General features: G+C 40.2%; 2 long non-coding RNA genes across 4 annotated transcripts; one reads left to right on the forward strand and one right to left on the reverse strand.

Moving 5' to 3' along the window:
* The first annotated feature begins 17,227 nt into the window (after positions 1-17,227).
* LOC146768387 (uncharacterized) lies at positions 17,228-38,438 on the forward strand. The gene is made up of 2 exons (XR_014953410.1): positions 17,228-35,109; positions 36,759-38,438. It is a non-coding gene; the product is annotated as an uncharacterized LOC146768387 (long non-coding RNA).
* LOC146768388 (uncharacterized) lies at positions 34,550-52,014 on the reverse strand. 3 transcript variants are annotated; one of them, XR_014953412.1, is made up of 5 exons: positions 47,657-52,014; positions 43,906-43,963; positions 41,011-41,158; positions 39,356-39,394; positions 34,550-36,911 (listed from the first exon to the last, which is right to left on the reverse strand). It is a non-coding gene; the product is annotated as an uncharacterized LOC146768388 (long non-coding RNA). The 3 variants fall into 3 exon arrangements; XR_014953411.1 differs by having other exon boundaries at positions 34,550-39,394; XR_014953413.1 differs by lacking the exon at positions 43,906-43,963 and having other exon boundaries at positions 34,550-39,394.
* Between the last annotated feature and the right edge of the window lie 9,152 nt (positions 52,015-61,166).

Consider the following 61,166-nt stretch of genomic DNA (forward strand, 5'->3'; position numbering starts at 1 on the left):
TCTAGTAATTTGAGTGGAAAATAAAATTTGGCAAAATGTCTATATGTTTATAATTCAAGATCACAGGAAAAAAATCTGCTGGGTTGTAGTGCCCTAGAAAATTTAGGCAAATGTGACTTTGTGTGAAATGTGTGTGGTTGCTCATTGTGTATATATTGTACTTTGCTGCAGTGATCTCAGGAACCACTTGTGTAAAGCCTGGTTTGGTTTGGAGCCAGCAATGCAGCTATTTACCTCCTCAAATATGAGTATTAAGGAAAAGTTTTTCATTTGTAATTGCAATGAACTAGCGAGCTTCTAAATGACAGTGACCTCAGACTCAAACACTACATACCAGGTACTTATTCTTCAATTTTTAGACATAATTGTTTAATAGATACCTTTTCATGCTTTTTTAAAGAAAAAAAAAAATTCTTTACTGTTCCTTAACTAATTTGATTGCATTCATTGATCAGAACATTTCCCTGTGACAGCCAAAGGCACAGCCAGAGGCACATTTAAATGTTCATTAAGTTCCACTAATTAATGACATAAATTTCACTAACATATTATTGAGTGAGGGGTTTGTATTATATTACAGAAGAATCCTTTGTCCTGTATTTCTTAGAATGCCTCAGAGCTTTGTTTGAAATTATTAAACACCACTTCAGTAGCAATTACAATTTTTATCATGAAAATGCAGTCAATTTACTAGATTTTTCAATAGCATCTTACTCTTTTTTGAAGAAGCAGTGCAAAATGTAGCATGCTACACCTTTGATGTCTCTGGAAAATGAATAGTGACTGCAGGGCAACTCCATCTAGCTATGGGTTACTCAGGTCTCGTGGGAGAAAAGTTAAGTCCTATTCCACCTGCTGGGAATCAGCTGGGAACCTGTTGATTCCCTCTGTCTGCCTTCTTGGAGTGTTTCACCTGCTTCCTTGCCAATCCCAGTCTCTTCACACAGGCTGTGGAGCAGCAGATGGGAGGTGGGGCAGCACTGCAGTAAGTGGAGCAGGTTTGCTGGCAGGGCTCTCTGAATTGCTTCAATTACTGAAGCTGGCAAGGGTGAGGGTGAAGCAGGTGAAAGGGTGTAGTCACCTAAAAAAAAAAAAGGATGGGTGGAAAAAAGGAGTGGGAAAAGGGATTAAGACAGTTAATTTATCAGAGATGGTTAGAGAGATGGTATTCACAAGTATATTCTTTTCCCTTCAAGCTTTATTGCTCAATGATAAAGATATCTATTCTTGATCTCCTTATGCTGTCTGAGAACCTGAACTAAAGACTGCCAGAGATTTCTCTCCAGTCAATGACTGGCTCCTCTTTCACAAACATCCTCTGCTATGTATTTTGGTTTGTGTTCAAATGGCACTGTGTCTAGGCACAGTAAAGAGACATGGCATTCTTCTGTCACTTTTTTTTTTTTTTTGCAAATGTACATATAAAGGTTTTGCCTAGTGTAGTACACAAATGGCATACCTATTTCATGACTAAAGAAGCAGAAGAGTTTAAGGCTGTACTTCCAAATCTGACCTCAGTATCTGAAGAGACAGATTTCCAGTCAAATTCAGGACAAATTAGCTCCCATCTACAATGATGTCAGTGGGTGTTTTCCAATGAATACAAGAATTTGAGACTGGAGGAGATCTCTAGAGCAACAGTCCTCTCCTGTCAGAGAGAATCACAGCATTTTCATGAACCAATGTAGCTTTATATAAAATTTATATAAAAATTTTTGCTTTCCTATCAGAAAATAGTATCAGAACTTCCCTCCTTTAATATTTAGAAGCCTTCCTATAATTATCACATTTTATTTGTCTCAGGGGGATCATGGCTTTTCTTCTAGGTTAACATCTTCAGAGGGATGTGCACCTGTAGCTTCCACTGATGAGCTTTCCAGTAGGCTTGTTCCCAAAGCTGAGAAAATAAAAAGAAAATCCCCCCATATTCATTATCAGTAGTTAGAACTAAAGTTTTCAAGTCAGGAATTGTATCATATCACTGATGTCTCCTTTGCCTGGATACAGATTCAAATCCCTTAAGATTATTATAGTCTTGAAATTGAGAGGTGTCATGAATATGTAATTTTGACCAAGAACCTATGCTGTTGACATCATCATTCAGTAAAATGTGCTGACTTGAGGGACATGAATGCATTGTGGTGCAATACCTGAGAATTATCTCTTACTAATTAATCCCTCTTTGTTTGTAATCTCATGGGAAATATTTTTTCCTGTATGGCTAGAAGGAATATATGGATATATACTTAAGATGGCCTTAGTATTTTATCATGTTTTATTTTTCTTTAGTGGAAGGCCTTAAAACAAATTTACCCTTTACAAACTTTTTTTTTTTGGGTGGGGGTGGGGGTCTGTAATCTTAAATCATTGTAGCCTAAAACCTGGGTGAATTTTAAAAAAAAATTCCCTTCTAGCTAAAAATAGGGCTAATTAACTTCCATAGTTAGATGCCTAGTTTGCCTCCCCTGGCTTTCATCTTTCATGGATGCACTGAGTGCTGGCTTTGCAGTATCAGCAGATTTATGTATTGCCTCAGGTTTAGACTTTTCCTAACTTCTACTTTTTTTTTTTCCTTAGGCTTGTAGTTTACTATTTAAAAAGCTGTATAATCAAGCCAATGTTGGGTTCTGATAATGAAAACAACTTGATTCAGATATGTAATTTCTATGCTTTACTGTTTACAGGACCAGATCTCTTCAACCATTAAACTCACCAGAACAGAGAATAACCATTAATTTCTCACAATTAAAAGCCTTGATTCTCATTTTCCTTGAAGGATATCTGCATATTCTTCAATAAGGTATAAAGAAAAAGAAAATCTTTAGTGTATTATACTACTGCTTTATTACTACTACTGTAATAAAGATTAAATGTAAAATAATTCTTGTCTGCGAGCTTCAATTGAAAACAACTTGATCAACACTCCTTTTCTGCAAGAACTTTTCTTAACTTTCACCTTATAATTATTTTTTAAATCCAACTATTTCTTTGATAAATATGGTACAAGAGACAGAACTCTCTCTAAAAGCCAATTAACTTTATTTTGTGTTCAGAGGTTTTTCCCTGGAACACTTTCTCATAGGTAGGATTTGGCATAGCAAGTTCCTTCTTATCTGACAGCAGCTGAGCATTTTCAGTCCTTTGCTGAAGACAGACAGCTCTTCAAGGAGCTGGTCCACAAGCAAAATGGTTGTCTCAGGAACTGGTATGTAATCACCAAAATCAATACCAGTTAGTGCTATTTTCTTGTCAGATCACCCTGTGGAAGTTAGCCATAGTTTTCCCACAAGAAAATTACCAGTTTTCTCCTCAGTCTTTGTTACATTTCATTGTAGATGCAAAAGAACATGGTGTGAAACAGCTGACTTTTTTTTTTTTTAATGAGCAAAACTGACAGTAGTTAGGTGAGATGAAGCTGATTAATAAAAAGAATTCTGAAAAAAGATATCTTAGTTGAGTAATATGCAAAATAAAAAAATATTTAAACATAGTTTCAGTGGTTATGGATCTGTTTTTCTCGAAGACTGTGAAAGAAGCTAATTGGAGTGTCTCAACATCTCTATGACATATGAATTCTCTTTTACTATCATAAATCCTGATAGGAAAGCCAATCCCTTTATTTTCAAAACAGCCTCTGATTTTGGTTCATACCATTTCAGTTCACTAGTTCCAGACACACAAGGCTTGATTACCAGTAGTATTAAATAAATTTTGCCTTTGCAACAATTTTTTCTGTTATTTTCTCCAAAATATAAATCATCAAAATTGGCATGTGAATTCCCATTTCTACTCTTTCTATCTCTCCCACAATATCAAAGCAGATATTTTGACATATTAAGATTAGTATAGTATGTTTCAGTCTTCCAAATTTTAAAATTTTTCTGTTGGCTATTTCTTACACTGAATTTGGGAAACTTGGCTATGGACCCTTTTTTGCTATCCAAAACTATTGTTTGCAACAAACCTTTCTTCTTAGTGTAATGTTTATAGTATTTTGGGGGAACATTAGCAGCTTCTCTCTGAACAATAGGAAGACTGTGTCTTAGAAAGCTCTGGAAAGGATTTAGAGGTCAAAGAAGACAAGTCACTCAACATGAGTTCCCAGTGAGATGTTCTGGGAAAAGACTGATGTGGTCCTTTGATATATAAGAAGGGGAGTTGTGAGTAGCATAAGGAGGTGTTTTTACCTCTATCTGACACTGGGGAGATTAACACTGAAAACGCTGCATACTGTTCCCGTCTCTTAGCAATGTTGTTGTAACTACAGTGGTCTAAGGATATGAGAAAGATTTGTAGCAAGGGATGCATTTTTGTTTATTGGACCAGCTCAGATGTTTGGAAAAATACAGAAAAACAGTAGGGCATATGGGCTCATCTTCATATCATGATGTCTGTACTGGGAAAAGTTTTGCAAGAGTACAGAAAAGAGAAATAAAAGTTGTTCCAACCCGTCAAAAAAACCCCAATAGGATTACAAAAAGAAGTAACTCAATATGTTCATCGTATTAAAGAGAATGCTGAGTGCATTAATATTTTCAGTTCAGAGCAGATTCAGGGTGCTAAGGGGCACTATGATTTGGAGATGAAAGACATACTGAGGAGGAAAAGAAAAACATAATGAGGAAGACAACAACAAACTATTTAAAAGAAATAAGGCACAATTATTTAGAAAAAAAAATGCAACTAACAATGCCATGTGTATTTGTGCATGCATGTATTTGTACAGGTGCCTCCAGTAACTTTTGAACATGTTTCTCTGCAGTGACTCTTGGTGGGGGGGAAGTCTGAAAAGCAATTATGTTTCTGCAGCTTCCATGAAAGTATTTGGTCAAGAATATATGTAGCTTCTATTTGAGCAGTCCTGACAGAGAGATCTATAGTGATTTGAAGTACTATCAGGGCCTATCTATAGTGATTTGAAGTACGATCATAATGTGAGGTGACATTAGTAACACACAGAGGATCCACAAGGACTTGGGGGAAACACCTTAAAAATGTTCTGTATATGGGAAGAAACCTTATTCACAGCTCACAGCTTGTTAGGCATCGAAGTCAATCAACCATGAAACACAAATCCATAGGGGACTAAGCTTTATTAGTCCCAAGCCTGTATGAGTTGTGTAATACTTAGGGTGATTAGCTGTAGGGATAAACTTCCAAGGGAGAAGTGGGCTAGCCATCTTTTGAAGTCTTTGGATGTCTTTTTTGGAAGACAGTGAAACACAAGTAATTGGGTTAACAACAGGAGTAAGTGAATGCAATTGTACGCCCTTTATAACAGAGAAAGAGAGCTTGATGACCTACTGATTTTTTTTTTTTTTGGACATAAAAATCCAAAAATCCACGAATTATAAATGCAAAGACTCTCAGATGAGTCTTGTGAGGAACTGGCACAATGTCATCCAGCTAATTAGTTCTGTGGCTACTGCCAAATATACGTCCAGGTGAAAGCACCCCAGCCTGGCTACTGGGCTAGCGCGCTGTGCTCTAACATCTTTCATTGTTGTCAGTGGAATGTTAATAGATGACGGCAGCACAACAGGGGTGAGGACGGACAACTGGGAAAAGTTTAAGATAATGTCATCAGAACTGAGTGCTGTCACAGTATAATAGTCTCCTGCTGGTCCCTAAATGCAGAGGAACTCATGGAAAATTAAACATCAAGGCATGTTCATTTGCAAAGCTGGAGATACGGATCCTATGGCAATCTCCTGTTACAATGGGCTTATTTCTGTCTTACTAAATGAATGTGGAATCAGTGGACCAATATTTGTAGGGTTTTCTACATGGCCAGAAGCCAGGTGTACTTTATTGTGTAGTTAATTTAGATTACAAAGCATTTAAGCACTAAATTAAAGATTAAAAAGTATAGATTCAGAATGGATTGAGATTCTGCTGTTAATTCTGCTGTGATTATGATCTGCTTTATCTCCTGAGTCAGGGGCATTCTTGATGTCAGAACAGTCAGTGCAAAACAGGCATTTTAATTTAGAAGTACTTCACAGCTTGGACATGGTAACAGCACTCCCCCAGCCAGCTACTATTACTTACTTTATAGGTAATAGCTTATTAAGATGGAGTATCTTGATCAGTTTAGGTTATGTCTCCTCATGTAACACCTACTGCAGTGCAGGCCCAGGTAATATGCCAGAAGTTTGATGAAAATAAACCTGGAATTCCTCTGCAGACTATAAAGGAAGTAAGACGAGGCCCTGAATTTCCCCCTCTATACTCACAAGATGTAGTACTTTATTTTGAGAATTCATTAGGACATACTAAAAGAATACAGACAGAAAGATGAGATTTGTATATATTCATGACTCCAGGAACTAGTACTTCAAGAGAAATACTGATTATTGTAAGAGCTGAGCACAGAACAACTATGAGAGTTGGCAAGGATGATCCACAATTAATAATGTATGACAGGTCCAGTAACTAGCAACAGTTACTTGTTGTTATTTTGTTAGCTACAAAACCGTGTTACATTTGGATTTAGTTTCCATAAATATCTAAGTGAGTATCTGGATCTAGAATTTCTGGATTGAATTCAAGTATAATTTGAATGTTATCTGACTAGCCGAATCCTTTTTAATCTGTATCATTTAATGCAGGGCAGCCACCTAGTATAAATACTGCTGTGTGACTGCTGGCATTTCAGTAAAGTATTTTTAATCCCTAAATATTTTTAAGACTTGCCCATACTCATCTTTTAATGCATTCACCTTAAATCAGCTATCTCAACAATTTTTTAAAAGAGATTTTCTGAGGAAACCATGTTTCCCTTCTAATACATATTAAACTTCCTTTTAGTCAACAATGAATGATTTGACAAAGTTGTCACATGCATAGCCACCTTTGAGACTTAATGCAGGATTAATTTCTCTGGTGTATTATACTTCAGTCTTTCTGTAAATTTTAGCAGACTTGGTGCATTGGTGAGAGTAATACTTTTTTGTTTGCATATTTTCAACATATTTTTAGTAGGATTTTTTTCCCTCACTGTGTTTTCTAACACTATGTACTCCTGAAAGTGGAAAAGTTTGATGGAACAGTAGTCTTTCAGCATGACATGTCATATGTAATCTTTCACTAGTGTCCTTTGTCCTGCAACAGCTGACAGAGTACCTGCACAGCAAATGATATTTTCCAGACACCAGTGAAAGCCTGATGTTATTTCTTAAGAATGCAGCGGCTATACTACAAACTAAAGCTAATTCCTCCACCAGTTTCCCACGTGCCCTGCTGCAGAAACAGTTGCCCTTGCTGGCTGCAACAAAGATCCTCTAAAATCATCTCCTAATAGTGGTGCTCCTCCATGTGCATGAATGCTGAGAATAAAAAATGTAGTCTTCAAAATGCAGAGGCATGGTTTAGGAAAATGCCAGTCTGACAGTGCTAATTACATGTGTAGAGAGTGCTGGAGGTGAGCCTGATTCTGCCAAGGTGTGCTCATTCATAAACTTAGAGCCACCTTTCACACTGTGCACATTTATTTTGTACTGGAGGTAGTGGGAATCATTCTGGTATCTTATCCTGTCAGATCTAGCACACGATTGAACAGGAAGAGGACTGGCTTGGTATCAGAGGCTGAGGACTTCTGGAAAACACTTAAATATTTCAAGAAATACTTTCAGTAATAATTTCTGAAATTTGAGAGGTGAATTTATCAGATTTTGTGTACTTCCTCCTTTTCTTGTAATAGATATTACTGTCATGCTCTATCAAGATATAAACATCACAATGAAATCATTATGTCTGCTCTGGCCCACCTGAACTGGTATTGCAGGAGTGATAGAGCTTAATGTAGTACCATTAGAGCTTCAGTACTTTGAACAAATATTGTGTTGAACTCTTGAGTGTGTATTTCTTTAAGTATAGGGATATTAATCCTTTTTTGCTTAGCAGAACACCTCTTTGAAGAATTGTATTTGCCCATCTAAAATCCACCCTCACTTCATTTGAAAACAGAATCTAACTCCTCCCCCCCAACAGACCACATATTTATTTTGTCCAATAAAAAAAGAAAGAACATTTTGGTGATGGTGGAATAATAAATCCTAAGGCAGAAATATCCTTTACGTTGCAGCTGCAGGAAAGCAGTTTGGGTATTTTTCACTGAAAGGGCAATCAAGCACTGCAAGCCTGCTTCCCAGGGAAGTTATGGGATCACCATCCCTGGAAGTGTTCAAAAACATGTGGATGTGGCACTTGGGGACATGGTTTAGTGGTAAACATAGTTGTGCTGAGTTGGACTCATGGAGATCTTTTCCACCCTTGATTCTAGGTTTATATTTTGAAGTTTAGTCTTACTATAGCTCCCCTCCCCTATTTTGATTCTGTACTTAAGTACCTTTGATTTCAGAAGGGTGTGAGAACATACCTAAAGCTAAAATGTGTTAACTGCTCTCCTGAGTATTGATGTGTTCCTAATGCAGGACCTAAGGTTATAAATTGCATTGGTATGCTTAGAAATGAAAGAACTGTTCATGTGCCATTGGGTCTTCTCCTTTGAGGTAACAGCCATGGTAGTAAATAGTAACTAATAATAATACAGAAATCTATTAAATTACGTGGGCATGTTAAGATGTATGAGCTCCAACAAGAAGATTGATGAAAATTTGGAAATTATCTGGAAAATATATCAGAGATAGGTTTGTATCATATATAAATGGCCTACCATGTTGAGAAAGTTGCATATATTTAGCAAGTGCTATTACCTGTATTGTCAAAATGCCTATTTAAATCAACTTCTAAAAACAAGTAAAAAATACCAAAATCCTTTGAAATCAGACAAATCACTCTCAGCGCCCCCATCACTAAAGCTGTGTCCTGGCTCTGCTTTAGGCAGACAAAGTGCAGGAAGTTTAGAGCAGGAGCTGTGAGCGAAGGCCCGGTGACATGAGGAGGTGTTGCAGCTGATGCGTATCAGGCAGTGCAGCAAAGCCAGCGCCTTCATGTCCTGTGCCAGCGTCCCAGCTGGGTGGGGGGCAAGCAGCTAACAGAGATCTGGCCCAGTGCCCAGGCAATTTGGCTTTCTGCAGCTCTTAAGGCCACGGCTTTACCAGTGGATAGCAAGGAAGCATCTCACCAGCTTAACTGCAGGTTTTCCATGGCAAAGTCTACGATGTACAGTTCCATAAAGCCATTTATTCATGGTGCAGCAGCTGAGAAACAGCTCAGCTGGTGCCTCCGAGAAAAGTCTCTCCACCAGAGAGTCTTGTGAGTGGTCAGACTGGGAAGTCTCTTAACAATAAAATGTTAAAAAAAAAAAACCCAAAAACACACACACACAAAGAACTAAACAAAAAAAAAAAAAAAAACAAAAACAAAAAAGCATTTGGTGTGCCCCGTTTGAAGCACTGAAGAAAGCCCCAGGGCCTGGTTCTTTCATCGCACACACGGGGACTGCTGGAGCCGGCGATGCTACGGCTGATTTAGAGGCGAGGCGAGACCAACCGCGGCCTTTAATGCGACCGGACAGGATGGGATTAAATTAAGCTGGAGTGCAGCCGCAGGGATCGGAGGGGTTTAGGCCGGGGATCCCCGCAGGCGTGCGGGAGCCCGGCGGGCAGCGCGGGGCGCGGGCGGGAGCGCGCTGGCCGGAGCGCTGGCCGGGCAGCGCCGGCGCGGCGCAGTTGGGCTGGATCATTCCCGACACGGGGAGCGCGGGAGCAGCCGCGGCTCCAGCCTGTCGGCCGCTCGGCAGGTTGATGGATGTGCTGGCCTGCGAGCGCTCGCCACCCCGGCCAGTCCAGCCCATCCACAATGACTTACAGTTTCCCGGTCCCCCTCCCGGCACCTCCTCCCCCTCTTCCTCCCCGGGCCGCCCGCCTGCCAAGGGCTGGCCTCGCACGGCAGTGCCCGCTGGAGGTGGGCTGCCCTGCCCGCTGCCCTGCCTGCAGCCCTGCCCGGTGCCCGCTGCCCTGCCCGCTGCCCTGCCTGCAGCCCTGCCCGCTGCCCTGCCCGCTGCCCTGCCCGCTGCGCCCGCTGCCCTGCCCGGTGCCCGCTGCCCTGCCCGCTGCCCGGTGCCCGCTGCCCTGCCTGCAGCCCTGCCTGCAGCCCTGCCCGCTGCCCTGCCCGCTGCCCTGCCCGGTGCCCGCTGCCCTGCCCGCTGCCCTGCCTGCAGCCCTGCCCGCTGCCCGCTGCCCGCTGCCCGCTGCCCTGCCCGGTGCCCGCTGCCCTGCCCGCTGCCCTGCCCGCTGCCCTCCCCGCTGCCCTCCCCGCTGCCCTGCCCGGTGCCCGCTGCCCTCCCCGCTGCCCTGCCCGCTGCCCGCTGCACCGCCCTGCCCAGCGCCCGGGGCGGGCAGCGCCGCGGGCGTGCCTCAGCTTTCCCGAGGTGGGAAGGGATAGAGGTTTGACTAGAGGGCGGAGGGTGCACTTGCGCCGCCCGGGAGCTGGCCGGGGAGCTGGCCGGTTCCCATCCCGCCCCTCGCCTCGGCGGCTCCCCGCTCCTCCCGGGAGTGAGTCCGCAGGGGAGCCCTCCGCCCGCGGGGCGTCCCGAGGAAGTGCGCGGCACGCCGTCTCCCAGGGAAAATGTGCTCCAGCCCTGCCGTGTTCCCACCAGCTTCTCTTTTCCTCTCCGCGCATCTGTTTTCGTTTTCTTCACATTTATACTTTAAAGATGATGTTCGCCCTTCCACATCCCTTCCCTCTCCACCACCAGCACCCCTCCCTCCCCTCAGGAAGATGAATTTCATCTGGGCCTTGAAACAGGGCAAGGAACAATAAATATTTATGGGCACCAGGGGAAGGTTAAACTGTAAACCACCACTTATCCCTACGTCTCTTATGAAAGGAATTAGCGTTACAAAATTTACATTAGGAGGAAAAGAAGAGGAGATAGAAGCATTTCTATGATGTGAAAATGCTGTGCCTCGTACCTATTTAAAGTGGAGCAAAATACGTCTTCACAGGGCCAAATGTGGGGCATGGCCTTTAAACTGTAATGGCCAAATTAAAACAAATGGCCAAAATTAAACACTCCAGCCCTTGCTGAATGTGAAAGTTTGAGTGATGAGGAAATATGTGTGTAGCAGATCACTTTTCTACACTCCTATTTGAACAAAGTCTTAGGGAGTTTCTTTGAAACAGTTTTAAGTGTATTCAGAGATACTGTACAGATAAAGATACATAAGAACATAAAAATATCTATGCATGCAGCCAAGCACAAACAGCTTATATACCTCTAAATCCAGAAGGGGCCATAATAACAGAGTGTTCAGTGTGGGTTGTTAGAAGCCCAGGCAAAGATAAAACTTCAATAAAAAGTATGTTCTTTTATGTTCAGTGTTAGAGGAGAGGCAATGTAAAATAAGGATTTATGTTTGTGGGGGCAGGCAGAGGAATACAGGCTCTTTAATAACCTGGTACTGCAGGAGAGGGAGCAAACTCCAGCAAGGTTTGAAGGTTTCCACTCTCTGGCAGTGGAAAGGGCCTGAAGGGAACCTGGGTCTTTTGGAGGAAGGCTGAAGACTGCTTGGCAAGGAATACAGGGATGTTTGGCAAATTGCCTGCTTCCTGGTAAATCTTGGCAGAGCACCTAGGCTTAAAGACCTATTTTTCATTATTCCCCACTCTTATCAAAGTAAGTTTTGGAGTATACTTTTGGTGACTTTTCTTTGAGTAAGGGTGATCACCAAAGTGCCTTCACAGCAAAATCAGGTTACTGTTGCCTTCAGTACAAATAAGATCGTGTTTTAAAATGGCCTGTTCAGGTATTACTGTAGACCTACAACAGCTGGTTGAAGTGTTCGTGAGTACTTTAGCTGGTGCAAGGAGAGTAAACAAGGCTTTTTCTGTGTTGGTGTCCCCAGTGGAGTAACACATAGCTGCTGGTGATGGAGCATCTGCTATTATAATGGCCTTGGGGTGCTGATTCCTGACACATAACTGAGGCTGAAACCAGGTTTTCCTCTGACTGAGGATGAAAAGTCTCGGCTGCTTCCTCAGAAGAGGAAGAATTGGAAGAAATCTCAGTTTCTCGGTAACTTTTGCCCTCTGTTTATTTATCATACTTATCCATAATAAGTTCTCTCCAAATCTTCTTATTGCATTCCAGTTTTTATAAATGTTTTCTGGCTTCTGTGAAAGGCCAACTGAACAGCAACAAACACCAAATAAGTCAAATTTCATTGTCTCAATATGAGATCGATAACAGCATTTTCAGAGGAGAATGAGTCACGAGAAGCTGCTGGCAAGGGTATGGGGGTTGTATAACATCATCCTAAAAAACATGGTGTGACAAGGTTTCTTTGTTCCTTCACTTCTCTCCCAGAGACAATCAGACTTGTCATTTGTTCAATGGCATTATTAAATTAGTTATCCTCCTGAGTAAGAAAACTACTGGTAAAATATGCTCTTACACTAAGTCCCTATAAATCATTGGGAGGATGGAAGAGGAGAGGAGCTTTTTTTTTCTGTCTTGACTCCAGCAATTTTTATCCAAGTAATTTCTTGTGTAGAATAGGCTCCAACAAGCCTTATGAAGCGGAGCTTCTGAAAATTCAGTCCATGACAGAGAGCTGAAGCTGATATGGATGTTAATAAAAACCATAAATGCCAAGAAAACCTTGAAATAACTGTCCTACAAACCAGATTTTTTGAGTACTGTGAAGGCTGTAACCAAACTTTTTTTAAGTGAAGGTCTGTTCTCAGAACCCTTAGCAAGCCCCTGATTGCTGCTGCATTTAATTGCAATTGCCCTAAATTGAGGGCTGATAGGTGTTGCACAACTCTTTCACATGTGTTTTTTTCCTCATTAATGTTGATATGTTAATATAGGGTGGATGCTGCACTGTACATCAAAACCGTTCCCAATAACCTTTCCTTGGGATAAGAGAAAGTATCAGGAATTGCCAATATTTTCTGGCTACATGGGATCACTTTTATGGATAGCATTGGGGTTGTAATTCCTAAGCTTAGGCTTTCCCAGACTTTGGGGGTTAGGTGTGTGTAAAAACTCAGCTCTGTCTCTAGATAGTCTAGTGCTGCCTTTAGAGGAATGGAAGAAGAACAATAAAAGTCAAGGAAAGGATTCTCTCTGTTCAAAGAGCTTTGGATCAAAACCTGAAAGAGTTAAGTTGAAGTAGCCTTGAGTTTGAGGGTGTATGAAATTTTTGTACTGGGGCATATGTGTGTTGTGATGTGTTATATGCTTAAAAAAATCTATCAAAATGGCAGTTTTTCATTTAGTTTACATAATATATAGTAGTTTTAAGTGGTGTGTTTTGTATAAACCCAAGCAATTTCTGGTGCAAAACTGTAATTTAGAAAAAATAAAAACAAAAAGCATAAAGGAATAGGAGTTTAAGACATAATTTGCTATTTTAGGAAGAAAAGACAGTCAAAGACTGAGAAACTAAATGTATTAAAGATTTTAAATATTTTAATGAAGATTAGGGAAGAGTATAGAGATTAAGGAAAAATAATTGGTGAAAATGAACTTCGTTTACTGATGAAAAGACTAAAATGAAATAGCAGCTTATGGGTATAAGAGTAATGGAGCCTCTTTTTAAAATTCTTCTCATGTTTTGAGATATGTGGGACTGTGGAAGAAGAAGGTTCCAGGCTGTTTGATATTGAGAAGAGGGGGGATATTGTGCAGTGCCTTGTGCAAGAGGCTCTGGCTACCTAGTGCCATTCTGATGTCCTGGCAGGGCTGGGGAAGCTCCTGCAGCTCCCGAGTGCTGCAGTCAGCAGTAGTTCCTCTGGAGGTAGCACATCCGTGCCCTATGTCTCAATAGGATGTAGGGAACACTGCTGATGCAGGTAATATTTTTCAGAAAAGGTATTAAATACCATCTTCATAATTACTGTCTTAAGTGTTCTTAATCATTTCTCTGGCAGGAGCAACTTCAAGTTGCCCTAATCCTGGTTCCACCTGGGATCCTTCTTGTTTACCTAATCCCCTCTGAACTTGCAGGTTGGATGTGGCATTCCTTTGCTTTCCTGTTCTAATCTGTTCGGTCATGTTGCTGCACACCATGACACATACAGTCCTAGATGCAAATCCCAGTGCTTTCCATGTTGTTGCACACTGATCCATCTTACCCTGTGTTTATTAAGCCACAGAATACCCTAGAGAATTAGAGAACCCCCCCTGTATTTGATGAAAGGCTGAAATGTAGGCATAAGTAATGTGATTTGTTGGAGTATGTCCTGCAATTCAGTGGCAGAGGTGGAAACTGAGCCCAGGCACCACAGCCTGGCTCTGCTGGCATGTGTGCACAGAGAGGGCTGGACTCTACCAGAGCCTCACAGATGTTTTCAGCCTGACATCCATGGGTGACATTTAAGAGATTCACCACAGGTAACTAAAAAGAGCCAGTGTGGGCAGATAAATGGGAATGCATGCCTGTCCTAGCAATGATGAATGTTCACAAGGTTGGAATTATTGGGAATAAATGAGTTGTTAAACTAGCTACCTAGGATACTGGTGGCAGTGTATTCATCATGTCATGGAGCTTAATACAAAAATGTAACTGTGCCCTACCTATGCAGGCCTGCTTGACTAGCAGGGCTAACCCAAGAACATGAAGTGCATGGGAAATACTAGGCAAGATTGTCACTGTGCCATCCTGAGGCTTTTGATAAAGCAAGTTTGGAAAGCTGATTCTATGGATAAAGTAAAAAATATTTTCATGTGTTTTTGATAAAAACTGCAGCATGAAATCTGGGTGGAAGTTACTCACATCCTCACCTGATAAGGAAGTTTTCTTCAGCAAACGAGTTGTGAAAGCCTGCTTGCAATTAGATGGAACAACTCCAGGTTCTACAACTACTTTTTCTGTGCCCTGATTTGTTGTTACCAGATTTGATCAACGCCTCTCTGAGCACAGCAGCCAGGTAGGGATTGGATCCAAAGCACATGCTGAGGGCTTTTAGCTCTGGATAGCATCAAGAGGATTGGACTAAGATACTTTGGGAAAGGGCTTGCTATCCAGATAGGAGAGGTCATAAAAGCTATATGGAGGGAAAAAAGCCAGAGGATTGAGCTGGCTTGCAAGTGAGTTTGCAAGGTCAGAACATTTTATATAAAAAGCGATTACAAAACTTGTTACAAATGCTGAGGGACCTAGAAAGGGATTAAGTGATCTTGTTAGTTGTATGAATCCTCTTAGGACAGCAAATCTACCCATAAGCTAATAAGGCTTGTGTGACCATAATATCTGAGCAGAGTGCAGAGTGACTCTTCCCCTGCATACAATGATAGGAAAAATGTTACTTGGCTTTGAAGAGAGGCCCATTGTGTTCACTCAGATGCAAAGCTATCTTGTTTAGATTCTCGAAGGAAGAAGTCATAGGCTGTGAGGCTGATAGTGAGGCTGGGCAAAAAAACAGTGGGGGAGGAGGCTTAGGATGCAGACAGGGGCAAAACATCATTACTGGTAAGAGCAATAGAAGGAAGGTGGCAAGGGAGGAAAGAGACCTAAAAATAGTTATGTTTTCATGAATATATTTGTGTGTGTGTGTGTATACACCAAGTGCGTGCATGCGGTGCACTTGAACTCAAAAATTGCATATTTTCCCTGTAATTACTCAAAGGTAGGTATCTAAATCTCCTTATTTTCAAAAATCAGCTATATGTATATAGCTTGTGTTCTTACATGCATGATTAAATTTGTCTTTTCTTCCCTGTGTACCTGATTTCCCTTGGTCATAGGACGTGACATCACTGTAATTTTTCCTAAGTCTTCCTTTTAAAGTTGCTCATCAATTCCAAAATGCTACATTTTTAAAGTTTTTCCAAAATTCATCTTGACTAAGGAGAGAGTACTTTAAAAATTTGAAAAGTACACCCCAGGACAATATGTATATTTTGGTCTCTATGTACATCTTTTCATCAATCTGTTTATAGTTCTTTCTTTATGGGGATGGAGAGCAGAATGGAGACAAATAAATAAAAAGAAACATGACATTGCTAATATAAATGACCAGGCCATTTCTTCAGTGTCAGAATGCAATTAGAGCTGACCTCAGACTGGAATTCACTTCTCAGCAGGCCTGCTTAATGATTAGTTTTATTGTTTCTTCATCACCCCTACTGGGGGGCTCATTTTTACTGGTAATGGAAAAAGACTGTTGCCCCTGGATAAAAAGCTGAGCACGGAAGACAAAGGGCTGATTGAGGACTGCTAGGCTTTTCAGCCTGCATACCACCTCTTCTTTTGGTGTCCTGGCTGACAGCAGGAAAAACAGTGAAAGAGGTCAGATCTTAAAGGGCCTTCAGGGTAAGGAGCATCATTCTGTACTCAAAATTAGCTGGTGAGGCTTTTATGGCTTAAAGCAGTTCTGATCACTGTTGTAAGATGAATTGAATGAGAATCTTTGCAGCAAGATAATCTGCCAGACATTGCTGGTATGATTGATTCTGAGACATGGTTAGCAATGTAGCTGTGGTTTGCAAACACCTGCTCAAACTCCCAATCCCAGCATGCAGATACAAGTACACTTCTAGCAACAACTAGAAATTTCCCAACAGCTGCTACAGGTAAAGACTAGTTTAAATCCTTGGCAAAATTTGTGTGCCGGCTGCTACCTGTTCGGAAGTGTTTTCAAAGGGGTTTATTATAAGCCCTGGCATAAGTAAGAAGAATACAAATAATTCCTGTTTGTTTGCTTTAGTTCACTGGGTATATGAAACATGTAGTGTGACTCACAAAGTTGTAGGATGAGTCTGAGGTAGAATTACAGACGTTGTGCTATCTGATATTATGAGATGTAACAGGTGTTTGTGGAGGCAATTTCCCCATCTAGAAACAGTGCTTTGGGGAATTTAGGCTGCTGGTGGAGGAAAGGCTGGTTGGTTTACACTAGTGATGATAGGTGAGCTACCAGAGAATTGGAATTGGTGGTTTTTTCAGCTAATTATCTATAGGCTGAGGTGTGTATTGAAACCACAGTAACTAAATGTCTGAGTTTGCAAAAACTTGACTGGAAGCTTCATGAAAACAAATACAAAGCTAAGAGTCTTGCCAAGAGCAATGACACTGCTCCCTCCTCACACCAGTTCAGCTGGAGAGAAATAAAAATTAAATAAAGCTTTTAAATACTTTGATACTGAAAATACAAGACTACCTATCCACTGGTGCAACTTAGTGATCATTCAAGAGCTTCAGTACAGCTACATTGATCAAATCAACTGTGGAACTAGCCTTCAGTGTTTAATACTGAAATCTTTTAATAATGAACACCGATGTTTTTCTTAATAGATCTGTAACAGAGCAAACCAATAAGGAGTTAAAATTACACGGAATGCTTGTGAAGAAAATGTGGTCAACTGTGAACCTCAGACTTGCTCTCTAAAGTGAACTGTGAATAACAATGATCTTTAAATTTGACTAAATTCTGACTTGGAAGTGTAGGACCTGAAATCTGAACAAGCCAGGGACACGCCAGTGTCTGCAGTTTGTGTGTTTCACCCAAGACCTGAGTCCTCAGAAAAACATAATCTCGTGATCTATTCAAATTGGGTAATTATGCCCTAAATATTCCTAATTTGTATAGTTCTTTAGCTCTTATAGGTCATTATCGTGGTGTCAGTAAGGGCCAAGGCTTGGTGTCCCTAGGCTGAGTGAGATTCACCTCTTCAGCCTGCTGGCAAGTTTCAAACAATCACATTTGGGGTGATAGAGCTGGGAGGGCTGGCAGGAGCTGATGATCAGTGTTGGGCCTCATGGCAAATTCCCTGCAGCATTTCTAAGGTTTCTTCTGTGTCCTGCAGGCAAAACCACAGCCACTGTGGTGGCTCCTCCGCACAAGGTGTTGGAGCAAATGGGTCCCCACAAGGCAGGACAGAGTAGGGCATCCCTTTTTCCTTTCTCTCCTGCCAGGGGGTGGACTTCAGGGGGACCTCTGTGCTATTTCCTCTAGGTCATCTGCCCTAGAGCCTGGATGGTCACTCATTGCTTTTAGTTTAGATGTTTCCCAGGACCAACAGAGAATTGTGCAAGACTTAGATGCTGTTGACACAGAGAGTTGACAAGACACCTATGCAGAGACATAACCAAAGATTTCTCCCGATGTTTCCTATCTTTTTCAAAGCTGACATACCAGGATTTTAGTAGTGTAAGCAGTTGTGAGTTGCCTGGCTGCAAAGCAGGTCAGGGTGGACTGGAAAGCTGATTCCCTTGTGCAGTGCTTTGTGTGAATTCCACTGGCAATGTCTTCAGTCTCTATCTCCTCTGCTTATGCACACTCATGGTCTGAGGAAGTTCTCCATTGCTCTCCCTCTTTAGCAGGGCTTCTTACAGGGAGAGAACATCCAAGCCTTTGGGAATACATTAAAGAGACAAGGCAAATACCTATAGGCCCTGCTTGTGTAACACAGTATGGAGTCTTTGGGAAAGGACAGCCCTTTTCCATGAAGATATTAAGGCACATGAAGCCTATGCAGGCAGGTGTTTACTCCTCTCTCTTATTAAGCAGGAGTGGGACTTTGGAAGCTGTTTGACCCACAGTTTCCTCTGGCTCACATTTTCCCTTCACGCTTGCTGGGTTCCCATATGATAAAGGGTTGGCAAATAGTGGTGTGAGTCCTGTAGGGCCGTATGTTTTGTGTGTGAGGTAGGCATGGTGAACATGGGAAAGGTATAGTGGAAGGCACTAGAAAGCGGTTTTTGGGGATGCACCAGATTTTGTGGGACTGATGGAATGCCTGAGTGTGCTGTAGGTGATTTTGCAATTGTGTGTTCCACCACTGCTGGAGAGACCTAATAGGGCATGTTTCATATAGCTGAAGAAGCTAAGGACAGTCTCCAAAGATATTTGTACTTTTAACTCAAGTAGTATTTAGTTTATAAATAGAAGAGTGCTAAGTATGTTTTTTGGGCCCATCTTACATAAGGGAAAAAAAATCTGTGGAATAAATGGAGGTTAAGCTCTAGTCTTCAGCATCTTGAATGACTAAAGTCTCATTCTTTTTCTGTATGCAACAGTTCATTTCCTGGGGATGAAGAGACGTAGTAGTTGAAGGAGAGCTATGAATGCCACTAGAGTGGAAGGAAATAGCTGTTATTTTGCAGATTTCTTGGCTGGTGAATGCAGCTAACCCTAGCCTTACACAAAAGGATGGAGACAGTATGTATAAGTGGTGTCTGTCTTCTCATTTGGCTGAATTACACACTAAAGTAATTTATAACAAAGGGGTCAAGGTATATTGTTAGTAATTGTTATGTTAAAGAGCAAACGTAGCTTGCTGATTTAGCATCCATTTCCTCCTATAAAAGAGAGAAGGAAATTATAGCAGAGGATGGGGAGACTCGGAGCAGTGGAGGCAATAGGAACATTTCAGAATAATTTCAGCCGTATTTCTGCTAGGTTTGGTGACTGCGTTCTCTCATCTCTTTTTTTTTCTTATTTGGAGTGGCAAGTCCAGCATGCCCAATAGGGACACCACATTAATTCACCATGGAACACGATGTCAAGCTCAGGGATGAAGAACAGTGAAGCCTCTGTGGAGTATTTTCTGGCAAATTGTGATGGGAGCTGAAGTAGAATAATAGAGGGCTTCAGGAAATATTCAAATTCAGAATCAAAGTTGATAACATTAATTTCCTAAACTTGGTTGTTGGTTAGTTAGTTGCTGCTTGGTCACCTACTCTTGCATTTTATGGTTATTGATGGTTTGTCCTCTAGTTCTCTTGCTCTGGTTTGTGTACAGGCTGCACTATCAGAATTGTTGAGCCTGGTTTCATGAAAATGCAGCCCTGAAGATCACATGAAGATAACTCTCCCTGAGTTACATGGTGCTGATGGCATTTCTGAGTTTATGGGCATTCATGCTGCTTTTATGAGACCCTGCAAGAACCAGATGGGGTTGCTGGTGACTCAGAATGTCAGTGTCGTGCTGGCCTGACATGAAAATCTCTTGTTGACGTACATGAGGACCGTCATACTAATAAAACAGGGGATACCAGTAGCGTGCCATTCCACTGCTTTTTCATCAGAAAAGGATTCAGTCAGAAAGCAAGGCAAATAGGAAGAAGTGCTCACTGATCCAGGACAGTTTGTTTCTAACTGTTGCATTGTTAAGTAACGCTGTGTCTGATGAGCTCAGCAATCTTTTCACCAGATGGGAAACCATCAGTCTGAGTGCACCAGACTGTGCACCAAAATGTGGTGATTCACAGGGATGAGTTGCAAAACCCTCACAGTGAACAGCCAGATGTCTGGAGTGAGCCGGGAGGAAGCACTGAACTTTAGCTAGGATGTGCCTGAAGTCATAGCCATCACCAAGCCTCAGTAGGGTTTGTGAGAATATTCCTCCATCTAGCCATGATCCAGAGTCCAGCATGCTCTTTGAAGCGTGCAGAACTAAGCAGGTAACTTCTCTTCCACAATGTAACCAGAGGGAAGGCTTGCAGATTAGAGTGCTTGTCTGAATGGGGTAGACATGGGCTCTGTCTTCTCCTTAGTCTCTATAGAGGAGGAGGGAGGAATCAAATCCTCCTCTTAGATTCTCCCCCAAGTGTCCTTCTACCCTGTACAGGATGGGATGACCTGTAGTAGTTTCTTGTTTGTGCCACTGTTTGGTGCACTTGTTTGCTGCTTGCAAGGACCATGGGATTCATCAAAACAAAATGAGGAAAAAACCTGTGTGAGTCTGTTGCTTAGTGCTTAGGGTGCTCTATGGGAGGGAAGAATCCTGCTTCCAGGCCCAAGTCTGTGTATTATTAACCTGGTGTTGAATGAGAAGCACAAAGGTATCAATGACACAAATTCCTCCTCCTGCTTCATTTAAACACAGTGTCCATAACTGACTTTTTGTGGAGTCCTCAGTTTATTTATTTCTTTCCTTGAAGGATGCAAACTAGAAACCATGTTTCTAAAACATGTCTGTGTTTAGGCATAAATTATTTATCAACACAGATTCTGGCAACCTTGCATTTTTGTAGATGGGATCTCCTGCAGCCTGGTGTACTTCACACGAGGAAGAAGGGTTCCAATGACTTTAGCCATCTTAAATTTAGTTGGGTTTTTTTTTTGTTGTTGTTTGTTTGGTTTTGTTTTTGTTTTTTTGCCAAACTTTTGCATTCAGGTGTTTCATATCCACCCAGCTCTGACTGCAAGATTTTGTGTGTTCTAAGGTATATTAATACAGTCTTTTGCAGAAGTTGACTGCACTTTAGGAATTCTTTGGCTTAGGAGAGTATTTTCTATATCTTATTAGGAATCTTTGATTTCTTTGCTGTTTGTATTTGGCTGAAAGAATCGAACTGAAAGAAGAAACCCCCATCCAAATTGCAGTGTATGTATCTCTTAAAAGAATAATTCAATGGACATGAGGCTGTGAATGTGTGGATGTTTGAGTTAGCTACAACCCCAGAAATACTGCAAAAATAGCTTTCTCAGTTGTTACCTGAACTACTAAGATCAGATAAAATTCACCATCAACTGTTTGTAATCCCATATTTTATATTTTAATGGAGATCTGCTGTCAGTTCTGGGCTGTATAGTTAGGCCAGTATTTTCTCAAAAGAAGGCAAAAGTCCTTACTTAAAATATGGATATAACCCTGTAAAAAATCTTTACATTTTTCCTGATACTGATAAGAACTTTTGTGTTCTTACTCCTTTCATATGCTTAGTTAAAATGATAATAATAAAAAAACCCAAAACCAAAACACCCACGAGATTAAATGATGCATACACAGAAATGTGAAAAGAATGTTCTAAATTACTATTATTTTCCAAAAATCATGTAATTCATTGACTGACTCATGTTTTATAGCAACTGAGGCACTGCAGGATGATGGCTGTCAGGTGTCAGTAAGCTGGCAGCTTAAAAGTTGCCTCTTTAAGTAGCCTCAAACAAATGAATTGCTCACTGTGTGTGGGGGTGGATTCTGGCCCAGTGTTTGCTGAGACACTGTTGGTTGAGGCTCTTATGATACTGCTGGTGTCTGGCTCTGCCTTCTGTGGTACATTTTTCCCTGCTATGGGCTGGAAAAAGTGGTTAGAGGTAAGACTGAGAGGGGGTTCCAGAGAGTCAGTGAGTCTGAGGCCTTATCTAAACAAAAATGGTAGCAATTTAACTGAACCTATTTAGACACAGAGGTTGCTGAATTAATGCCACCCCCTTTTTTTTCCTTTTTTCTAGAACCAAGTCTGGGGAGAAGCATTATTCATGCCAGTGCAATTTATACTGTTCCTAATGGCTATTCTTCCCCCTTTGTACTGTCAACAGCACTTGTTTTGTAACTCCTCTGTGCATATTCCAGCATATTCCTGGATGGTAAACCAGAAACTGGGTCCTGCAGCTTTTGCTTTTTCATTTATTTCTTCAAGGGTTATTTCCTAACCCTGTTAGTGATAGTCTGAACATTTAGCACAAGTCCGTTTGTGTATTCTCTTGTAAGTATGTTTTCCTGTCACCCTGTTTAGGGAGAGGCATCAAATAATTTCTTTTCATTTTTTGTGCAATATAGTGTATTAAGGGGAGAAAGGGAGAGAGTTTGATGCTGTAGATGACAAAAATTTGTTACATCACATGGCAAAATAGATGTTTTTCCATGCAGAATTTTCCCTCATGTCTTATTGGCTTATGACTGACAGTAGGAAAAAGCAAGTATTGCAGACAATTTGTGTCAATAAATTCCACATAAATCAAGAGAGGGACCTAAGCAGAAAAGCATTACTATAAGTTAATTTTCGTTGTTGCCAGAAACATTCCTGACACCTTCAGTAAGACTTGATGGTAAATGCTGGTAGAGATGAGCCCAAGAAACATCCCTTGTGGGATGGCTTGTGTGTTAAACTACCTGACTTCCAGGTCTCAGAGAAAGTATAGTTTCAAAATGGAGAAATCACAGCAGCAAGCTAAAAGAATGACTTTTCCCCCCTTTGTAATAATAATGTCAGAGATGTTATTACATTTGGCCCCAGGAACGGATTGGAAGTGTTTTTCAGAAGGGAAGTGCTTCCAGCTCCATGTCTCTCTCAAGTGTTCCATTCCCATGTACTTGCTGGAAGCCTTTCAGGAAACCACATTCCCTTTCCCGTCCCTGTTCAGCAGTGCAATTCTTCCCAGCCACTGCGGCTCACAGACTGCCTCATCCTTCAGCCTGGGAAAGGAATGTGACAACGAGGGGGCAAAAGTGCTGGCACCTCCAATCCCATCCCATGTGCCTTTCAGAAGAAACCTCTCCTCCTTTGCCCTCCCTGCCTTATGAAAGGGTTTTCTACATCCATAAGCATGTTTAGAAAGATCTGCAGTCTCTAATTTTCCAGTGTGTGGTGGGGCAAGAATGTAATTTTAGCTGGAAACAGTCACATGGCCAGATCCTCAGCCGTGTGCAAATCTGGCCGATGCTCCTGAGGTTGCATTGGGCTATGTTCATTTACACTGGCCCAGTGTCTGGTTCCCAAAGTAGTCCCTGATAGCCCTAAATGATAGCTGGTGTCTGAGAGTACCACATGTGAATGAAACACTACTGCTGTGCAGAGGAAATGCCCTGAAACCATGCAGTGGTGCCATTTTCCAGATAATCAACAATTCAAAAAGATGGTGAAGAAATGCTGTTTATATTACAAGTTTCAATAATTAAGATAAAGGGGGAGAAATAAGAGAAGGGATAAAGGAACTGTTAATGACTGAGAGGACAGAATCGTATTAGAGACAGAAATGTAAACTTGTTTTGCTATTGCAAAAAGCCCAGGAGATGCACATTTCATTCTACAGAGAAATATTCTGATCAGTACTTTTATTCTGCCATAGCAGCAGGGGATTGAGCTTGGATCCCAGCCAGCCTTTTTTATCCTCTCTTTAAACTAAGCAATTAAAAGAGAACACAAGGCAGGATAGTTTAGCCAGCTCTGTTAGTTTTAACAGAATGGGTTATTGGGCAATGCCATTGTGGCACAGAACAATTCCTCCTAGCTTCTGTGCCACAGGAGCAGTTAAAGCTTCCAAGATGAATTTCCAGCCATTGCTGTTAGGATGATTGTACTGTTTGCTTTTTCTTTAGTTTTATGCTGTTTCATTTGCTTGTCATTTTTTACGATTTGCATTGTGTGGTGCATGGGTGGTAATGATTAGATAGTGATTCTCAGCACAACAGTTTCTCTTGAAGCAGACATTTGTCCACCCTGAGACAATTGCTCTCCAAAACTGAAGGAAAAATTATGGGAGGGAAGCCTTACAGCTACTGGAGTCAAAGAAAATTCTCTTATTGACCTAAGTGGGCAGGAAGACTGAGAGACAGATTGCTATTCTTTCCATGTCTTGAAAGATTTAAGAAGCTGAGGCTTGGAAAAATCAGGATAAGTAGGTGACCTTTGGAAACTATTTGGAAACTGCAGGTGCACAGTAGCTCTAAAAATTACAATGCTTACTTAGGCATCAGAAATGTCTTCAGGGGTTTTAGAGAAGTAGCTTAATTTTTATTTTGATTTTTTAATCTAAGTGGTTTAGACTGTGGACATTATGGTTAAGTGGGCAAGGGTTGGGAAACTGAATTTTGTTCCAGCTCCTGATGCTCTTTTAATGTGTCCCCCTGCAGTAGCTTTTAACCCTGTTGCACTTAGGAATAATCTGTAAACTGGGAATAACAGTGTTGCCTACTTATGTTTTGAAGCTTGACTAAATAATGTTTGTAAGAAACTATGTGAGGCCAAAGTCATTGTGGGGCTAATCAGTTGCAGAGATGGAGCTGACACACAGGACTGTCAATAATTTGACACCATATACATTTCCTTTACAAAAGTGGTTCCCAAACTTCACTGGCCCATGGGAAGCCCAGCAAGAAAGTAATGTGCTGCATATAACATATGCTTTACTCTTTTCCAGTGGTCTCCATTTTAACTCTTTAATTTCCAGCAGCCACCAGAAACAGAGAAGAATTTAGTGGCAGAATGGAAGACTGCTACTTTATAGGGATTTTAGAAACATAAATGCTATCCCACCTTGTGTGAATTCATGAAGTCATTAAATGGAGGTTAGGAAATTTTTTTTGCGTGTGTGTTCTTCAGTGGGAATTAATTTTCCACCAGAAGTTCTTCAGGGAAAACGGAAGGATTTCTTTTTTGTGTATGTGTAAAACATATTGTTTAATATATCTCATGACTTTCTGTGTTAAAAAAAGTGTCATCACCTTCACCTCATTACATTAACTCAACTTGTTTTCAGCTTCAGCTGTGCAGTGTTTATCACCCTCTATTGTCATATATTACACAGCTGCAGAATGGCAAGTTTTTTTTTTTTAAAAGCCAAAACAATGAAACCAAATCCAGACCAGAATTGAAGCTCCTGGTAGGTGTGAACAGTGTAGTGAGTAAAATGTCTTTAAGAAGAAAGTGTTTGCTGAAAGATTGGAATGTCAAAGTTAAAAGTTTATTTACAAGACTTCAAATATTAAAATCAGAGGAAATGTTTGAAATGTTCATAGCCTGAAGTATCAGTAAAACTTATTTCCCATTAGCATTCATGAAGCTGATTATGTTTGCATTATATCAATAAAGTCAGAAGGCTTGAAGTGAATTGAAGAGTAGGAAATTTCTAGCCCTGGATCATGGTTTGGTCCATCTGAAAGGTTGCTGAACTGTAAGATATGAATCCTATAATCTTTTTGCTGTTCTGCCATTCACATGAGGTAATTTATTACAGACTTACCATGTCCTTCAATTTAAATCCCTTGAAATTAGCAACCATCTCAGATAGTCTTGGCCATAACTGCTCTTTTCCTTCTCACAAAACCATCACAATGATAATATGTAGCAGTTATTGTTTTGAAATTATTTGAAAGCTTCTGGAAAAAATGTGCTACGCAGGTAGTCACATGTAAATGAGCAGAGCCATCAGCCACGCTGAGCACTGGGGCTGGGGTCTGTTCTGAGCCAGTGCCAGCAGTGCCAGCAGCCACTACTCTTCTCCCAGTGCATGGGGACCCATACCAGGGGCATGGCCAGTAGCCAAAGGGAGGGGGCCCCTACCTGGGACTATGAGTGTTTTTTCAGCCTGTGTATACTGACATTCTGGGTACTGGGGACAAAACCAGTCAGCAAGACAGTGAAAAGTTGCTGTCTTTTATTCCTGTCCTATTCCATGTGTTCTTCTGAGGATGCAGAACCTCCTAGAACATGAGATGAATAAGAAATCATGTGCAGCAGTGGCCCCAGTGAGATGAAATTATGAAATAGTATTTGCCATGAAAACAAATTGATATTCATCAGTTTAAATGGTTACAATATCCTTATTGGAATGAGCTGCAAAGTTGGTGCATCTGTCTCAGAAGTAAAGTGATATGCCACCCATACAGTGGTGAGACATAAATAATCATGCTACAAGTCATGTCTTCTATTAAAGAACCTGATATTCCCTGTTTCAAACTGAGGAGAAGTAATCTGTGAGAAACAGAATTGGTAGACATCTGCTGTTAAAGTAAGACCCCTGCTTTGTACTCCTTCTACATCAACCAACTAGCTGATTTAACCACTTCAGCAGAAGCAGCGTTTAAATCACATTTGATTATTACTTGCAAAATTGACTCCTGACTCAGTGCACAGAATCTGCATGGCTATATGTTTATTTTTAAATTAAATTGGATAGTATATTTTCTTCATGGGATTCTTCCTTATTCTTGGACTCTTCCCTTTACAGTCTGCATCTGAGCAAAGATGTGTTCATATTTTAGAGGCAGCAGTGGCCCATGGATATCAAGTCAAGCCCAGCATTCTTCTACTTTATAGGTAGCCTCCAAATCTCTCTATCTCCCATTCTCATTAAACAAAATCTCTGAAATTTGTGCTGTGTTGCTGCCTTCTAATATGAGGAAGTGGTGCAGTGGATGACACATGGATATGCCTCCAGGGGAGCTGGATAGTATTCCCAGCTTTGCCATTTGCTGGCTAATATCCCAAAACTCACTTAACGTTTTTGTGTCTCAGTTTCTCCAACTGTGACAATGAGGCCAGCATTTCTCACTGTAATCAATAATAGATTCTTACTGGGTTTGGTGGCACTCTAGCACTCTGAGATTTGTGAGGGGGAAAAAACCCTAATTGTTGCTTTTAATAAATTTTCCTTGGTTGTGTTTCATTAATTTTACTTCACATGAGAATGATTCAGATTTATTCTTAGCCTGCTCCTTTACCAGTATGGAACATAACCTCTCATTCAAAGGTTTATCAGGATTTCATAACCATCAGTTCTGCTCAGTCCTTTCCTAATGTTTCATAAATATTTTTCCCTTAAATTTCTATGGCATAATGCAAACATAATTCCTTACTCCTATGTTATGGAATACAAACAGAAGGGACCAGACAGTATTATTCAAAAATGTTCAACTTATGAAATAATAAGTATTAGCTGACATGCCCCAGAGAGACATGACTGACCAGCTGCTCTGGGTGAAACAAATAAATAGAAAAATCCTTTATTAATGATGTATTCTGCAGTAGATTCTGTCTGGGGAATTCTGTAGAAATAGACTCTTTCTCATCTCCTTCATTTAAATGAACTAAGGAGAAGACTGAGTTCCTGGAGGTTTGGTAGGCACATAAACAGTGTACAAATACATATGGAACAGTCACACTGAGGGAGGATTTCAGCTTTGGTAACCACTACATCTTGAATTTTCTTTGGCTTTCCTCAGTCGGCTCAAGAATGTGGGTGAGACTTTCCAAATATAGACAACCAAAATTCTGACCAAAAAATACACACATTCTCAGAGCAGATTAAAGCAGGATTCATGGATTTGGGCCTTGGGCTTGGAGGGGGCCAATATAACCACAATGTTTGAATTGAAGTATCGTCAGCTTGGACCCTGCTGTTAGGGCTGTGGAGGTGGGAGGTACAGCTGACAGGCTACGGAGGTGGTTGAGTCATAGGAACTTTTACTGTAGTTTGGATGGATTTGGTTATTTTACTGCATTGCTCTAGCTTGCTTGAGGCATTCTGGTTGGCCTGACTCCAGGTCTTCTTTAGTCTGACTCTGCCCCAGCAATGGGTCACTTTGTCTCACAAATTGTATACTCGCAGAGAATGCACTTTGTTTCTGATGTGAGATGGAAGATAGGCTACCCACAGTAACAGGAAGTTTTGTGTACTAATATAAATTTGTTGAAAAATTTAGGTTGTGACAATGGTGTTGAGACCCTCTCCTTCAGCTCTTCCTTTTCCTGGAAAAATGATCCCAGCTTGCTCAGCTGTCCTCTCAAGTCACGTACTCCAGCCCTTGGTCCACCTTGGTGGCCCTCAGCTTTACTTACTCCAGTTTGTCAGTGTCCCAAAATTGGATGCAGTACTCCAGATGTGGTCTCACAAGTGCTGAATAGAGAGGAATAATCACTTCCTTGACTTGGTGGTTATTTTCTTAATAAAACAGCCCAGTATGAGGCTGGTTTTTAATGCTGCAAAGATGTATTGCTGATTCATGTTAAGTTTTTCCTCCAAGAGCCCTGGGTCCGTTTTTTGCAAAGCTGCTTTCCAGTCAGTTGGTCTCTAGACTATCCCAAAGGCAGGACTTAGTATTTGCCTTTGTTGGACATCATGGAGTCGTGTATGCCTTTAGGTACAGATGCTCATTTTGCACACACAATGAATTATTGCAAATACAATTATCTGCTTGTACATGTATCCATCAGGTTTGTAGGTTTACAGACACATTTTGTTTTTGTTGACAGCCTTGTGGTTTCCAGAGACCAATGAACTAGTAAAATTCATAAACTTCATATATATGCAGGGAGATTTCTCATAGAACACTTTTAATAATAAACCTCTCTGTTAGGCATGGTTCTGTTTAGTTTGTCACTTCTCTCCTTGACTTTTCTCATTTTTAGATAAAGGCAGTGAGGACCACATGAGGTATATTGGTATAATCAGTAACACAGACTTGTCTGGACCTCAGGAGATAAGTCTGTACTGTATCAGCAGACAGCCCCTGAGAATGCTCTTCAAAGAAAAAAAGTTTCCTCTATCTTTCAAAGGGACCTTCCTTCTGCTGTCTTTATTGGATTGCTCATCGGCCTCCTCCAGAGTTGGAGAAATTCCTCTGAAGACCCCTTAAATTGCATTTCAATTATACAGGAGGCTGCCCTTGCAGGACCATTCTATTTCCAAGTCACCCTGTGGCTTCTCAGAGGTGATGTGGTTTTGGAATCTCCATTTCAGGTAAAAAAGAAAGCCCTGTTCTGTCAGCCTCCAACAGACATGTGCCTGAAAAGGCATATCTAATTGATTTACAGAGAATCAAGTGCTCTCTGTAGATAATGTTTGCCCAATGTAAATCTCTCACAAATTAGGCATTCCAAGGAATGTGTTCATCAGCAAGGTGTTACAGAGCAACACTGATCCTTAATGGCCAGTAAATGCAAAACACAAATGATACAGAATGATTTGATGTTGCACACATAAAATGTTAAATTTTTATTTCACATTTGCAATGCAAAATAAGTATTCTGGTTTTCAGATGTGCTGGTGGATGCCAATAATTTCAAAATCAGCTGATATAACAATATAAGTAAGATGTTTTGAGCTTAAGTGGCTTTAAAAAAAGGAAGCAGATCCTAGGATAGAGTGAGATGGATTGAAAATACTCCAGGATGATTCAAATGCCAGACCCCAGTCTGGGTTTGGGCCATGTGTAAATTTTGTTTGGTCTTTCCCAGGTCCATAAGAGTTGGAGTCACTGGCATTCTTGTGGGAGACTCTGTATTTCATACTATTTGTCATTCTTTCAGAGATCTGGAGTTTATCCACTATTTCCTGCAGAGAAAACCTTGGTAAAAATCACCCAGAGAGTCTCAGTAAAGGAGACTGCACTTTGGTAGAAATCAAATGAGAAGTCTTGTTGCAGTGATTTAATAAAGCAAACAGGTTATATCTCTATTGATTCTGGCTTATTTCCTCTACATAAAAGAAGACTTTTTGCTGCCTTTGAAAATAAAACATATACCAGACTCTTATTATTTTTATTGGTAGAAGCCCTCGCAGTGTACAAGTGTTAGTACAAGAATGAAAAGTTATGGGGAACAAAAATTGAGGGAAAGATATGAGTGGAAGTTAACTTTTCTGAAGTGTAATTAATGTATATGAAAACAAAATGTTTGTTTTTCAGTTTCTTATCACATTTTCCATCTGGTATCGGCAAAGCTTTTAAACTTCCACTTCCTCTGTGCAGTTTTGCAATATTCCTATTCACAGGAAGTAAGAGGAAGAGCTTTATGAGGGATACATTACAAATAGAGTGTATGTAGGTATTTGGACAAAATCACTGGGCTCAAATCTCATCTGGTGTAAAACGGAAGACCCTTCAATGGATGTATGAAATTCAGCTTGTCTGTGACCTGGTGCTTCATTCTGCAGCACTGGTTATTTTTGTTACAATTTACTGATATTTTTTTCCTGGTGCTTTTCATCTATGATCTCAAACACCTTATTAAGCAAGAATGAATATCTTTACAGTTTTTAGACTTGGTAACTGTAAATACAATCCGTGCCTAAGAAGTACTTCAAAGGCCAGGATTTGGTAGCAGACTTCACTGATTTGCTGAGCCAGGTCCCTTTATTCCCAGTTCAACATACTATCAATACACTGCTTTCCAGTGTAAATGAGTGTTTCATAAACAGGCTGGAGAACAGCACAGCTCTCAACAGCTTGTGAAAACAAGAATAAAGCAATCAATTATAGCTTTGTGTCTTGGTTGCAAAAAGATTGGTCTTAGGTCTCATGAGTGTGAAAAGAGACCATAAAGGCTCTGGTGAATTGCATTGTTCTGCTCACATCTCTCTCAACATCGGGAACCCAAGATGCCAGTGAGGAGTGGCTGATTACTTGCACAGTTCTGTAACAGGAGCTCTGAGGGTATTACAAAGTACATGTTACATATCAAGGCTGTAGAAGCCTACATGGAGCCATTCTTTCCTTTTTTTTCTTTCTTCTCCTATTCATTTTTCCTTTCATCACTGAAGGCAGCTAGAGCCTTCTAGTGTGAAATTCAAGAGCAGAGCCAAGCTTCCTCTCCTTTAAACATTCCAAACGATTGATGAACTCAAAATCTGCTTCGGGATCAACATCCAAGTTTTGCAAATGGTATCTGTCTTTCTAATTAGCTGATCGAAACCTCCAGATTTCAAACTACAAATATAAATATCCCATGACTTTAATCAATCTCCAATCCAGCTACAGGAGACTTATTCTGTTACTAATTGCTTAAAAGTTTCACTTCTTCTTCATATTACTTTTCAGAATAGTAAATGAATTTCCATAAATGCAGAGTGATTGAAGTTGCTTTTTTTGCCCCCCAAAAGCCTGAAACAATCCATTCACAAATCTTTCCTCCCTCTGTGATTTCTTCTGCCTCCTTTCCCAGCTCACAGGTATAACAAAACTGCCTTGCAAGATGAGCCTTAAAAGTCTATGAACATAAGCTTATAAATCTGGCTCTTGAACAAGCTCTATTATTTTTAACTGCTTTTGTGTAAGACAGGAGGCTATGTAAAGAACAGGATGTTTTGAACATTGAAATCTGGTGCATTACGTAATACGGCTGCTACAGATTTGATGTGATTTCTCTGCAGGTGTCAAAGGCATCATAAAGAGTATGCTACTGAGATGTTAAACATATAGTATATATATACCCAGTGGAATTACTGATATACTTTTTTTATCAGCAGAAATGCCAAATTTGCAGTTTGTGTTATATTCACTTGCAATTACAACGCAGCCTATTCTTGCAGTCTATTTAGATTTTATTGTACTTTGAAATAATTATAAACAGAATACTTAACAGGCTTTTGTTAATCTCCACTTTTTTAGGAGATGCATGAGGTGAACCACTACTGTCTTCCTGGGGACCTAGGGCTGCTACATTTTCCTTAAATAGGGAAGGATAATTGCATTTGTATCTACTCTGCACGATTGCTCTGCAGCCAGGTTCTCAGTTGCTCTTCTTGCCTCAGTCTCTCAGGGAAATGATACAGAAACTAATCCTTCCAAATAATGCAGGTGTCAGAGGTCTCTGTAAGAGGAAGGCTTGGCAGAATCTCTTGTGGAAATTTACACAACATCTGCCCACACAATGGCTGGACAGTACTGTTCTTCCTTCAGTTGTCAGGTGCACTGGAATGTGTATAGAAGAAAACCCAAAGAAAGATCCAAGATAATAATGCATGAAAAAAATGCAGTTTTTGTTGGAAATACAAACTATGATTCATTTTTCAATCATTTTTCCTGACTCATTAGTACCTTCTGTCTTGAAAAATTGCACTTTGTAGTAATTGAGCCATTAAAGAAAGAAGATATCATCATATTTTAGTAAGATAATTAGTTAATTTTGTTCTTTTTAAACTTTTGTCAGGGAAATTCGCCTTTCTGACTACCAAACCTGAGCCTAAGAATCTCCAGTTATAATACACATGTAAACAAGGGATTGATTTTACATGGTAAAAACACGGCTCAAACTAATGTGGAAAAACAGTGTGGTAGTGAGTTGGGAGAACAATACTGAGAGGGACTTCCCTGAAGAGGGAATGTATTATTTTCTCTGCTGTTCCTATCTCTCTCACCCATTCAATTTCAACACCCTCTTCATGCTGCACTCATTTTGTATCCTGGCTTCTAGATACATTCCTCCATGGTCACTTAGAGTTCTCTGGTATCATCTTACCATCATACACGATTCTTTACAGACAACTATTATCAGCTTTACGCTCACTTATTCACAAATTAGTGCCATTATTGTGGTGGATGAGCTAAGAACTGTGTTGCTCTTCGTGTCCTCTAAGTATCACTTTTCCCCTGGGCCTTTCCCATTCAACAGGGGGTGGGAAAAGTCACATTCCTTGCTAAATTCAGCTACTGTCTAATGAGACCCGTCTGTGTTGCCTTTCTGCATGGAAATTGTGGCCGTTGAAAACACCTGTTCAATCACCCAGTTCGTATTTCTGCCTGTATGAGGGAAGTGCCATTTGTAAATTTACCAGTGCTTTGGCCAGCCTAAAAAGGGACAGGTTTTGAGGTAATTTTGATCCTAATCTTGCCTTCCTGATTCGATGACACTTTTTAAGTGTCCATTTTGTCCTGACATAAATGACGGTGCAATGCATAAGGCAATGATGAACTGTCTTTGGGGGCTGGCTGGAGCACAGGCTGGAGCCTGGGATGCAGCGTCCGCCTTCTGGTCCTCACAGAACACCTAATAATGTGACACACAAACTTTGTACAAGGACTTGTCCTCAGTTGCAGATGTATTCCTGCTTGCTTGCTTGCTAGGGTCTTGTTGAGCTTCTCTATTGCCCTGCATCTAAGAGAATGATTACAGTGCCTCCAGTGATGAAAACCCAGTATGAAAGTTATGTATGGGAACAGTCATATTTAATTGTTTATTCACACATGATTACATATTTTCTTCATGGTCAGAATCAAACCCCTTTATACCTTACAGGAGGTAAAGGGAAGAGACCTCACTATCCCATCCAGTCAATGGAGTGCTAAGGAAAATCAAGTCCCATAGAGAACTGTATGTTGTATTGCCAAGTCTTAAAGTTTTGTTTCAAATATAGTGATATTTTATACTTTTAAGCCTTCATTCCTTAAGTCAAAGGATACGGTGAGAATTTGAACATCCCTTTTAAAAAAGAAACTTCAAAAACCAGCGTGTTGTGAGGGTTTGAAAACTCACAAATTAGGAGACAAGAAAGGATGAACTCTTTGAAAATCTTATGACTTTTTCTCCTGCAGCCTTGGGATTTTTCAGCTTTGATTCACAATTCTGAAAATTTGGAACAGCTGACAATATTTTTGCTCTTTTAAGGTGCTGCTATTTAATGCAGATGGTACTCTGAGGATAGCTTCTCTGGCAAAGGAGAGTTTTTAAAATGCATAGCTCATCTTTTAGAGCACAATGGAGCTGAGACCCTTCACTGAGAATTTCAGGCACAACCACAGTAAAAATAATAAATAAATGAGGCATCTCATTCTATCCAGATATGCTGTATGGAACTGTTGCTAAAGTACACATTTGCAAATAAAAGCAGCCTAAATTTAACTATGACTCAATTACACTAAATCTGACCCATTTTTGTTCTGTGTTTCAATTTAACACTTATTTACATTCTTAGACTTGGCGCTGTCGGAAGGGAAAGGAGGGGGAGCAGGCATTTTCATCCTCAGAATTGCTGTAAAAAAATGGTGATTAGGAAAACACAGCTATAGTCAGCCTGAAGCTGGGTAGCTCATTTGAACCCACTATAAAAGCAAAGATCGTTTTCTCATCCTATTAAAACTGAGTTAGCAACGGCTGCGTAGGCGGCAGGAGATCAGAAATGAACGTCCAACTTGGAGTTCGTACAGCTGGGGTCGGGTCCAAAGCAAACTGCCTGATTAGTGAAACAATTTGTTTTTTACAATGACAGCAAATAGGTAAATCTTGTGAGCGTCAGGAAATCCTGGAGGATTTTGAATGGGAGCAGTGACTGGTTTGCAAGTTGCACTTTGATTAGAAGGCATCGCTGCCTCTGGTTTTCATGCTCATGTTGCAGGGACATAAACAAGAGGGACTCAATTTGCTGGGGGCATTTATTTCTCTGTCTCTCCTCTCTCTCACTCTCTCTCTCTCTCTCTCTCTCTCTCTCTCTCTCTCTCTCTCTCTCTCTCTCTCTCTTGTTTTTACAATCTATGTGTAATGACTAATTGGCTGTGTTTTCCCAGCTATTTTATGTTTCTCTTGCCCTGGTTACAACGCGTACTAAAGCAGTATATCCACAGGGACCTATAGACAGCCAGCACTGCCAAATGATACGCAGCATTCCCCTTTCTCTCTAAGTGTAAAACATTTACAAGTAAATTTACAAATGCATTAAGAACATTTCCTCAGTTGACTGTTAGTGTTTATTTCTTCCCTTTCTCCTCGCGGGAGCAGACACCTTCCAGCCCCTCAACTTTCACACAGTGCTCTCCCGTTATTTGCCTCCTTCCCTCCCTGTCGCCCCTTTCCCTGCTCTCCCTCCTCCTCCTCCTCCTCCTTTTCCAGTTCAGCGGCGCAAATTTCTGTTTGTGCCAGTGGGGCGGCCTGGCGAGACCGCAATTGCTCTACCCCACAGATTGACGAGCCCTCAGATGCCGATTTACTGTAGATGGCAGCCACGCTGGAGCCGCGGCACATCTGGAGTGGAGTAAGCTTACTCAGAAACAGGGGCCAGCTCCAGCCGGAGCCAGCGCAGCCGAGCGCGGCGCTGAAAGGCAGCCCTCCTGCCTCCCTTCCCTCCTCCCCGGCTACATTTCCTAATGTAAACAGAGGCCAGGGGGGAAGGACACAGTAACTCTTTGCTGCGTGTTTGTCATTTCATGTTCTTTATCTGCTTGAGGTCAAACTGGAGCTCTGGAAAAACAGAAGCTTTGCTTTCATTCTAAATAGCTGAAAGCCAGCGCTGCTGAAGGGAAAAAAAAAAAAAAAAAAAAAAAAAGAGAAAAAGAAAGAGTTTGCTTTTTTGTTTATTTGTTCCACTTTATGGTAATTTGGGGGATAATTTCATTATCTGCAGCCAAATTGAAAACAAGCTGTTGTCTATGCTAATGATACCAGTGTATTATATTATGTACAGTAGGCATGGAGCCCTTTAAACGAGTGTATTTCTGGTTACAGCTGTACTTTGACTTCTTTTTTCTTTAATAGTTGCAAAATGGGACTTTCCTTTTATTATCCTGAAACAAAAAAGATTAGCCATGGCTGCTTTGTTTTACAAAATGGTGAATACCTTTCACCACCCAGTGTCAATCTGCTGTCCCACAAATACATTCTGCAAAGAACATTACTGCAAGGCAAAAAGTGTAGTTGTTCTGGGGCAGATATGCTGATTTTATAGTCCAGTTCACTGGACTGCTGAATTTTAATACCTACATGTAAAGAAGTGGGAGAGATTTTTGGAGCATTTACTGACTGTCAGCAATCTGGAAGAGAACTCTGTGATTCTTTACAAGTTTCATATAAATTTTATTTCTTCTTTCTAATATCAAAATGATAAAGTTTATAGATTAGTTGTTCAAACAACATTAAATCATAAACAGAATCACAGAACCAGCTAGGCTGGAAAAGACCTTTAAGATCATTGAGTACAACCCATGACAATGCAAATATGCCATTTTAAATGGCTTTTCCCACTCAGTATTCCTTGCAACTCAATGGATTTTGCAGCTAATAAAGGAGAGAAAACAAACTTCAGAAAAGACTGTTGATCACATACTGATACTGATGTTGATTTAGCTGTCTTTATAGTAAAAATCTGATTCAGATGAGAGCAGTGGTTTATCTGGTATGGAGACTAGTGAAAAATCTTTCTCCGTACATGTATGAATAAATAAATATGCAGGTCAGACTCCTAAACCATTTTTGTCTATACGAGTAGAAAATCTTTGACTACCACATGGTTTTCCAGGGATGTTGGTTCATTGTTGCTTCTCAGTTCACAGGCCACACTCAGTATTTTGGTCTTCTGGTGGGTAAAATTCCAGATAAGTAGGTTGCTTCCTTGATTCTCAGTGAAGGCAAACATGTCTATCATGTAGGAGAACTTGGGCTGGGCAGCAAGTGTAGCTGGACAACAGTTTTTGTACCATGGCAGTGCCAAGTTTCAGCAGTGCATTTCCTACTCCCCCACAGGGCTCTTCCAAATGCTGTTGTATGTTCTGGGTAGATATATCATAATACTTACACAAAAAATAGCAATATAGGTTCCATATTTCTTTATTACCGTTTTAGTTGATTTTATTAATTCTGTACACACAGAATTACTAAAACTCACAACTGTGTTTTCTCTTACTTCAGGATGTTCCAGGATGATGCCAGTAGGAAAGGGCCAAAATTCCCCATGAAACATCTTGCCCAGGTCTCAGCATTCTCACCAGGGGAAGCAGTGAGCATTACCTCCTTATGGCTGCTTAGAAACGGCTCGAGGTGAAACTCTGTAAGGAGGGGACTCTGCGTGGGAGAGGTGTCGATCAGCATGGAAAGACTAAATTGCACATCTTCAAGGTCCAGAACGACCTTTCTATGCCTGAAGTCAGGAGCAGCATCATGGGTCCAGGGAGAAATGCAGGGATGGCACACCATTTTGCATAATCTACGTGACTACTGAGTTGGATAAAATGGTTTCTTTGCAGTGAAATGATTTATTTAGAAAAAACTCCACATGTCTACATGGAAAGGCTGATGGAACCAGTCTCAAAAGCAAAGCTCTTTGGCAAACTTCAAGAGAGATCTTGGCAAATGACTGAAGTCTAAAGCTTTAAGGGACAGTTGGATTTTAGCTGAGTTTTTCTGTAAGCCTGCAGGGCTCCGGCTGGCAGACCATTGCTCAACCTTTTGACTGTCAGCGTGGAGGATTGATGGCCTGTCATTGCAGGATGGCCCACCAAGCAGTCTACCTTTGAACTAAAGACCTCAGGCCTTCCAGGTTTCAAAACTGGGACAACACTTGTTTTGAAACTTTTTTGATGTGTTTTGGTATTCATTGGAAATATTTTTATGAATTACCAAATCCTGATCCCAAAAAGCGTTCCATAGGAGTTTTTTTTAACAGCTCTATTCTAGTCTAAGTTTAATGACCCTGAGGGGAAAAAAAAAGTTTCTCCATAAAGGAGAAATAAAACAGAATCCAGTGAATTAGTCTGAAGCAGTACTTCTCTGACCCTTACTTACTGGACAACTGTGACTATAATCCCGCTGGTGTCCTTGGACATCCAGTTTGTTTTGGGCTCAGTTATATGGTTCTAGTCCTAATTTTAAACATGATGTCTTGGTAAGAATTGTTTAAGCATGTTTTTTTTTTCCCCTGTTCCATTTAGTGCACATTTGAAGTTGATTCAGCTCCCTGTTTTGCATTAATGCCAAAAGTGTCCATGAAGTCTCAAAGTTAAATAATCTTGGTAGATGACTATGCATCCTACTGATTATGCTATTGTTATTATATTAATAGCATACGCTCCAACTTAAGCAATGTGCAGGTGCAAGACTCTCATTCAGCAGTACATAACTCTTTCATCTGCCGTTTCTTGCCAGTAGATTTCCTGCCCATATGAATGTTTCTTGTGAAATTTCTGGAGAATAGCTGTTGGAGTTTTGCCAGTTGTAAGAAAGCAAATGCACAAACAACCTACTTCCAAAACTCAACCAACTCCCCCTTCCCCAGTCATCTCTTTTTGCAATGATTAATTCATCATAGATGTTCTGTATCTAACAAAAATTACCAATTGTGACAAAATAAACAGTGTGGATTAATGTAAAGGCAAAAGTAAAAACTCTCCTAGTTGTGCCAATAATGTCACCTCAGTGTGCCTGTGTGTTGATGTTGCCATGTATCACAGTACACGTAGGTACCTCTCTTTAAGTATGTGCCCATGCCTGTCCTGAGTCATTCACTCTGTAACACTTCCTTTGAATCCTACCCATATATATTAGCTTCAAAAGACAATTGGTCTTTCAAATAATAGCCAATTTTGAGAGAAACCTTAACTGTGTGGGGTTTTTTTTGGGTGAGCAGACTTTATCTACACACATGCTCAAACAATAGTGAAACCTGTGGACTAGCATGCAGAAACTATATTTATTCCAGTAGGCTTCATGCTTTGTGACCATCATTCAGAAATGAAGGCAGAAGAGCACTCTGAGAATCAGAGGGGATTTAAGGGTTTGAGAAGTGTATCAGTAGGTGTTAGTCTGCAAAAGCATACGTGTGTGGGAAAAGGGCAGTTAAAATAACCCAGGTATTAGTATTGTACTTTAAAAGGCAATAGATTTCTATAACATCTAAATAAACAGAGAAATCTGCCTAGAAGTAAAAAAAGGAATTTCCAGCTTCAAGTGTGTTATTTCCTTTCAACAGAATTATTTCCAGTATATCTTTTCCATGTTTTTTGCAAAATGTTATTGACATCTGAAAGTCAAACACCAATATTTGCAATATTTTTGACCCCAGTATAAACTGTAAAAAATTATCCTGTCATACTTTCTTTGCCTGCTTTCAATGTTTTGTCTTGTTGAAACAGTAGAGGTTTCATTGCACTGAAGCCTGCCATTTGTTATTGGCATTTCTCAGAAGAGTAAGAACAGTCGTCAATTATATATTTTTCCAACAAAAATATAAACTCAGTATATAAATGTCCAGATTATAATTCCACCCCAAATATATACGTACCCTAAAAATAAACCACAATAAATGTTAGACTAAGCAAAAATGAAGAACAGAGAAAGAATGAAGTAGAGGAAAAAAGAGGAAAAAAAAGTAGAAAGAAAACCACAACAATAAAAATTGCAGGCATTAAATAATACAGTGGCTATGAAAAAAAAGCACATAAAGATGAAGTTCAGAGACAGACAAAGGAAACCATCCACAGAATTGTTGCAAAAGCATAATTTATTATTACCTGGTGGGTGAAATTGTCATCACAGTCAAGTCAGGTGTCCTGAAACACAACAAATAAAACCCAAGAGATTTTAAATAGCCAAGATTAAGGGAAGATTGCAAATAATTTCAGTGATCATCAAACGATCATTTAATAATGTGTCAGTACAGAAGATTTAATAACTGTGTTCACTATCAGATTTAAATTGAGTTATACAAATAAGAATTGCTGTGTTCTAAAGAATTATCCCCTTCTCAGATTTTTCTGAAGGAAGAAATAAGACTTGGATGCTCTGATTTTGTGAGGGATAAATTAATTCATTGGGGACCAGGTTTGTGTTTTGAACTTCTCTAAAATGAAGATGCATTTTTCCTGGGACTCTAATCCAGACCCATCTCTAATTCTGTTGTCCACAATTAAGAAAATCAACCTTCTGTGCAGACCATGATTTAAAACTGTGAGTCTAAATTATTCCTGTAAGTGAATTTGAACAAATTTGGTGCTTTTTAGTAGATTCAACCCCACTACAGGACTCAGTTTTATTTTTAGGTGAGCATGTGGATCTCTGGTAATCAGTAAGGATTGTACAAGTGTGACACAACAAAAGTCCAGTTGTAGCATGAGTATATTCCTTATTAGTAATAGCACTACTATATTGGTTTTCCAACAAAATTTGAAAAATATTTCATTACTCTTTGGTCCACTGAACTACTGAACTGCCAATTCCTAACAGAAAGGAGCTGTAACTGAATCACTAGTAAAAGGTGCAGGAAATTAGATAAAAAGCTAACACTGGTTTTACATGCCTAAATGAAAAGGTGTTAGTTTCAATTATACAACCTTTCAATATATTTTCCAAATCTTCAAAAGTGCCTGGCTTTTGTTGTTAATATGTTGTTAAATTAACTGATAGTGCAGCACTGCTCCTATGACTTGCAATGATTTTGTCCGTGTGACCAAAAAATAAGGTGAAAATTCCTTACATTCTAAAAGGCGTCATGATCTCTTTGGAAATTAATTATCTTAGGGTTTGCATGATTACAGAATGATTACTGGATAGACAAAGATTTATTTCCTGATAATTACATAACAAGACATTACTGGGAGGAAGCCAGCATTGCAGCAGATAAATACCCTTGTTCATGCTGCCTGGAAAACTGTGGTAGGAACAGTGTTTGAAGAACATATAACATTGTGGAAAGAAAGACCTTTTTAACCCTCACTTCTGGTAGGGAGGATTCTCATCCAACATAGCTTGGATGAGAATCCTCCCACCTAACTTAGCCACCCCATCTGTGTTAACTATACCCAGTTTAGGGTTCCATTAGAATCAGTGGAGGATGAGAGATCTCCAGAAAGTAATCTGTATTTTGGCTCTTTGAATTGTCAGCTGCTGGAGTTCTCTCTCTACTGTAAAGGGCATTTAGGGATGCTAGAACCCATGGGTAGCTGCCTATATTTAAGTGGGATGAAACTGGGACATCCAGTATACGTCATAAATGTAGGACGTATTACAGAGCTACATAACAAATGGAGCTCTTGGTCCCATCTAGGAAAACCCAAGCTAAACTTCTCTAAGTTAACATCAAGCCAAAGTCCACTGCTAGGAGTGGAGGAGAAAGAGGAAAGAGAATGCATCTTGGGTGAAGAAATAAAACATATTCTCAGATGCTTACTCAATAGTATTGTGCTTCAGGCTCAGGATGTTGCTTCATTGTCAAATGGCTGATCTTTCCTTGTCATGCTTTCCTATTGTTCTCCATTCCTTAAATAATCCTGGCTTTCAGCTGCATTTTAAATCCATTTAATTCATTTTCAAACCCCCTAAAAAACAGAGATTAGTTTAGCAGATCAGGAAAGAATTAGAAAAAAGATTGCATAATGGACCTAGTTAAATTACACAGTTGCTACTTGCCTTTGCATAGTAATAAAGATGCAGTTAATAGCTTCCACTTTATTTAGCTGCTAAATTCTGTTTTGTTTCAGAAACCAACTCCACTGCAATAACTACATTGTTCTTTGCTCATTAATCTCTATTATTTGCTCTTCTTTGAATTGTTGTGACTTTTCAGAACATGGGCAGTCCTCTGGCAGACAGATGAACGTGTTGATCTATTAGATCTTTTAGGCCCTATGATTTAGACAAAGCAGTACTATTATAACGGTTTACAGACTTTAGTGCCTCATCTTAAGGCTTTAGTGTTCAGTCCATGATATCATAGCATCTCTACAGCAGAACTCCATTGCTACAATTTGTTCTATACAAAAGGTACAAGAACAGCATAATGCTAATTATTATACTGTCAGTATAATACCACTATATCCAGACCACTATACTTGCAGTTAAATCAGAAAATGAGTAGGGGATTGCAAGTAACAACTGAGGTTAACTTTTTTTAAAATTGCCTTCATTCCAAATATGACTTTATAACACTATATACTGCAGACTGTTGCCACAAACTTACTCCTTGAACTGAGTCTCATATAATTATAAACTGGCAGTAAGAGGTACATGAGTAGTTCTAGACATACTAAAGTATTCTTCAGAAAAAAAGAAGTCCAGTGCAAGTCCATGAGTACAGATGGAAATGCTGAAGCAGATTTTCATCTTCATATTTATGTCGGTATTGTGTGAACAAAGCATTTTTTTTCTCTTCATGCATTTTTTAAAAGCTCTTGCCATTAATGTCTCATAAGACATGAAGGGAAAATCTCCCATAGAATCAATGAATTCCAGTGGAGCAAATGCTTTATTTAAATTTCATTGGTTAGGTTCCCTGAAATCCACAGGGATTTCACCTTTTCAACTTAGTGTACTTGCTACATCTGATGTTCAGTGGTCATAACTATAATCTCCCTGGCTCACTTTTAATTTCCTTTTTCTATGATGGAGCAGTTCTTCATATTACATGTGTTTAATTTAAGATCTTCCATGTTCAGTCAAGTGTGTTTGTGGTGTTTGTTCTCCAGTCTTTAGGGAGGCAAAGAATAGACAAAGAAAAGTAGGCTGTGATGACTTGTTTGAGGTCCTTCATAGGAAGTATATCAGAAGAATGTTATTATTTTCTCCTGTATTTGTTACTGTCAATGCAATTGCTTACAGCATTTCTGCACTTTTCAGAACATATGAATTAAGGTAGGTGATTGACTTATCTCTGGGACCTGCTGCACTGCTGAGTAGCTCTCAGACCACCTGGGACAGACTGTGTCACACTGAGGTAGTGTTGTACCTCCTTGCCCAGGGAACTTGGGCTCTGGCTAGCAGAAGACCAGAAATCTCATAGTTTAATACCCAGAGCTGTGGTCTGCTCTTCAGATTTAGCAGCCACTGGGCACCATCAAGTGAAGCTCACTCAGACCAGCTACCTCATTCTTAGTGTGTTTATTTGAACTTGTAACGTGTTTCCTGGGGGGAAAAAAAGCTTTTATGAGGAGTCTGTATATGTTCAGAGTCTTTGCATGGGTGTTCTGACAAAATCTGACATTTTGTCTCTGAATTCCCAGGAGAGTACACCCAGCCATTTGAATATTTGTGAGTGGACTCCAACTGAACAAATATGAGTTATAGTTTAATTAAGAATTTAGTGGAGCTTATGTGAACAATATTTGCATGTTGTCCCATCTTCAGTCACGGCTCTGCCTGTATCATGGGTCCAGAATAGGACTTCAGACTTCTGATTGGCATAACAAATATTTCACTGAATAGGGTTGTCACTGTGGACAGTTTACTTGGTTTTCACAGCATTTAGAAATGGTACTTGTCACCTATTGCACACAAGCCTTTTCACTACCCTGCCAACTTCAAAATTATGTGAGGAGAAATGTCTCTGCTATTTTTTTTTTTTTTAGGAATATTAACTAAGGTATGCACTTCACTTCTAAATAAGCTATAATTCAGGAAGCATTTATGTAATCTCTCTACAGCAGGAATGCTCAGAAATATTCACATTTTAAAATGTTCCACCAGTACATCTCAATAGCTATGTCTGTTTGAAGAGATTAATCTTTGGCAAAGTCCAGAAAGCTCTTGCCATGCTTGGAGCAGAATTTATTTTAGCATCTGTAAAAGGATGCCTTGCTATCTTAGTTTTCTGAAGTCCTTCTACAGTAAACAGTGTTCAAGTGAGAAATCCTCCCAGTGAAGATGCCTGTATAGATGTCTGTCTCTGATGATTATAGAAGAAGCACCTTTAATCTAAGAACCTTGCAGCAGATGTTTAACTTTAAGACTTAGAACGTTAGGTGATATGAATCCTTTCGCTTATATTTACACATCAAGGTTCTGCAATGTTGATTTCCAGAATTTGACCTTCAAGCTTAACCTGATACCTGAGCCAGTGGCTGTAGCCAGACTCCCTGGCATTTCCCACTGTGCTGGCTGGGTGTGAAAAGGCTTAAGGAGTCATATCCAAAAGAACATCTATTTACCATACTGTGTTCATGTGGGCATCAACACTGCAAATCAGCATTATGCAAACAAACTCAAAAGAATCACTAAAGCTAGTAATTCTTAGGACTTTGACCTATTGAAATCTGTTCTTTGCTGGTTTAAAATACAAATGTAATTTTACCTGCTCTCCAATGAGAGGGCCACAGGTGACTGTAATCATCACAGTCAATGCTAAGCTGCTGAAAGGGAATCGGGATTTGTGTAAGAATCCATAGTTACACATCAGATCAATACTTTCACTACAGGAATTTAGAATTTGGTACACAGTCAACTCTCAGGCATCATTACTTATCCTGGATTTAATATTTCAGAGTTAGAAAATTCTGTTCAGCAGAAACACAGGTATTGCAAAACATCTATGAATCAAGGAATGAACTGAGTTCCTTTATGAAAAACATGGTAAACAGATTTCTGTAGAGCACAGGAGCAGCAATGAGAAAGGCATAGCCAAGTGTTTCTGAGTGGTACAAAACATAGTCCTGTGCCAAAAGGAGTAGTGTTAATGGTACACGAATATGGATTGAATCTACAGTCCCAATAAGCTCTACAAATAAATGGAAAGTTTGCACATGAGTAGAATTTTGGAAGTCATATGAACATAAGAATTACCATATTTTACCAGACCAAATCCTGCCTTGGTGAGCATTGTGTCATTGGTACTCCTTATTCTCTTTCTTTTTCAGCCTACCTGCATCTCAGTTATGCCCAGAATTCCCAGTAAAATCTAGATACTACTACCTAAGCATATGGTCAAAGTAATTCTCCGCCCTAAAGAATTTACAGTCTGAAACTGGGAGAACCTCCAAATGGTTGGAGCTTACCCTATTGACATAAAATGATGTATCTTTCACTCTGGCAAACTATCCTAAGAGTCTACTTAAAGGTGCTGAGTGACCTCATTTAAACCAAACCTTAGGATTAGGCACATTGTTTGTTTAAACTTTTTTGAGATCCTGAGATATAAGAAGCTTTGGAAGTGCAAAGATTTTTTTAAACTGGCTTAATATGTTTTTGTGTTTATTTGTAGATGTAGAACTTAAGCAGTATAAAATTTGACAGCTAAGACTAGTCATGAAATGTCTCCAGGAAAATAAAAACCTGTTAACAATTTGCTGACATTCATGACAACCCCTAAATGTTTCCAAATCTGCTTCCAGGTATTCATATGCAAGAATCTGAGATCTTTTGCATTGCAAATATTAGCAAATGCTTTTTAAATCATGCTTGCTTTTCACACACCATTTATATAAGAGCTTTCTGAGTAGCAGCAAATTGTAGTCCTATTAAATTTCAGTTCACCTTCACACTGGTACTTGAGTAAAAAATTTTTTTTGGATATTTTATAGACAATCCAAAAATATATGTCAACCATTAAGGATATGAATAAAAGGTTACAAATAAGAAAATATGCTATTAATAATGAATGAGAAAGTTCTGTCTGTTTTACACATGTGAGCAGTTCAGTCAGTTTACTAAACACTGTATTTGAACAGAGGAGATTGTGTATGTCTTTTTACTGCTTTTTGAATTTCTCTAATTATTGTGAGGAGTGCAGCAAATAGAAAATAAAAAAGCACATTGGAATCTTGGGTTAATTACCAGCATTGGATAACATTCTGTTTACGGCAGCCATTTAATTTTTAATGAATAATTATTTTAAAGAGAGCAGCTTTTAATTTTATAATTCTAATATTTCTCTATGAGTTTATTTCTATGATATTCATCCTAGTTTAAATTTGACCATCTGGAATGTAAGCACAAGTGGGAAATGGAGAGAGAATTTTATCTTTTTTTGCTTTCTCTTGTGTATACCAAGTTTGTTGAAGCCTATCAGTGGGTGATGTACGGCAATTTTAATAATTTAGTCTAATTATTCATTAATTCACTGGAGATGACAGTACTTTTTTATCATATACAGTTTTGCTTCTTAATGGTTTTACTATCTTACCCTAAGGAGGGCAGAACTGGGCCAGGCAGGGAAATAAGAACATTTGCAGTTCAGTAATATAAAATGAATTAATCTGTAAGACTGACTGGTACTACTTATGTCCCCTCATTAGTATCACATTCAGTTCATTTTCCTCATCTTCTTCTGTAGTGGAACTCCCAGTTGTCTGGATTCCTGGGAGAAGGATGAGCAGCCCTGGCATACCCAGTGTACAACTCAGTCTGCATCCAGCTCTTGCATCCTGCTGGTCTCTTTGGGGACAGAGGAGGTAGCAACCACAGCATCAGGACCAGAATGTGCTGCTGCAAAGTTGTCCTGATGTGTTTTTGTTCATGTTCCCAAAAAGTTTTACTACAGCTTGAAGCAGCCTGGGCATTTAAAGTTAAGCATTACTCCTTTGATCCTGGGCCATTTGTTCTGCCTTTGTTTTGGGAATTTCCAGGAGAAATATGGTGGTAGGGTTGTCTATGTATGCATGTTACCTCAGGCCCAAAATCTAGATTGTCTGCTTTCATTTTTGCCTCTTTTGAAGCGGAACCTGCTGCAGTTTTGTGTCATCAATTTTGATCTGCTCTAAGTCGAAATCATTTATGCCAAGTAACTCTCATAAATGTGCTGGGAAGAGCAAGTTAATAGAAAGAAAAGCACCTCTGCAACTGCCTTGCAGAATGTCTTTTCCCTGCTCCCATAATTTCTACAAACAGCTTCTGATGAGGGAAGTGGGTTTTTGTGTGGAGAGTAGGAAGAAGACATCAGTTTGGAGAGGTGAGGGAAACTGGGAAGGAAAGGAGTTGGGAGTGGGGTTAGCAAACTGGAGCCATGGGGAAATGAGCTCTGGAAAAAAATGAGTACAGAGCTGACAGTGACTGCAGATGTGTTGTCACTGCCAACAGCTTTAGTGGCCCAGGCTGTCTTGACAAAAGCTGAATGCATGCAGTTGCCTAAGGAACAATGTTAAATCAATCTTTTAATTTTCCCTATTTTTATGAGATACCTTGTTTGTTCTCTGTTATTTCACCTCAGAGGGTCTTTCCCATAAGGGCTTGAAGGACACCTTAATTAGCAGCAGCAGTAATGGCTGGCAGGGAAGTAGCAGCATGTGTCCCCTTTCCTGCCTTGCCTTTTATTTGGTCAAGGAAGTCACTTGCACTTTATTTTATCATTTCTCCTCCTTATCCTTCTTCCCTCCCTCCCTCCCCCGTGTCCTGACTCCCTGCCCGGATTCAAGAGCTTGAAGGTCTGCTGGTGGTAGCCGTGGTGGCTGCAGGGAGGAGGGAAGGGGGGAAAAAGCAGAGGGAGTAAAATAAGTGTCAAGGAATTCATTGTCTGTTCTCCACCTGTTGTTATTCTGGTCCCAATCAACCTGCTAGCCAGGCTGGAGCCAGTGGCCATCTGGAAACACTGCTCTGTTTATAAACTTGGCATGAAGCAGCACTCCCGGGCCCTGACCTCCCACACAAATCTGGAAACAATTAGAGCAAGATGATAGGCAGGCAGGCAGGGAGAGAAGGGGAGGGAAAGAGCGCAGGAGAGAGGAGGCTGTAGAGAAGGGGAAAAACAGACAGAGTGAAGGGGAGCATGGAGAAGGTGGCAAATGTTTCTGAGATGCAAATATTTATGCCCACCTTAAGTGACCGCTAGCTCATTAATTATTGCCCTTGCCAAAACAGCTTTTTTTTTCCATGAAGGCTAAGGCATGCTGCTTTACCTCCCCCAGCAACACAGGTTTTCCACATTATATTGTAGGTTTTACACTGCTAAAAGTTTGCTTTTACAAATCTTAGGAAATTGAAATGGGTCTGTTAGGTCCAGACGCTCAGACCCATACACGTTCTGTACTTGGTGGTGTTGAAAACTGGAGTCCAAAAATTCAGCTCCTACCCATATTTATTAGCAGTAATGTCTTTCTCTGCTACTCACACACCCCAGCCCGCCTCTCTCCAGGAAGGATCGCTGCCAGTCTCCAGCTCTCTGGAGTGTGGGAGTCATTTGGGCTCAATTCTCTCAAGCCTTCTCTTGCCCCACCCTACCCACCCACTCCTATTGCAACGCATCATTGTCTTACTGGGAAGGCTGTGCTTTTCCTGGTCAAACCAGACCTTCAGTCACTGGGTTACTCCCTAGCTCCTTCCTGGATTTGGACCCTTTCCCAGCCCTGCCCGTGCCGTGCAGGTACACAGCCTGCCTGCCCATCCACCACCTATTCCAGTGGAGTCTTGAGGAGATCAAGGAAGAGCCACAAAACAAATCCATGCATTTCACTTTCTGCACGCATGGTGTGGGCAATCCTGTCCATGCTCTTGGTGGTTTTAATGTAGCTAGTACAGATGCCAGTGTGTTAATTCACCTCTCATAATGTGTCCTTTCAGTGTAACAGCTGCAAGAGCGAGTCGCGCCTGGCTGAGACAAACCTGACATTCATTCCTGCCAGCCTGCCTAAGGGAGGATCCCTTTTGGCTCACCTGACACATCTGCTACTTCCACATCGCAAGAAAGTCAAGCATTGTGTTTCAGGTGCAATAAAACATGGCTCCTTCCTGGTGTGAGGAACTGCTAGTGGTGACATTGATCTCTGAGTGCATCCCAACAGATCCGTGGACTGGACAGGGTGTGGCTGTGGCTGCCACGGCCAGAGCTGCTGCTGGGCCAGTAGGACCTGAGCCAGTGTGGCTGAGCATGTAGTATAACCCACATCTTTCAATTTCCTTGATTTTCTTCAGGTACCAGCCTTGCTTGTGAGGTGCATTGAAAGTTTATCTACCTTGCAATTCATAAAAAAATCTACAGCTCAAAATGCCCGGGATAACTTTTCCCATTATGTGGCCTTCAACGTTCTTGCCCCTGGTGCATCCCCTCAGGGCAGCCTTTGGCCCATCGGTCTCCCCAGAGTCAGTGGCTTGCCTCAGCTGTTTCGTACTGGCCACAACACAAACATGGCCCAAGTAAGACCAAGACAACTGATAATGCCCTAATGTTTGTACTACCATCAGGACAGAAATGATCAGCTGCAAGGTGAGAGTTGTTTGGACTCCACAGCTCCTCAGGAGTGGTATGTTTTGCAGTGGTGGCTGTGGTGTGATGGGGGAACCTTTCTGAATGCTAAAGGAAGTACAAAGGGTCCACTCTGCTTGTGTCATTCTGAATAACAGTTTGTCCATTATCTAATGCTGATCTTTCCCTCAAATGGTGAGCTGTCACATTTGAATACATACATAGTATCTGTGGCCTAATTCTATGGCGTGCTGGAAGTCTTTTGAAAAGGGCTTAAAAGGACTTTTCCTCTCCAAAGGAGCTCAATGGTTCAGACTCATTTTTGTGAATGAAATGTTGCTATCATAATTAGTGCTAATTGGCACTTTGTTTGCAGCCTCATCAGCGTTTGTGATTAGCTAAACAGAATGAGGAGGTTATGAGTGCATGTCTGTACTACAGATAAATAAAAGACCTTAAAGTAAATTCCTGCTAAGGCAGCACTTTTCAGAGCACTGTGTTCATGTACTGCCTCCTTCCCTTACCAGAAATTCATGTTTCACAACCACTGGTTACTTTTCACAGATTTGCAGTAAGCATCAAGTTATTACGTTAATGTCTGGTGTGGCTATTCCTATGGTGACCCACTAAGGAATGCATTTTGTTTTGACATGGCCTTGGAAACTTAAAGGAGTACAAAATGCACAACATGCAGGCATGTAGAAATAAATACACGGAACACATCAGATATGAATAGCAAGGAGGCTAGAAGCAATTCAGCCACAGGGCTAAGAAACAAATGGTTTCTTTATGTGGCTCTGGCTGTTCGGTAGCTGTACTTCAGAGCAATGTAATGGGTTTTAATGTTCATAAAAATGTTCAATCTGGTAAACTGATTTTTAGACCCTTACACAGTCTTGTTGAAATTGGATTCATTTGAACTGTAATATAAAATATTATGTTTATTTAACCCTTGTAAAGTGATCTCCTTTGTCTTCCTGAACTTGCTGGGCAGTTAAGGATCTAGCATTCCTTCCACAGTTAATAAAGTTTTGCATTTTTCTTTCTATTCATATACTTAATTACAGTCAGACCTGGTTAACCAGCATAATTTTTTTTTAAACACTCATTATTTTATAAAGCTTTTGATTGAAAAATATAGTCATACACTGAGCCTTTGTGTATTATTTAGGTTCAAATTTAGATTTTAGATTTTTCCTGTGTGCAGCCCTGCAGATAATGCATTGTGGATCAGCTGAGGTCTGATTGTACCTATGATGCAATTTTTAAATCATGTCAGAGGCTTTGCTCTTTATAAAAGGTGGTAATCCATTTCTGTCCTCATTTTTGAGTCAAATGCTCACTGATATGAATGGCAGTTCAACATTCAAAGCAGCTCTTTTGTTCTCTGCTCTACCCATTCCCTGAATTTTCATCTGTCTTGCACCAAGGCCCCCAGAGACATTTCATACAGGCATTTCTATGTTGCTTGCAAGTGGGCAAGAATAAACTGCATTCCATATGGCCATTAGGTAACCCTTTTGCTACATGTATATTGCATTTCCCAAGGCATTCAGGATTTACAAAAATCCTTGAATGGTATAGTTGGTGTTGATCAAAGAGTCCGTGATTCAAGAATTTATGAAGAAGGATTTTGAGGTTTTCAGTCTGAAATTTTGCAGGGAATACAGTTGCTGGAATAGTGTTTAAAAATCCTAAGGCTTTTACTGGAGTTAGTTGGTAGGTAGGAGTGAAATCCCTTTACAGCCTTAAAAGACGATATAATTTGGTGTGCACTTTTGATAATTTAACAGTGAATGTCTGGCACTTGGTTTGCTATGCATGGATTGTTGAGCTCCTGGGGACCATTTCACCCCTCTCCCAATGTGGAAAATTAAACAATGTACAAGATTAGAATTTTAGCTAAAAATGAATAGTGAAAGGACACAATGCTGCAACTTTGGCTTTCACATCAGAACTGATTAATGACCACAGAAGATAAATGTAGAAGGTCAAACCTATCAATTTTAAAACACAGAGCAATTACAGAGCTGCCATTTCTTAAGTTCAAGCTTCCTGCTGCTGTAAGTCCTGCTCACAGTGGCTTATACTGAGTGGTCAGTAAGGCTTATGAAGGCACTTTGCATAAGGCTGAATTTTATCAGGGAGACTTTTTAGCTGTGAATCAGATAAATCTTTGTGTGTAAGCTCAATATTTTGATACTACTAGGATAAATGTAAAGCTGTGAAGGATTTTAGGAAAGCACCTACCAAAATAAGGGAGGAAAATCTGAGATCCTTTTTTGTGTATGTCCTTACATTTGTAATTTATGGAAGATAGCTTCATCTCTGAGGAAACATCTGTATTTCATTGGGGTGCTGTTTTCTACCTAGTTTTATAGCACGACTAATCGAAGCACTGAGAGATCAAGTGCCTCACTCAGGGTCAGAGATCATTTTGGTAGCTCTGTCTTAAGCCTATATTTCAGCATGACTCTGAGTTTGCGATAAGACAACCCCTGCAAACTCCAAAATTAAAGGCAATATAAATAACTGTGTATAGTCTAACCAGTATGACTGTGTTGTTGTCATTGTTGTTTGACATTCTCTTTTAAAACACTCTGTGGAGAGAGTACACTAAGAGTGTCCAGGAAGGGAGTAAGTGAAAGAAAACACTTTGTTCTGTGTTCACAAAGCAGTAACAAGAATTTGTACAAACTATATCCATGTCCAGAGCTTGAATGTTTCAAAGTCTTTTCTACAGAGTGCCTTGTAATCATTATCCTCAGCATCCTGTTTAAGAGAAGCTATTAACTACTTGCAGTACTTTCCTTCTATTTTTCAGTAAGATAATATGAGGCAAAGGCCAAGAGCTAACGTCAGGTTGTGTCCAAAGCACTTTTTTTTTTTAGAAGAGGTCTGTTAGTGGATATTTTTGAAGTGGCAGAAAGGAAGCACCGGGGCAGTGTCCTTCCTGGCTCTGCACAGCTTCCTGCGCGCTTCCCTGCCGAAGCTTTAGTCAGAGCCCTGCAACAATTCATGCTCAACCTCCCACACCATCGTCTGCCTGGCTTTGATTTTCTGAACTTGTACAATCGACTGGCAGGTCTGTTCGCTGACTTAACGATGAGTGTGCAGGTGGCAGAGCAAAGAGCCAGCAGAAATATCTTTGTGATTCAGAGATTGTGAACGATCTCTGTGTGTGCGTCTTTGAATACACCTGCCCTTTAATGCTACAGTAGACAGGGTTGTGTAATGTACCCAGATTAAAGTCTACAGGGCTCTTGGAGAAACACATTGTGGTAAACAAAAAAAAAAAAAAAAAAAAAAAATTAGAGCTAACTGCTGACTAAACTCTTTTCACCCGCACTTTTCTCATATCCTTGGTCATGAACTCTCTCCAAACTTCTTCCCACCTGTTTATGGCTTGGCTCTCTGGGCCAGGTACTGTTCCCATTGGCACAAGTGCAAATCCAGTTACCTGATTTAAATTAAAACCTGTTGGGCTGCTCAGGCTTCACATTGTTGTAGTCGTTGTGGAGCCACAATTTGTGAATGGAGTGATGTCTAGAACTGTAATTTCCTGCAAATGATGAAGAAGATGCTGATTTTGCCTGTGGCAACAGCTGCTGAGAAAGGGAAGAGAAAAACCTTTGCAAGAGCAGGAGGAGATAACAAGTGCAATGTGCAGTGAAGAGTCAGTCAAAGAAATGGTTATCTTTGACTATATGTTCACTGAAAGAAACAAGGATTTGCAGGCTTTTTGTTTTTCTGCTTCTTGTGAGTGTGCTTTTTATTGTATTTACTTTATTAAAATATAAACAGCCTTTTTTCTTCTCCCCTTTCTCTTCTAATAGAATGACTATTAGTAACTTCATCTTGAGAAATAGTGTAGTAATGCAGTTCAATATTTGTTCTTTCTCTTAGTGTTTTTAAAGTCCTTGAGCTAATTTTGTCTTAAAAACAGGCTGACTCCTCAAAGAGGCTCCCACTGTTCTGGTTCCTGTCATCATTGCAGTGAGAAACTTGTTTCTATCTTCCTATGGCTGAATGCATCAAGGAAGGCTGATGCCCCTCAAGAAGCCATCAGTCTTTGATTTTTCTTTAAGAGGATGGAGGACAGCAGAGTTTGGAGAAGTTGCACCCAGGGGTAGTAGAGCTAACCCTCTACGTGTTACAGCTGCTGTCATGAGGGATCCCACTGCTCTGCACACTTGGGATAGATTGCAAGGCAAATGTTTAGTGAGAAACCAGATATATTGAAGAAAGAAATATTAAATTTTATGAGGACAAAAGGAATCTGCTGTTATCAGAAACACCTGGGTCCTCAGATCAGCCAGGGTCAACAAAGCCTATATTCTTCCTGCCACATATATATGAAATATAATTTGAATAAAAAGACACGGCAGATCATAAGAGATGAGGACTTTTTGCACCATCTCCATTACGTTGTTGTTAACGTGCCTCTCTGTTTCAAGTCAGGCTGTACTTGTGCACTTCATTGGGAATGGCTTTGTAACCATGTTCTGTAGATGACTCGTGTAGTTTTGTGAGAATTCACCATTATGTAACAGGAAACATTAAGAGAGGACTGGATGGGTTAATGTACTCAATGATTTTAGATTATTAACATATATGCTGTGCAGTTGTTAAACCAGATTTTTTGCTGCTTTTTTGTTATTGTTGTCATTGTTCAATTGCACATTTTCATGTTAGTTTTGATAATGCCAGAAAACTGCCCACATTGTTTTTGTACTCGGAATGGTTTGCTGTGTGTTTAGTGTATTCCCAATGCGGACTAAATGTTTGTATTATTATAGTAGCTCTGACATGTTCCCAAATAATATTATCTGGGATTTGATGAGTGACTACTGTTGATGTAATGCAAATGTAAGCTGTATTAAAAAAAAGTTTCTTCCATCTCTCTTGGATACAAAAATCTGTCTGGTACATCAGCTTACTTTTGTACTCAGCAGCTGCTTTAACAGCACTTAACACTAAGTCATGAAATGGAATAGATCTCAATGAAGTGAAGTGAATGTCCATTCTGGGCATGAAGTTTTACATTGTGTAGCCCAAATTTTTGTCAGGACCACTCTATTTCTATTTAATCTTCAAAAATGCTTTGCTTTTTTGCACAATATTGGAGGCATATGACTGTGTCAAATTACATTTGCTGTTATTTTAGAAGAGATCTGTGAATGTTGTGAGTGAAAACTTGTGTTGCATGGTATCCGTTTTACTGCTGTGTTCAGGATTGTGCTGCATACCTTTGCAAAGTGAATGGCAAATGTGAAGAAATCTAAACTGGATTTTTTGTTGTCATTTAGATTCCTTTTCATTATTTCCAGATACAATTCTTCAGTACCCCAATGGCACATACATAATTTAAAGTGTATATTTTTATAGTACTATTTCATTAGTCTAAAAATATTACCACAAAACTCCCCAGTCTGCATTACATACATTGACTCTGTGACGTACATTTAGTGGTGATAAAAAATTTCTCTGTATCCTATTGAAGAAAAACAGTAGAAAAATAGAGCTAGGAGGGAATTCACCTGCTTCGGCCTTCTGACTCAAGGCTTCTCATGTTGAGCATTCCTGACAGCTGCCTGTGGAAGTCCTGGAACTGTTTGGTTCTGTACTGTAGGACTTCCTGATATTGTGCAGTTTGCATTAATTTAGAGACATCCCTGTTACCTCTTAGGTTGAACTGTGCTCTGCTTCTGAAGGTCCTGGTGCAAGGGCTTCTTCTGTTGTGTCCTGCTGTCTGCCATTGCTGCTTTAATCACCACACTGGTTAAGACTTCTGTGGGCTAGAAGGACCTGATAGTTTGTGTCACAACATAAGAGTGCCATTTTGAGAGCAGCTATGCTGAGGCTGGCCCTGGTAAGAAAGTCACTCAGCTGTAATGTGAGCACAGCACCTACCTACAGATTTTTGGAAGCAGAAATGGCTTTATAGGGCTTTTTATTTCAATTGCCTCATTAATTTACTTTGCTGTGTGAGACAGGGAAACCTTGCTTTTTGTTCTTTGGTGTTTATGGGTTTCTGCAAAGATGTAATGGTGATATTTTTTACAAAATGTAACAGTTATCATGCTTGTAAATCAGAATAATAAATCATGGAGTTTCTTTTTTCTTTTTGGTGGGCTATTTCTGTCTGAGAGTTGCATTCCCTGTGCACTAAAAAGGACATGTTTCCTGACCACTAAACACCTTTTCCGCTTCATGTAAGTTGACACTTGTTTTTGCAGTACCAGAAAAAGTGAAATCAACGAAAAGAAGTCAGGTTTTGGTTTTTAAATGGTCTATGGGGCACAGATAATTTATACATCATCATCATTATCAGGTTACGTCAGAGTTATGTTTCCTTTAGTGAAAACCGATTTATTGAATGCTGAAATAAAAATCCCTATTTCAAGCAATACCCAAGACTTTCAATTTTGCTTCTGCTGCCTCAGGAGGTCCTCCTTCTAGGAAAACTGATTGCAGGAGACACACATTTTCCATAAGTTTTCTCCTGCCTTGTACTGCTTTCATCCATGCTCCTTAAGCATAAATTAATTTAGAGAAGGTTTGCTATATATTTCTCAGGGGTAGAATACTTCACCATAGGTGAGATTCTATAGCAGGAATCTTGGCTATAAAGAGTGTTAGATTTTATAACATTATTTCACTCATTAAAATGAAAATATTACAGTGCAGTTGTCTGAAGACTGAGAGTAAAATTTAATCTCTTTCTGCTACCTGTTTTATTGTCAAATTCACCCCAGCCCCCTCTCCCAAGACTAAAGTACAAAAGAGGTGGCCTTGGGATGTGATACTAAAAGTGGACTGGAAGTGGAGAAAAGGAACATTTCATGAAAAAGAAAATAGTTTACCAAAACTGTATTTGTGGGTTCTTAAACTATTCACATTCCCATCAGAGCTTGTTCCTTCATGATTCAGATTCTTCCCTGGCTTAGTGCTGCAGTGAAATCATACTTCTGTGCTTCTGACATTGCAGGCTGTTGCCAGCACAGAAATGATAGTGATAACACAAGTCCGCCAGGGATGGGCAAACTACTTCAATAAAAATAGCAACTACAATGAATCTCAGTCCAAATTTTGAACTCCCCTCCTGCCTATTTTTTTTTTTTTTAAGCTAACATGATTTCAATAAGTACCTCCCTGAAATTAATCATGTGGACTCTACGGTCTTGGCTGTCTTCACTGATCCAGCTGCTGTCCTCAAATCTGACAATTTCCATTGCTTCCCTTGGGTTAGAGGGAGTAAGTACATTTTGGGGTATACCTTTGACCTGAGGAATGCATGGGATGGGAAGACATCAGCCAGCTGAGCCCAAAAGAAAATGTGCCAAAGCTGAGACTGCTCTGATGAAATATAGCTTGGAAAGGGGAGCTCTTAGAAGCCAGAGGGAAGGAACTGCTTTAGGTACAAGGGGAGGGAGAATGAGGATGGGGATGAAAAAATCTGATTATTTTGGAGAGAATAAATTCAGAATAGAAGAAAGCTATTTTAGAAGGTTTCCTTAAGCCCTAGAGCATCCAGACCACACTGCCAGATTGTCTCAGCCTGAAGTGGGAGTCCTTAGAGTGAGGATGAACAGAGCCTTGCACACTTTATGCAAAAGTGAAATTAAACAGCTTTGTGGGGTAATATAACTTCTGTCTACATCTGTGGTGGGAAGTTGGCCCAGACAGTATAGGGGTGGGAGAATGAATAATGGCACAACTGGTCCCCCATGAACCTCAATGCAGGGGACAGGCTGAGCACTCCCAGGGGAATGGACTCCAACAGGTCAACAGACCATGCAGCCCCAGTGCCCCTTGTAAGTCAGGATCTTGAGAAATCCCTTCTACTTATGCTTAGGCCATGTTAGGCATAAAGGATGTGAACTTGCTTTGCTATCCTCCAGGCTCAGCAGTGGAGGTACCTGCTGGTCAGGAATGGCTGTGGCCACATGGCAGACTTGTCTTGGCTCAATCCTGGGTTTACAGAGCCATAGGACTTTTGGGATGCAGCTGGCTGATGCCCAGCTCGGTGGAATAAGAGTAGAGAAGCAAGGATCTGTCTCACTATGTCAGTGCATCCCTGTGGGTGAAATGCAGCTCCTGTTCCTGTGGTTCTCTGTGAAAGTTCAGCTGTGGAGAGAAAATCAGCTTGTGAAAGAAGGCAGCTTGCTTTTTGACACAACTAGTGCAGTTCATTAGCACCTCTGAGGAGACAAATGAAAAGGAACAGGAAGAAGGTGGAGGAAATTTGCAGTTAATAGTCGTGTGCTGGTGAGCTTTCCAGAGGGTGGAAGTTTCTCTTTAAGCCACGTACAGTACATGCTGAGGAGAAAGTGTGTGGGAAAGGTTACAGTGAATTTGCCCTCACATAAGAATCACTTCAGAGCAAACAACTGTCCCAACATGAGAAAATTATTTCAAGCCATGAGAAGCTGAAATGTTGTTCAAGAACTTGTGAGATCTGTTTTCTGTGTTTCTTCCCCCCCCGCCCCCCGCCCCGTCCTTCCCCCGTCCTTCCCCCCCATATTCTTAGTTTAGGTAATATTTACAGTTTTAAGCATTTTGTTTATTTGCCACAGTGTTCACTTTTATCAAACGATCACATGCCTTGCCGTGGTCAATATTACATCTTATTAGGGGGTAGCTGTGCAGTGCTCTTCCAGCATAAAATTTGCTTTAGTAACTGGCCTTTAGAAACTGTGCTTCTTCATGACTCTGGTGTTTAATTGCATGCCAAGTGTGAAAATAAACTTGTTCAGTATAAAAAATAATGGTATATATACAGTGCCATTGATCTTGCATTTCAAAATATGGTTAAAGCTATACTGAATAAATCCATAGCAAGTACTTCTGGATGCTTTTCCTCTGACTAATGGAAACTTTGCTTGTGCCTGACAGAACAGAGGGGGCTGCCAAGATGGTGGTGGAGGAGGAAGGAGGCAGGAGCCCAGGGCAATTCCCATGGGTCTGGCAACAAAAGGAGCCCAACCTTCTTCTTTCTGCCCTGACAACCTCCTTCTCATCTCCATCACACTCTGTGCTGCCCAGGAAAACTTTGCCATGGTGCCATCATGCCACAGGGACTTTCTGGGCTGCCTGTAACTGGTGCATGTGCTGTACTTGCCCAGCTGGTTCCAGGCACATCTCCAGGGGTGCCTTGTCCCGCCTGTGTGTCTCTGCAGAAGCCGTCTCTGCAGTCGCAGTGTCCTGGAGCTGTGACTGTAATGGGGAATTAAAAAATCCCACCCAAACCCCCACAAGCTGGGAGTAATGGCTTTTCCTGAATCCTCCTTCCTTTGTGGCCACTGCTAGGACCAACCGTGAGAAGATGGTCACTGGACAGAAGCAATTTTCAGACAGCCTGAGTAGATCTCAAAGGCAGATATGATGAGGTCTTGTTAATAGATCTATTTATTCCATCCTGAATGATGTTTTGCTCTTAAATAGGTATAGACTCACAGGGTAGTGTCAGGGACTCTGAACACTGAAAAAGAGAACTAATTTCTGCCTGTGAAACTAAAAACCTCACCTAGTTTTATTGACATTTCTCTTCCTTCCTTCATGCCTTAAAACTCAAAATAAGGTTCAGGTGCTCAGTAAGCATTTTTCAAGAGGTAGAGGGAAGCCAGCATGTTTCAGTGCTCTTAACTGTGTGTGTGAAATTCATGGATTCTAAACATTAAGAAGGGCACTCTGAGGCCATTAATTTGTACCTGCAGGGGAGGAGTTTGGTGTTTTAGCCATAATTCAGCCATTACATCAAGACCTTGGAAATTAGACTTTTATTCTGCTTGGGATAATTTTAAAATTAGGCCATTCTGGATTATCCTGAAATGGTGCAGCAACATCTGGTGGGAAAAAAGCTATGCTGCAAAGATGCAATGCAGAGCTGCCAGGGAGTGGGTTTCCTCCCTGACTTCAGCCGAACTTGTTACACAACTTGGATCAATGATGTTGTAATACACAGAAGGGTGGATAAATTCACTGGTATGGTTCTCCAGACTGGATTGTATGATTCTGTATTGCCCAAATGAGAAATAGACAACATACAGTAGACATAACTTGAAATGGGCAATCATCAGTACACGAGAAGATCCCATGGAAGTTCATTAACATTAACAATTTCATGAATGATTTGCAAGGAACCCTGTGAATTTGGTGTTTAGATTAACTGTGGATAACCAAAAAAAAAAAAAAAAAGAAAAAGGGAATGATGAATTATAAACATAGGTCATATTATTTTATTTCAGCTGTATTTAAGGTCATACATTAAGAAAGATATTTCATTCTTGGAGAAAGGCAGAGGCTGTGTGATCTGTCTTGAGAAGAAATAAAATTGCAAAAGAAGTTGTTTTTCTAGTGTTCATGAGTTCTTATGTTGATGTTTGTCAACAAGAGCTAACGCACAGTATGTAAATGGTGTTGTATGACTGGGAAATGAGAGGCTGTGTTACCTCTGTTTGTGGTGGTGGTGGAGTGCTGTTGTGGCAATGTTGTGTCCAGTTCTACTATTTTACCTTTTTTGTACCTTTTCTCACAGATGAAGCAGGGATGCAGCAAACTACCACTATATCTTTCCCCTTATATATTTCACTATATATTTTAAATCATAGTGAAATATTGAAATCTCAAGGGAAAGAGATTTTGACCACTGGAGATTTCAAACAGATCTTGTGAAGTAGTTGGTCTGATTTTTGGTACAATGAACTTCAGAGAATTTTGGCTAAGACTTTATTTTTTCAAATGTTTTTTTTTAACAAACTGTGGCTTATGAGACAAACTTTTTCAATCAAATTGCCCACTAAAAATCACAAAGTGTACTTTAAACAAACCCCACATTTGCTCAGCTGACTCTAGTATAAGAGGAGGAAACATGCTATCACTACATATTCTTAGAAAGTTCAATAGCAATAAATAGAAAATATAGGAACAGGCAGATTTTTTACATTTTTCAGAATAGTATTAACTGGTGAAAGCCAGAAGATTGTCTAAGTGACTTTCTAACAATAAGATTTACTCTTCATCTACATCTTCTTTTATAGAAAACGTTTATTAAGTATTAAATTTCACCCCATCCTAAAAATAGCTTTTTTGGAAAAGTATAGGAATGTGACTGTATGATCATGAGGTTCTATTTAATGTTAAGCAGACTATGGAATGTCTAAATTATTGTCTTTCTTATATATTTTCTAATATTTCATGGCAATGATTTTTATACTATGAAACATAAAATATCCTCTATCTTGTCTGTGCATCCAAAGACTTGTTCAGTCTTTCAGCATTAGAAGGTGACATGGTTCTGGCAGAGAAGTGTAGTCAGCTTGAGGATGTGACCCACTACATGCATTTACTGTAAATTAAACAAACATTTTCTTCTGTAGACACAGGATATACCAGCACGTGTGTAAAATATTTATACTATCCCAGGCTTCCCACTGACACCAATAGAATTTCTGTCTATGAATGTAGGGGGATCTTATTCTTCAGGAAACTTCTAGACTTGTATATGTAGAAAATTCAGGGTTTGCAGTCAGATTCACCGTGGGTGTGAATCTTCATTGAGTTTGTTGGTGTTTGTTGATGTAGAGAAGCAGAAAATTTGGTCTCCCTCTTACTAAGTTCTGTTTATTTAGAAAGTGGTAGCAATGTTCAGCATATGGATCTGACCAAACAAGTGGTTCAGTGAACACACACAAGTCTGCTTTTCTAAAGTATTTGTACCTTGCTGCTGTTGAATTCAACAGAAGTATCCTAAAGCTGAAGCATAAATTTCCCCCTAATTAGAGACCAGAGAAACAAGACAAGAAAGAGACATATGAATTCCCTCAGCATGTAAAAATCTTGACCTAGATTCTATGATGAAACTCAATTGACCTAGATAGTGTGCTTAACAATTTTAAAACAGGCCAATAGCTACTTCTTTCATTTATAAATTGCAAGTGATTTTGCTCTTTAAGTTAATAAAAGAGAAGGCTTGTCAGCATTGTACCCAGGATGGTTTTATATCAGTGCAGTACCAAAGGAAGTTCTCCCACTGAGAATGGAGGGAGTTGGAGAGAGAGGGACAGAGAGGTCCTGCTGGGCCAGGTGGATGTTGATGGCTTGCCCAGGTGAAGCAGACAGCGCTTAGTGGAGCAATGACCCTAATAGAAACTTCTGATCCCAGAAGGGCAGGTGAGCCTTTCTTCCTGAGCTTATGCCCACTTGATGAGATGAGACCATACATTCACCATCAATGCACTCATGAAAATATGGTGTCAGTGTCCAGTGAATTGTGCTTGAGGAATTCTCCCATCCTGTTGTGTTAAGGGATCTTCCTTGTCTGTTTCTGAAAAGCAGCAACTTCCTGAATTGCCTCCCCCTTGTAACTTGCCATTTGAGTGCTCCTATTCTGCCTTAAGGCAACGTTGAAGAGGAAACCTTTAATTCCTAGAAATTGCTAG

This window comes from Lonchura striata, chromosome 2 (assembly GCF_050655825.1).
Source record: "Lonchura striata isolate lonStrDom1 chromosome 2, ASM5065582v1, whole genome shotgun sequence".
Taxonomy (NCBI): Eukaryota; Metazoa; Chordata; class Aves; order Passeriformes; family Estrildidae; genus Lonchura; species Lonchura striata.